The sequence below is a fragment of the Pteronotus mesoamericanus genome, unplaced genomic scaffold (assembly GCF_021234165.1).
Source record: "Pteronotus mesoamericanus isolate MK-2021 breed Mesoamerican mustached bat unplaced genomic scaffold, CSHL_Meso_final contig_502, whole genome shotgun sequence".
Classification (NCBI taxonomy): Eukaryota; Metazoa; Chordata; class Mammalia; order Chiroptera; family Mormoopidae; genus Pteronotus; species Pteronotus mesoamericanus.
The window spans coordinates 95408-165849 of NW_026555187.1; the positions used below are offsets into that span (position 1 = coordinate 95408).

Below are 70442 nucleotides of genomic sequence, written 5' to 3' on the forward strand. Positions count from 1 at the left end.
TGCAGGCCTGGTCCCCAGTAGACGGTGCATGAGAGATAACCATGCATTGATGTTTCTCTCCCTCTCTTTCTCCCTCCCTTCCCCCTCTCTAAAAATAAATAAAATCTTTTTTAAAAAAGAAAAGCTCATTCACCTATTCACTCAAATAATAAAGATGAAAAGTAAGCACTTGAGTCGTGCTTACTCTATGTCAGCCACTATTTAAGGCTTAAACAGGGTGTCCAACCTGTAGCCTGCAGGCCACATGCAGCCCAGGATGGCTGTGAATGAGGCCCAACACAAAATCGTAAATTTGCTTAAAACATTGTGAGATTTTTTTTTTTCTGTGATTACATGTTGCGATGTACTTAATGTGTGGCCCAAGACAACTCTTCTTCTTCCAGTGTGGTACAGAGACACCCAAAGTTTGGATACCCTTGGCCTATGCACTTCACTCTTATTAACTCATTTAATCCATGCCACAATCCTACTATCCTGTTGACAGGTAAGAAAACAAAGGACACAGAGAAGTTAAGTGACTTTCCCAAGGTCACACAGAGGGCAAGCGTCAGAATCATAATTTGAACCCAAGTTGCTTGACTCTAGAACCTTGACCATGGTTTGAGGTGCCCACCAAATGCCCAAGTAAAGATGCCACTGCTGGGAGGGAACAAGGTGGAAGACGGTGGAGAATGATGGAGAATTATAGGGGAGGGATAGAGAATAGTCATCCCTTCTTTCTTCCCCAGACTCTGACGTGCTTCCTATGTTGGAGGAATTCCCCATGTGAGTCTCAGTGGGAAACAAAGTCATTCTTCCCCCATGGAAACAGGAAATTCAGACATGACACATTTTCCCAGCTTTCCTTGCACCTAGACCATAACCATGGGGCATGGGTTCAGCCAATGAGATGCAGCCTCCTGGAGCCTGAGAACTAAGGAGACAAAGAGGCAGATGCCACGGAGAACCCGCTCAGTTGCTGCTGTGGTAGCAGTGACATCACAGGAAGAGCAGGTGCACCTGAGTCTCGCAGTAGTGACCATGGTGTCCTCTAGGGCTACCATGTTTATTTGTTTATTTATTTTGTTTTGTTTTGTTTTGGCTGTGATAGTGACATTTTCTTTTCTGTTTCTTACACTAAATATCCTGAGTGATGGGAGAGAGTGAGGCTTAGATATGGTGCTAAGGAAAAATCCCTTGAAGAGGTGATATATGAGATCTGTCCCGAAGGTATCAGGCCATGGAATGTGAAAAATAGAGATATTTATTTAAGAAGATACAAAGTACAAGAAACATTGTACATAGGACAATGATGCCTCTGTCCCTTCAAAGTAAGCACCCTGGGACCTCACATAGTTCTCCAAAGCGCCATCAGCTGCCCTGTCATATTTTCCTGAAACTCATCAATGATCTGAAATCTCATCTCTTTCAAAGATGATTTTAGTTTTAAGAAAAGCCAGAAGTCACAGGGTGCCAAATCTGGGCTGTAGAAGGGACAAGTCACCTAGGTGGTTTGATGTTTTGTGGAAAAAACTCTGCATGAGACGTGATGCATGAGCAAGTACATTGTGTGATGAAGCTGCCAGTCTCCAGCTGCCCGGGGCTGCGGCCTTCTGAGTCACCCGAATAGTTTCTACAGAGGAATGTTCAAGCTTGACGCAGATTCCTTGCTCTACTCCCTCAGTCATTTTGATGGTTGCCAGGTTACACTGATGCTGCGCAAATTCTTCTTGTTATTACAATGTTTGGACTTTTTCCATACAGACCTTGTGTAAGCTGGGTTCTGAAGACTGGAAAGGAGCCAGCCATGGGAAAAACACGGAAACGAGTATGCCACACAGAGAGAGCAGCAAATCCAGAACTTTGAAGTGGGCAAAGGCCTGTGTCGCGCTGGAGGGTAAGAAGCAACAGGGAGAGATGGGTTAAATGAGGTCACGTTTCTCAAGGAGCCAAGATTCCGAGCCAGTTCTGCTGAGCCCCTCCCCCACCTCTGGAACTCCGTCTGTGATCTTGTCACTGTGGTCATGGTGATGGGCGCTCTATTTCACTCATTCTCACTCTTCAGGCCAGGAAGGAAGTGCGTGTGGTTGGATGCGGGGTCCCTGCCTCTCCCTGTGGGTGACCTAGCCCAGGCCAGGGCACCAAGCAGGAGCCATGCCCGTGTTGACCCCCGCCGTCGAGCACAGACAGAACACGTGCGTGGGGGCTCCAGCATGGCGCAACGCGGCCCATGCCGAGACGCTGAAAGCACACCAGCTGACCGACCGCTGCGGGCAGGAGGCAGTCACCATGTGGCAACCCAAGGACAGCGTGTGGGACCCGAACGTGGCACACCACCTCCGCCGGGCCGCCTACATTCAGCCCTGGCGCTTCCGCTTGGAGATGGTGAAAGGCGGCGGCTCCGTGGAGAAGCCGCCGCCAGGCGAGGGAGTCACGCTGTGGAAGAGCAAGATGAAGCCGCCCGCCTGGCACGCGCACTTGCCGCTGCCCCTGCATCGCGACGCGCACGCCCTGCAGACCGCGGAGCTGGCGCAGGCGCACGCGCGCGGGGCTCGCCTCACAGCCGCCCGCCTGGGCCGCGCGCAGCAGCAGATCAATGGGCAGCTGCGGCTGCTGCAGCGCCAGCGCGAGGCTACTGACCGCAGGCTCAGCGAGGTGCGCAAGGGCCTGCTAATAAACCAGCAAAGCGTCAAGCTGCGGGGCTACCGGCCCAAGTCTGAGAGGGTGAGACCACCTGCCCACCCCCTGCCCCAAACCCAGTCTCCAAGACTGAGGCCTTCGCCCAGCCTGGGAAACGCGCGCCCCGTAGAAAGAACACCCTCCCAAGCCCAGTGCCAGTGAGTAAGGGCACAAAAAGATAGGACACCCCCAAGATGAGGTGCCTTAGTCCCCAACCCCAGAGAAGGAGACCCCCTGTGGCGATGAGATCCTCAGCCCCTCACCCCAGAGGGAATATGTTTCCCAGTCCCCCAGCCAGGAAGGGAAACGGGAACCCAGTGTCAATCGAGATGAAATTCTTCCCAAAGAGTGAGACTCCCAGCCCCCGGACCCGGCCCACAGGCCCACAGAGCGAGACCTTCCTGTGCTCATGAGACTCTCAGTGCCCAAGCCCAGGGACACACCCAGCTGGGAGGAGGGGCAATGTCCTGGTCCCACCCCATGAAACTCCTCAAAATGAAAAGAAAGGGGGGGAAAAAGAAAAAAGAAAAAAAAATCTCTTCCCAGCTTCAGTGAGCGAGAAACCCTCTCCAGTCCTCAAGCGGGGAGGAAGGAACAGGTCCTGCCTACAGATCGAGACCCCCAGACTCCCAGCCCCCACAGCCAAGAGTTAAGTCCAGCCAGGGAGAGAGAGAGACCGCCCACCTAGCCCCAGTCCTGTGAGATCTTCTTCCAAAGTGAAACCCCAGACTCGTACCCCAACAGGGAGAGGGTCTTCCACAGGGTGGGATTCCTAGTTCCAGTCCCTAAATTCAGAAAGTAAGATCCCAAAAAGGCAAGCTCTCCTCATCCCTATAATGAGATTCCTCACTTCTAGCCAGGAAGGGGGGATAAGACCATCACCAAGGAAGGGGGACCACCCCTCCACCCTAGAGAACCCTTACCCTGAGGTGAAGTGACCTTCATCCCAGCTCATGGCACTCCTAACTGTAAAAGGAGTCACCCCAACCCCACTCTCTAGCCCCCTGAAAGGATAAAGACTTCTCAGAGAGACCCCCACAGGGCGGGACTGCCCCCAACTCCATTCTCCAAACCCAGAGTTTATGAGGTTGGCAGACCCTCTACCACCCTGGCCCTCTCAAGAGTGTGAGAGAGTGTCTCCTCACTTTCCAGATCCCTGACAAAGCTGACAGTGTGCTCACCTGGGAGAAAGAGGAGTTAAAGAACATGAAGAGGAAAATGGAGAAAGACATGGAAAACTCAGAGGCCTTGCTCAAGGTCAGAAACAGCTGGGGCCCAGCGGAGGGGGCTGGAGGAGGGCCGTGGCTGCCCAATGGGCAAACCGTTCTGATTAGCAACAGCAAACGTCTCAACCCACCCACTCTGAATGGACATTCACTGTATTTCCACTTTGCCCTGAAGGATGGAGCTGGGCGCCAGAATAGCAATGAACACCTCTGTGCCCAGCCCCGAGAGTCACTGAGTTAGCTCCTTATAAAGTAGTCCTGTCACATAGAAACTGGGCCCTTTTTGGAGACGGGGAAACTAAGGCTCAGAGAACAATGGCCTCAACCAGGGCACAGGACTGGCCCGTGGCAGGATTATGGTTTCAGGACAGGTATCTTTTTTTTTCCCCAGCTTTAATGAAGTATAATTAACAATCTTAAATTGTGTGTGTATATATACATATATATAAAATGCACAACCTGATGATTTGACATACATATACATTGTGAAATAATCCCCCAATGTCAAGGTAATTAACATACCCATCGCCTTGCATACTTTCTCATGTGATGAGAACATTTAAGATCCACCCTCTTAGCAAATTTCAATTATAAACCACAGCATTATTAAATATTGTCACATTGTTGTAAATTAGATCTCCAGAACTTACTTGTCTCTCATAACTGAAACTTTGTATCTCTTGACCAACATCTCCCCATTCCTTTCTCCATCTGGCCCCTGGCAACCACACCATTCTACTCTTGGCTTCCATACATTTATGTTAGACTCCATATATAAGTGAGATCAGGTGGTACCTGTCTTTCTGCATCTGGCTTATTTTCACTCAGTATCCTCCAGATTCATCCATGTTGTCACAAATGGCAGGAGTTGCTTCTTTGAGGCCAATTACATACATATGCTTTATTTTATAATGAAAGAACAAGGATTTAGATGGGGGTGAGGGTCCAGGTGCAGTAGACCTGAGGAGAGGGACTCAGGCCCACCGAGTGCTCCTGATACTGATTAGAGAAGAGAAAGGGAGACCCTGAGGCTAGGGATGGAGTGAATGCAAGTTGCGGAGGACAGGGATGGCGCAAGAAGACAGAGATGTGGGTACAGCCAGCGCTACCCCTCCCCTTACAGAGGGGAAGTCAGCAGTGGAAGGGCTTTCTCAGGGTGCTGGGGCAAACCAGACACAGAACCTAAGCAACTGACGCCCGGGACAGGGAAGCTGCCACAGCCCGTAACTGCTCCTCCCCACGCCCCTTGCAGCCATCACTGGAGGCTTCTGGACGAGGCTGAGAAGGTGGGATGTCCGGGCCTGGGCTTGGAAATCCCTCCTTTCCCACCCCGACTAGAACTGGAGAGCATCACTTCAGAGGCAGAAACGCTTTGCAGCCCCCAGCAGAAAAATCACTTCCAGCCACTTCCCCCGCCCTCCCAGCACACTTTCTGCCTTCATCTCTGCCTCCCTCTCCTTCCTTGCCCCCAGAGCCTGGCCTCCTGCCGGGACACTCTGGCCTTCTGTTGCAAGGAGAGGCTCCAGGCTGTGGACTTAATGAACAAGCCACTGGACAAGGTTCTGGAGCAGGCCGGCCGCCACTCCTGGGTGAACCTCTCACACGACCAGACCCCCACCACTCAGGGTCAGAAAACGCCTCCTCCAGACCCAGTGGGCACGTACACCCCAGGTAGGCCCCCACGGAAAGGAGTCCGCTGTGATGGGTGCCCACCAGCTCCCCTCCACTTCTCAGCCGCCCCTTTTGTGGGGAGTTTTGCCCGGAGGCCTAAGGAGAGGGCTGAGAGTCAGCCTCGTTCTCTGTTAGCTCTCATCCTGCCTCCTCCTGCTTCGCACACTCTCTCAGCCACTCCCGGATGCCGCTCACACTCACCCCTGGACTTTCTTCCCGTCCCTCAGTAAAGCCGCCTGGCCCACGGCCCACCATCACGTGACAGTAGAGGGCCGCCGGGAGCCAGGGTGGGGGAAAGGAGGGCTCGGCGCCCCACGCGCGTCCCACCCTCCTGCAGAGTGCGCCACGGCGCTGTATGAAGCCAAGCGACTGTTGATGGAGTCCAAGGACACGTTGCAAGAAATGGCAAAGAACGAGGAGGACATCCGGCAGCAACAGCAGCTGATAAGCGATCGCGTGTGCGCCTCGCTGACCCAAAAGATGCGCGAGACCTCAGAACTGAAGGTGCGCACGGGCGCGGCCCGGGAGTGGTAGCCGCGGGCTGGGGCCGGAGGGTACCAAGGCCAGAGAGCGGGGCGCAGGAGGAGAGGGGACGGGAAGCCAGCGTGATCCCCTTGCGCTCCCACCAACCCAGGAAAGAATGAACATGACCTTAGGACTAATGAGGGGAACTATCCACCGGTGCCAGAAATTCAGCCAGGAGATGTATGTCACCCGCGGCCTCATGAAAGTATGGTTTGGGGGAAGGGTCTGCGGGGAGGAGGCCGGGGAGGCCCGCGTAGGCTGGGCCTCAGTGTTCGGCAAACCGCCCTCCGCCAGGGTCCTCTGTCGAAAAATCACCTGGAGACTCGAGAGAAGCTGGACAGACCCCTGGTGCGCGTGTACCAGAGACACGTGGGCACCCAACTCCCCGAGGCCAGGCGCCTCGCCCAGGTACGCCCCTCTCGGCTCCCCCTGAGCGTCTCCCTGCCCTCTCTCTAGACGGGGCCCCGCCCTGGCAAGACTTCTTCCTCAAGAGCACCTGGCCCGGGTGCCATCCTCTCACCCAGATTTGTCGGTCTTTCAACTACCGCCCAAATGAGCCCCCGCAAATAAGTCCTCGGTCGCAAATAAGTGCCCTCAACCTCTGTCCGCCTCACCCTGCCCCACTCACTCAGGACTCGACTCCTCTCTCCCTCCCGGCCTGGGAGGGGCCTTGCACTCTGCCCCCGGATGTTCCCCCGAATCCCACGTCCGACTCCTCCTTTGGCCCCGCCCTGTCGCCGGCTCTTTTTCAAGTACATCAGTCCCATGCAAGGCCTGCCCGTCCCCAGCTCTGCTTCTGCCCGGGAGCAGCCCTTCTGTATGCACGCCTGCTCCAGGTGTGCCCCCCGTCTGGCGCCCCCCTCTTCCCCGAGGTGCTCTTTCACACGCACACCTGGCCCGAGTGTGCCTGGCCCCCTCCCCGCCTTCTGGCTCCGCTGCACCGGTCCCCCACCCAGCCCCGCCCCCTCTCCAGGGCACTGACAAGCTGCAGGGCCACATCTCCCACGTGGAAAAGAACCTGGAGGATCTGCTCGCCACGCACAAGAACCTCACCTGCAGCCTCAATTATAAGAAGATCGGGCACGACGTGGACTACGACGTGGTGCGCCTGCGCCTCCGCCAGCGGCACCCGCACGTGTACTACCAGCAGGCGCAGGACCAGGTCAAAGACTGGGACCCACGCACACCGCCACCGTGCGTGGAGTCCAGCAACACCGCCAAGTAACAGGCGCACCACCTCCCCCCCGCCCCCGCCGCCCCAGCGGCAGGCCCCGCTTGCGCGAGCTGGGCCCTCAGAAACTCACAGCCTGGAGTGGCTCCCTGTCCCTTGACTCACGCTCCCTCCAAGTGTCCTCTAGCAGAATTATAATTAAAAATAATAATCATTGCCTTTATTAGACACCGACTGTATATCAATCACTTACCCTACAGCACATAATGGGTGGTGTATCCTGGAAGTTTACAGGATGGATTCCGGGTACCAGGCTGTTAGGGGTTCAAATCCCAGCTTTCCAAGCTATGTGGCCCTGGGCAAGTCGCTATCCCTCTCTGGCCTCAGCGTCTCTACCTTTAAAACAGGAAGAATTACAGCCCCTGCCTCAAAGGCTTGTAAGAGAAAGTTCACATGTGTAAGGCCTATAGAATAGTGACTGTATATTCAATATCCTCAAGGCACTGAGTCATTATCATCCTCATTTTCCAGCTGGGGAAACTGAGGCATGGTGAGTTAAGCAGCTTTCTCCAAAGCCCTCTCTAGTGGGGGTTTATTCTCCCAGACCCCAAGCAGCTCAAGTGGAAAGATGGGATTGAGTTCCATTGTCCTTTGCTCCATTTACCTGGAGTTTGGAGAGGGGGTACTGTTCGTTCAAAATTCATAGCATCCTTCTTTCTCTCTCTCTCCCTCTTTTTTTTTTTTTTTTTTTTTTTTTTTTTGAGCCCTAACAAACTCCGGGTTCTGAGCCAGGCACTGAGAGCGCAGCAGGGAGCAGGACTGATGTGCACCCTGACCTCAGGGCGCTCACAAGCAGATCGTGTGCAGCCAACGTGGGCATCATCTTTTTGGACACAGCTGGAACGGGGCCTCTTATAGGAAGCCTACCAACCACACCCACCCATCCAGGCATATCTGTTTCTCCCCTCTGTCCTCCTTGCCTCTTGGACGCCCTCCCAGCACAGAACTCATCACACCAGGCTGTGATAATCATCTGCTCTCCACGGTGAGATCCCAGGGTGTGGCGTACATGGAATAGAAGGTGTTTGTTCAAGCCAGGAATGTTTTGCAAGCCACTCTTCTCCCCCAGAGGCCATTTTCAGTGGCTGAGGATGCAGCGAGGACCAACACAGACGTGGTCCCTCCCTCAGGGAACTGACCGTGCAAATGCCAAAAATGGCCCTCACAAATATGATCTGTTTGGCAAAGCCAGCCAGTCACATAGACACAGCGTAGCCATGCCGACGTTTTACAGAGAAGGAAATGAAGTTCAGGAAGGTAAACTCGTTTGCTCAGGGTCACAGAGCCAGGGAGGGACAAAGTGGGACTAAACTTGAATCTACACTCCCCCCTTGCTCTACACTGCAAGCGTCAACCATGGACTCACCATGGGCTCACCGTAATCTTCATTGGTCTCATGACGACTAAGTGAAGATGGTGTCAATCATGCCTCTTTGACAAAAATACACAGGAAATAAGGAGCCGCCTGCCTCGGGTTGCAGAGCGGAGAAGGAGCAGGGCTGAGGGTTCAAATTAGCCGGGCCTGCCAGCCGGCTTCCTTATCTCAAGAGGGACTTCACAGACTGGGGGTCACTGGAGGCCCCTGGGGATCAAGAATGTTGTTGTTCTCTGCAGCAATCAGGATACCAACGGGGAGCAGATAACCCATGCAATCTGAAGGAAGTTTAACAAAGAGATGATAGTCAATCCTAATTATTTGAAGATTCTGTATTTGTGAATTTGCCTAACTCACTTAAATTTATTCATAACCTCCCCCAAACCAATACTGTGGTTGCTTTCATGGTCGTTTGCAGATGTGCACGGAACAGTGAAAGATTTTAGTGGCCCAACGAGGTCAAATAAGCCAGAGTCAAACAAGGTAACACTCTGCCTCCTTGTTTTAGCTCTCCTATTTAAACAAGCTTCCAAATGAAATATTACTCAGCCATTAAAAAACAATGACATCTTGGCCTGACTGGTGTGGCTTAGCTGGTTAGAGCATTGTCCCGTAACCAAAAGTTTGCAGGTTCAATTCCCAGCTGGGGCGCATACCTAGGATGTGGCTTTGGTCCCCATTCCGGGTGCATATGGGAGGCAACCAATCAATGTTTTTCTCTCACATCGACATGTCTCCTTTTCCCTTCCTCTCTCCCTTCCTCTCTCTCTAAAAAACAATGAAAAAAATATCCTCAGGTGAGGATAAAAATAATGTTTTAATAACTTCTTGCCATTTGTGACCACATGGATGGGCCTAGAGGGTATTATGCTAAGTAAAAAAGTTGGACAGAGAAAGACAAATACCATATGAATTTACTTATATGTGAAATCTAGGAAACAAAACAAATGAATAAAGAAAACTGAAACAAACTCATACAGAGAACAAATTGACGGTTGCCAGAGGGGAGGGGGATGGTAGGTGAGCAGACAGGTGGAAGGGGGTTAAGAAACACAACTTCCCAGTTATAGAGTAAGTCACAGGGATGTAATGCACAGCATGAAGAATAGAGTCAATAATACTGTTGTAAATTTCCAATGGTGACAGATGGTTAATAGACTTTTTGTGGTAATTACTTCATAAGGTATATAAATATTGAGTCACTAAGTAGTACACCTGAAACAAACAAAATATGTCAGCTATAGTTTTTTTTAAAAAACCAAGCATCCTTTCAAGATGTAATTAATGCCATGTGGTTTTGGGTGGGGTGGGTTTTTTTTGTATTTTTGTTCTTTTCATTGGTGATTTTGCTGTTTAAAATGGCCCCTAAGGTTACTTCTGAAGTGCTAGCTAGTGTCCCCTAGGCCACGAGGCCGCGATGTGCCTCACAGAGAAAACGCGTGCACGAGACAAGCTTCACTTGGGAATGAGTTACAGTGCTATTGTTCTTGAGTTTGATGTTAGTGACTCACACTGATATGTAATATATTTTTATTGAACGACATGTATTAACTAAGGCATCTTTAAACAGACACACACATAAAACAAGGTTATGTATTGATCAGTTGACAAAAATTGCCCCTAGAACACAGTCCTACTTTCTTAGTCCATTTAGGCCGCTATAACAAAATACCACAGCAAACAGCTTATAAACAGCAAACATTTACTACTCACAGGTCTAGAGGCTGGGGAGTCCAAGGTCAAGATGCCAGCATGGTCAGATTCTGGCAAGGGCCTGATTCTTGGTTCATAGCCAGTGCCTTCGCCCTGTGTCCTCCTCACACAGTAGAAGGGGCCAGGGTGCTCTGTGGGGTCTCATTTATAAGGATCTTAATCCCATGGATTAAGGTCTTCATGATGTCATCACCTCACAAAGGCTCCATCTCCTAATCCCCTCATCTTTGGGGGTTAGGGTTTCAACATGTGAATTTGGGGAGGGGGATACAAACATTCAGACCATATTTCTCCCCCATCAACTCAGGCAGCTTCCCCTCCCCATTTTGACTCTTTGAACTTTGAGCTTCACCCATTTTTATTTCTGTGTGAGTTTCTTATTGCTACGGTAACTACCACAAACATAGTGGCTTAAGACAATGCAAATTTAGCCCTTACAGTTCTGGAAGTCAGAAGTCCTAACTGGATTTTCCTGAGCCCAAATCAAGATCTCCGCAAGATCACGGTTCCTCCAGAGCAGAGACTCTGGGAAGGAACCCACTTCCTTGCCTTTTCCACTTTCTAGAAGCTGCCTTTGTTCCTTGGCTCACGGCCTCTTCTTCCGTCTGCAAAGTCAGCGGCAGCATCTTTAAATCTCTGACTCCAACTCCTTGCCTATATCATCACATCTCTGTCTTCTAACTTCTGAACCTTTTGCCTGCCGCTGAGAAGGAACCCTGAGATTACACTGGGCCCACCCCAAGGATCCAGGATGATCTCCCCATCAGAACATCATTAATTACCTCTGCAATGTCCCTTTCTGCTCTGTAAGGTAATATATTCACAGGTCCCAGGAACTTGGACACAGGCATCCTTGGGGGCGAGGGGAGCGTTTTCAGCCTACCCCAGTTTCTTACACGCTTTAAGCTTTCTTTTTTCTTTTTTATTAAATTATTTAAGGTGACATTGGGTAATAAAATTACATAGGTTTCACATATACAAGTCTATAATACATCAACTGTATATTATACTGTGCGCTCACCGCCCCAAGCCTCCTTCCATCACCATTTATTCGCCCTGTACCCTCTTCTGCCTCCCTCCACCACCCCTCCCCTCTGATAAACACCGTACTGTTGTCTGTGTGTAAAAGGTATGGTTTTTTGCTTCTTTGTTTGTTTTTGCTTAATCCCTTCACTTTTTTACCCAGCCAAAAATCGCCCTCTTTTTTGACAGCTGTCAGTCTGTTCTCTATGAGTCTGTTTCTATTTTTTAATTATATTTTATCGGTTATGCTATTACAGGTGTCCTGATTTTTCCCCCTTGGCCCCCCTCCCCCAGCAGCCCCCACTTCCTCGGGCAGTCCCCCCACCATTGTTCACGTGCATGGGTCATGAGTAGAGGTTCTTTGGCTGCTCCATTTCCTATACCGTACTTTACATCCCCATGGCTCTTCTGTAACTACCTGTATACACTTCTTAATCCTCTTACCTCTTCACCCGTTCCCCCCACGCTCCCGTCCCATCTGGCAATCATCAAAATGCTCTCCGTATACAGGATTCTCTCTCTGTTCTTCTTGTTTCCTTAGTTTGTTTTTTAGATTCAATTGGTGATAGGTATGTATTTATTGCCATTTTATTGTTCATAGTTTTGATATTCTTTTTCTTAAATAAGTCCCTTTAACATTTCATATAATAATGGTTTGGTGATAATGAGCTCCTTTAGTTTTTTCTTGTCTGGAAAGCTCTTTATCTTCCCTCTGATTCTAAATAATAGCTTTGCTGGGTAGAGCAATCTTGGTTGTAGGTCCCTGCTTTTCATAACTGTGAATATGTCTTGTGATCCCTTCTAGACTGCAAAGTTGAGAAATCAGCTGACAGTCTGATGGGAACTTCCCTGTAGCTAACTAACTGCTTTTCTCTTGCTGCTTTTAAGGTTTCTCTTTATCCCTGGCTGGTGTGGCGCAGTGGATTGAGTGCCAGACTGCAAACCAAAGGGTCGCTGGTTTGATTCCCAGTCAGGGCACATGCCTGGGTTGTGTGCCAGGTCCCCAGTAAGGGGTGCTCAAGAGGCAACCACACATTGATGTTTCCCTCTCTTTCTCCCTCTTTCCCTTCTCTCTAAAAATAAATAAAATCTTTTTTAAAAAAGATTCTCACTTTTTCTTTAACTTTTGGCATTTTAACTATGATGTGACTTGAGAGTGGGCCTTTTTGCATCCATCTTGTTTGGGACTCTCTGTGCTTCCTGGACTTGCATGTCTATTTCCTTCACCAAATTAGGGAAGTTTTTTTTTCATTATTTTTTCAAATAGATTTCCAATTTCTTGTTCTTTCTCTTCTCTTTCTGGCACCCCTATGAGGCAGGTGTTATTCCTCTTGAAGTTGTCACAGAGGCTGCTTATACTTTCCTCATTTTGGAGGGATTCTTTTTTCTTCTTGTTCTGATTGGTTGTTTCTTGCTTCCTTATGTTCCAAATCATTGATTTGATTCTCGACTTCATACACTCTACTGTTGTTTCCCTGTAAATTGCTCTTCATTTCAATGAGTGTAACCTTCATCTCTGACTGGGTCTTTTTTATGCTGTTGAGATCCTCACTAAGTTCTTTGAGCATCCTTATAAGCAGGATTTTTGAATTCTGCATCTGATAGATTGCTTATCTCCATTTCGTTTAACTTTTTCTGGACCTTTGATCTGTTCTTTCATTTGGGCCATGTTTCTTTGTCTCCAATTTGGCAGCCTCCCTGTGTTTGTATCTATCTATCTATTAGGCAGAGCTGCTTTGACTCCATGTTTGGTAGTGTTGCCTAATGTAACAGGTATCCTGAAGGGTCCACTGACACAGCCTCCCCTTTCACCCAAGCTGGATACTCAAGTGTGCCCTTCATGTGGGCTGAGCATACACCTTCCTCTTGTAGTTGAGACTTAGTTACTCTTTGCCAATCAATGAAAGAGATTTATCCAGGCCAGTCAGCTGCAAGGATTGCCTGTGACCACTTAACACCAACCTCTGCTCCCCATGGAGGATCAGCTGTGCAGGGGTAGGGTGGTGGTGCTCTGATGTGGTCTGTAGATATTCACTGGGTGCACTGGACCCGGGGTTTCCTGGGTGATGCAGGCCAAGGTCAGCCCCTACTTATGTTTTGCTTGGGGCCACCCTGCCTGACCTATAAAGCAATCTGAGATAGCTGCTACTTGTGCTGGGCTTGGAGATTCCCATGCGAAGACAAGCTGTGAATCCAGGCTGGCTGCTGCTAGGGCAGGGCCTGGGGCTCACTGAGGCCCGCTGTTGCTTGTTTGAGAGGATTTAAGAAGTTGTGCTGTTTGAGCCAAGACCAACCATTCATATGGAAAAACAACCTGGGTGGGCCTGTAAACTGGGTGGGGCAGAGTCTCTAGGGATGTTCAAGGCGGGTCAAACAATGTTAGCCAGGTTGATGGAGTCTCAGATATGGCACCAGCTTGCCACTCTAGATGGGTGTGGTTTCTTTAATTCTGTAGTTTTCAGACTTCCATTCAACTTGATTTCTGATGGTTCTGAGTAATGGTGGTTCTATATTTTATTTGTAATTTTGATGTGGTTGTGCGAAGAGGCAAACCATGTCTGCTTACACGGCTATCTTGACTGGAAGTCTCCATGATCTTCTTGAAAAGTTAACAAGATCCATTTCTATTTTATTTGTTAGCACATTTTGTTCATTAGAGTCCACGTATGAGCCAAGTCATATGATACTTGTCTACCTCTGACTGTCTTATTTCACTTAGAATAATGGTCTCCAGGTCCATCCGTGCCGTTGCAAAAGGCAAGATTTCTTTTTTCTTATGACTGAGTAGCATTCCATTGTGTAAATGCACCACAGCTTTTTTTATCCACTCATCCACGGATGGACACTTGGGCTGCTTCCACATCTTGGCTATCATCAATAGCGCTGAAATGAACATAGGGATTCATGTATTCTTTCAAATTAGAGTTTTGGGTTTCTTGGGATATATTCCCAGAAGTAGAATTGCTGGGTCATAAGACAGTTTGATTTTTAATTTTTTGAGGTAATTCCATACTGCTTCCCACAGTGGCTACACCAATCTATATTCCTACCAACAGTGCAAAAAGGTTTCCTTTTCTCCACATCCCTACCAGCACTTGCTGTTTGTTGATTTATTGATAATAGCTGTTCTGACAGGTATAAGGTGATATCTCATTTTGGTTTTAATTTGCATCTCTCTGATGATTAGTGATGTTTAGCATCTTTTCAAGCATCTATCTGCCACCTGTATGTCCTTTATAAAGAAGTGTCTATTCAGGCGCTTTGCCCGTTTTTAATTGGGTTGTTTTGGTGTTGAGTTGTATAAGTTCTTTATAAATTTTGGGCATCAACTCCTTATCGGATGTATTGGCAAATGTGTTCTCCCATTTAGTGGGTTGTCTTTCATTTCATTGATGGTTTCCTTTGCTGTGCAAAATCTTTTTAGTTTGTTGTAGTCCCATTTGTTTATTTTTTTTCTTCTGTTTCCCTTGCATGAGGTGATACATCAGAAAAAAATTCTGTTACAAGAAATGTTCAAGATTTTACTGCGTATGTTCCCTTCTAGAATTTTTATGGTTTCAAGTCTAACATTTAAGCCTTTAATCCCTTTTTAGTTTACTCTTGTCTACAGTGAAAGAAAGTGGTCTAGTTTTATTTTTTGCACGTATCTGTTTAACACAAAAGACCCCAAACAACCAACAGCAATATTGAGAAAGAACAAAGTTGGAGGAATCATGTTATTTGATATCAAACTATACTACAAGTCCATAGTAATCAAAACAGCACAGTACCAGTGTAAAAACAGACAGAGATCAATGGAACAAAATAGAAAGCCCAGAAATAAACCCATGCCTTTTTGGTTAATTAATATTTAACAAAGGAGACAAAAATGTACTATGGGATAAAGACAGCCTATTCAATACATGGTGTTGGGAAAATTGAACAGATACATGCAAAAAAAAATCGGAAACTAGATCACTTTCTTATACCATACACAAGAATTAACTCAAAATGGATTAAAGAGTTAAATGTAAGACTCAAAAGCATAAAAATCCTAGAAAAAAACATAGGCAGTAAAATCTCAAACATTTCTCACAGCAATATTTTTTTGATCTGTCTCCTCGTGCAAGGGAAACAAAAGAAAAAATAAACAAATGGGATTGCAACAAATTAAAAAGGTTTTGCACAGCAAAGGAAGCCATCAACAAAATGAAAAGACAACCCACTGAATGGGAGAACATATTTGTCAATGATACATTTGACAAGGGGTTAATGCCCAAAATTTATAAAGAACTTAAACAATTTAACACCAAAACAACAAACAATCCAAGTTAAAAATGGGCAAAGAGCTGGAATAGACACTTCTCCAAGGAGAACAGACATACAGTTGTCCAATAGACATTGAAAAAGATGCTCAACATTGCTAATCATCAGAGAAATGCAAATGAAAACCACAGTGAGATATCACCTCACACATCAATAAATCAACAAACAACAAGCGTTGGTGAGGATGTGGAGAAAAGAGAACACTTTTGCACTGTTGGTGGAAGTTCAAACTTGTGCAGCCACCAGGAAAAACGGCACGGAGTTTCCTCAAAAAGTTACAAATGGAACTGCCTTATGACCCAGCACTTGCACTGCGGGGAATATATGCAAAGAAACCCAAAACACTAATTCAAAAGAATATATACATCCCCACATTCGCTGCAGCATTATTTACAATAGCCAAGATTTGGAAGCAGCCCAAGTGTCCATCAGTGAATGAGTGGGTACATTTACACAGTAAACTGCTACAAGCCATGAAAAAAGAAGGAAGTCTTACCTTTTGCAACAGCACGGATGCGCCTGTAGAGCATTATAGTAAGTGAAATAAGCCAGTTACAGAAAAACAAATACCATATGACCTAACTTATATGCGGACTTTAATGAACAAAATAAACAAACAAGACAGAGAAGGACGGAGAGAGAGAAAACAAACTCACAACTGTCAGAAGAGATGGGGGGAGGGGGTGTTGGGCTGGGCAAGAAAGCTAAAGGGATTAAGCTGAAAAAAAAAACAAAAACAAAAACACAGACACAGACCAGAGTATTGTGATTACCAGAGGTGAGTGGGAGCAAAAAGAAGGGAGTAAAGGGAAAATAAACGCTGACAGAGAGAAGCTTGACTTTGGGTGGTGAACACACAATATGATATACAGGTGATTTATTATAGAATTGTACACTTGAAACCTATACAATTTTATTAACAAATGTCATCCCAAAAAATTCAATAAAAATTAAAATAGATAAATACACACATACATACATAAATAAGAAAGATGAGGTAGGCTTGTACACCTTAAACTGACACAACTGTATCTCAATTTTCAAAATTCTTTTTAAAAACTCAGGAGTAAATTTGAAAGCTAAAACCTGCATTGTTTTGTTAACTTGCAAGGGAGTCTCCCTTCAAAGAACTAGCTCTCAGAATTACCGTTTGACATATACTTAAAAGTTAAATCCACAAAAGCATGGTTGTTATGTTCAACATTCTATTTGGTGGAGAATTAGAGAATCCTCCCTGTGGTTCTGTGCAGTGGTTCTATCAGCAACATAAGTACGTTGTTTTCTTTTAAGGAGTTAGCAACATATGGGCCTGTGTTCACCATCTATTGCTATGCAATAAATTACCCAAAAACTCAGTGGCTTAAAACAGCATTTATTGTCCCTCCATCTTCGGTCTCAGCTGGTCAAGATGGCGGCTGGGGCTGTGGTCTCATTGGGAGGCTTGACTGGGGGAGGCTGCGCTCCCAGGCTCACTCACGAGGCTGAGGCAGGATTCAATTCTTCCCAGGCTGTTGGCCAGAGGCCACCCTCCATTTCCTGCCCCGCAGGCCTCTCCTACGTGGCAGCTCATGTCCTCAACATGGGAAAACCAAGGCAAGTGAGACGAGCCAGAAAGAAAAAACACAGCAGAAGTCACGAGCTGTTTGTAATCTAATCTCAGAAGTGACATCCTATCACTGTTGTCATATTTTATTCATTAGAAGTGAGTCACTTCATTCACCAGATAGCTGGAAGGGACACTTCTATTGAAAAACTCGGTGAAATATAGCCGGAAACAATGAAACAGACATCAGTGCGTCAATGGTGTGAGAAAAATGAGTAACAGGACGCTTCATGAGAAGAAATCAAAGATAGAGAGGCTCAGTTAGAACAAAGGGGTCACACTGATTGAAAGAACGGTCCTTACGTGGTGAGAGCCAGGTTCTGCATGGAGCCGATGCTTTCAGAATGAGAGTAATGGATTCCTGTCCACTTGCTGGTCTTTCAGCCTCCAGGGACCTACTCAGCCTGCAGTTCCAATTATCAGAAGCAGAGGATAAACGCATGCTTTAATCTCACCATTTAAAATCTAATAAATATTTTTATCAAACAACAGCAAAAAAAAAAAAAAAAAGAAGAAGAAGGAGGGAGCCACTAAGTGCAGTCCACATTCAGGGTGAGCCAGTCACACAGGGGAGTGAACACCAGGAGATGGGACCACTGAGAGCCATGTTAGAAGCTGCCTACCATGGGCCCAACATGTAATCTATTTGGGGCTTAATGCTAAGCAAAACTATTGAGCATTTTAAGAAAAGACCAGGTGCACTTTTTTTGTGGGGTTTCCTCAGGATGTAAAGGGTTTTTCTAAGTGCATGTGGATTTGCTTGTTTAGCCACGATGGGAATTTGCATAACCTAAGGGTGGACTGAAAGTGTTACTTTCCCATTTCATTCTTCTCTTTTAGAGAAAGTCCCTGGTCCATTGTCCTCCACGGCCTCTGGCTTTGTCTCTGGAAGGCCTTCCTTGTCCATCCCTCTCCAAAAATACACCTGAGGGGGGCATAAGAAGTGAAACCTTGGGGAGAGAGGGTGCAGAGTTCAAAGTTCACTTCCTGCTAGGATAGATTTAGAGCCAGGGACGTTTAGGGCTTGAACAATCATAGGCTTTTTGACACAATAGAATTGCAGGCACTTCTACTGCAATGCCTTTTCCAGCAGCAGTTTTCCGCCCAGACGCGTTTCGCACTCTGCACTCTGGCTGGGATCCTGTCTCACTCATTTGCTCCCATCCCTCTCCTCGTCCACTGCTGGGCATGAAAACATGTTTGTGACTCCTCCTTTTGAGAGTAACCACAATTGCCATTTCTGCTGTGTCATGGCATTAATACACGATAATTCTTATTTTAACAGTCCATTAAACAGCCCATTCTTTTCCACCAGCCTTTGCGCCGGGACTCTGATTCATTCTGTCTCTGTAGTTTGACCCTATTCTCATTCATCTCCTGCCCCATTAATAACACAACAGCCATTGTTACTTGTTGTTGAATCATTGTGAACCAGACCCCTCCCTCGGAGACTTGGCTCAGCCCGTTGGTAGTATGAGCTCATGGCCAGCTCCATCCTTCTCCTTTCCTTCACACTCATCATGAAAAAGACATGCAGTGCACTCTCCACGCAGCTTCCACAACACCAGCCAGCTGACCAGAGCCAATCTTCCTGTGTACGCAGAAAAGGCTGATGTCCTGGGTGTGGCAAGGGCTTGTCTAGGTCACCAATCAGCTCGTGAAGATCAACTAGGCGTCTGCGGCTGCTGTCCAGGTCATGGATATTGGCCACTTCAATGAGGAAGTGATGCTGGAGAGAAAAGGACAGATCCAAGAGGTATATAGGAAGTAAAATAGAGTGCTTTCTAAATAGCAGACACTTTTCTAAGTACTCTGAATATATTAACTCCTGACAACACTCAAGTAAGATGAGAATTAGCTCTTCTCTTTTATTTATTTATTTATTTATTTATTTATTTATTTATTTTTAGAGAGGGGAAGGGAGGGAGAAAGAGAGGGAGAGACACATCAGTGGGTGGTTGCCTCTCACGCACCCCCTACTGGAGACCTGGACCACAACCCAGGCATGTGCCCTGACTGGGCATCAAACCAGCAACACTTTGGTTTGCAGGCCAGCACTCAATCCACTGAGCCACACCAGCCAGGGCACTATTAGCTCTTCTTTACCGACAAGGACACTGAGCTACCAAGGGGTTTCATAGTTCAAGTCACAGCCCGAACATTCTGATTCTGAAGCCTATGTCTTTGACAATCATGCTATCATACCTTCTGCTCGATTATCCGCTTGCACAGAGTGAACATTGTCCACCTATTTGCATCCCTTCCACCTGTACCCCCTTACACATACACACACACACACACACACACACACAATCATATACAAATACACTTACATCTACAGAAAACTGGTGGGAAAGGGAGCAACTGAAACAGAGATGCCTAAGGGACAGACCAGGCTGGAGAATGCCATTGAGCACAGTGAGCCCAAATGAAAATCCTAGCCCATTAAACAGTCCATTCTTTCCTATCAGCCCTTGCAACCATGACTCTGATTCATTCTGTTTCTGTAGATTAGCTCATTCTTTTTCTTTTTTTTAGATTTCATTCACTTTTTAGAGAGAAGAGAAGGGAGGGAGAAAGAGAAGTAGAGAAACATCAATGTGCCAGAGATGCATCAATCAGTTACCTCTCGCACGCCCCCAACTGGGGACCTGGCCCGCAACCAAGGCTGTGCCCTGACAGGGAATTGAACCTGCGACCTTTTGGTTCACAGGCTGGCACTCAATCCACTGAGCCACACCAGCCAGGACAGACTGGCTTATTCTTCTTATTCTTATTCTTATTCACAATAGCCAAAAGGTGGAAGCAACACAAATGTTCAACAATGGATGAATGCTAAAACAAAATGTGCTCTATCTGTACAAAGGGATATTATTCAAGACATAGAAAAGAATGAGGCTCTGGCCTTCACTGGTGTGGCTCAGTGGACTTAGTGCCAGTCTGCAAACCAAAGGGTCACTGGTTCAATTCCCAGTAAGGACACATACCTGGGTTGCAGCCCAGGCCCCCAGTTAGGGGCACACGAGAGGCACCCACACATTGATGTTTCTCTCCCTCTCTTTCTCCCTTCCTTCCCCTCTCTCTCAAAATAAATAAATAAAATCTAAAAAAAATTTAAAAAAGAAAAGAAAAGAATGAGGCTCTGATATATGCAACAGAATGGATGGACCTTGAAAACATTATGCTCAGCTAAAGGAGCCAGATGCAAAATGTGTCACAGGATTTTTAAAAGCCCCAGATATTTGTGATGTGCAACAAAGCTTTTGAACAACTGCCTGATACTACCCAATAAAAGACGTGTTCCCAGGCCACAAAGAGAAGGTCAGGGAGGGAACTCTCTGGTTGCCAGACCTGCTTCAGGTCATCTTGAGCGGCTCAGGCCAGCTCTCTTACTCTGCTGAGCTCATGTGACCTTCTCAGGCTGGAGGTGGGAAAGTAACCAAGCCCTTTTTTTTATTTCTTTTTCTTTAACTTGACCCTTGGGCCATGAAGGAAGGAGTCCAAGAGAAATGCCCTCTGAGCCCAGCTGTGCCACTTTTGAGCCAACTTACTTACTTTTCTAAACCTATTTTCTTTCTGCAATCACACAGTCTTCTGGGCGAGAGTTCATGCCTTGCCTCTGCCCCCTGTTGCATTGCAACCTCAGTGACTTGCAAAATTTTGATATGTTTCAACAAGGAAGGAGCTCCTGGGGCACATGGGCGTCTTCCCCAACTATGGCCAACAAAATCCTGTCCGATGAGATACCGACACGTCTCATCTTGCCAGGTGCCCATGGGTTGTTTATCTTCCGAGAGAGCCTGAGACAACAAGAAGTTGCCAGGTCTTTGAGCAACACCACCTCCTTTCATCACAATGAGATCTCACTGCTGCCGCTCCACAGGCAAAGGGGGCCCCAGAAGTCAAGACCCGAGGTCCACATAGAGCCATGGGTTGGTGACACAGACGAGAACAGGGGCACTGAGCAAGAGAAGGGTTCCATTGCTGCAAAGATGAGTTCGTGCACGTGCCCAGGGCTGGGTGTGCATGAAATCAGAGTACATGCCAACCACACCTGTAGACTCACATGACAATGGTGCCCAGGAAGCCTGTTCATGTTCACTGAAGCCTCTCCCCTCACTTTTCTGCACAAAGAGTCAGAGAGACGGGGCAGCTTGGGGACAAGACACCCTTACCCACACCCCACGGCTCCGGAGCCCCGGCACCCGAACCTCAGCACAGGTCACCTTAACCTGTCTACAGGCTGTCTGGGTCCCCCTTGAGAGTTCCATGAAGTCAGTTCGCCAACAGAAAATAAAACAATCACATTTCATCAAGTAGTAAAATTAGGCAACTATTAAATTAGTAATAATAAATATAATTGATCCATTTATTTAGTTGATTAATTAACTAATGGTTGTTCCAATCCATGGTGACTTATTCTTTTCCCCTTACCATTCTGGTTCATACTCCACTAAGATTTATTGTGCACCTATTTTTGAGCTCCCCCCTGCACCCAAGGCTTGTGCTAGATGTTTCCATACTACAGTTTTGTTGGGGGAGGTACTGTTATCCTCAGTTTATACCCATAGGGTTAGGGAACACGAGAGTCAATTCTGACACCAGGCATTTGTCCTGATTCACAGGCATTTATCAAGTGTGTTCAATGAGCCATGCCATGTGCTGAGTAAGCAACACGTGTGACTTGTACTGTCACCAGCCAGCTGTCCTTTGGAGAAAGCAAACATCAAATCAGCATCGTACCAGAACGTGGCTGCCCAGAAAAAGTGGAGGGAGCCCTGAAGCTGGGCTCTGACTTGGCCCAGGGAGAGTTCGGAGACAGTTTCTTGCAGGAGCTTCATTTTACCTGAGATCCAATTTATCTTTTAGCAACCAGCTCAGAATTCCTCAATGGCTCCCCATTGCCTATCAGATAGGGTATCAATTCATTTCATTTTGCCTGGGACCTCTCTGAATTTTTTAGCACTGCAATTCCCACATCCTGGGCATACCAGCATGGCTGGTCTCCCTACAACCCAACCAAACTCAAACTCCCTAGAGTGTCTTCAAACCTCTTCATAATCCCACCCCTTCCTAGACTCACCTCTCACCATCCCTGCAAACCAAAAGGTCACCGGTTCAATTCTAGTCAGGGCACATACCCGGGTTGTGAGCCAGGTCCCCAGCTGGGGGCGTGCAAGAGGTAACCAATTGATGTTTCTCTCACACATCAATGTTTCTCTCCCTCTCTTTCTCCCTCCCTTCCCCTCTCTCTAAAAATAAATAAAATCTTTTTATAATTTTTTTAAAGCTTTTATTTATTTATTTTTAGAGAGGGGAAGAGAGGGAGAAAGAGAGGGAGAGAAACATCGTGTGTGGTTGCATTTTGCACGCCCCCTGCTGGGGACCTGGCCTGTAGCCCAGGCATGTGCCCTACTCTGGGAATCGAACTGGTGATCCTTTGGTTCATAGGCTGGCACTCAATCCACTGAGCCACACCAGCAAAGGCAAATTTTTTTTTTTTTAATTCCAGCTCCTCTTGGAAGCCAATCTGCAACCTCATAATCTCTAGGCATGCACTCCTCCACGGAATCCTCTCACCAGGTTGTCTTTCTCTGGTGCACTAATGATCAGATAACCTTTACGAAGGCAATTCATCAGTTTAACTAGTTGACTAAGTAACAGTTACTCCAGCCAGGAGTGACACAGCCTCTTCTCATGCACGGACACTGTGTGAGTATATGTCTCATTAAAGGAGCCAGGACCTTCTGAAGTCTTGTCTGAGGAGAAACTGATAAGGAATCATCTCTGCCAGACTCCATTTCAGGAGACAATTAGACATCCGCACTCATTCATCTGCTCAGCTCTTCCTTCCTGTGTACCTACTAAGAGCCTTACTCTGAATGAAATGCTCAAACATGGCCTCCACCCCCAAGGACTGCGCTGTCCAGACCCACCGCTTTCCTGAAGAAACAATGCTTCTGGAAATGCCCTCCTGAATCCTGGGCACATGCGGCAGGGCCCTCATAAGGGCTCCCTGTGAGACGCTCAGTGGTACTCTGCGCCAGCTCTCCCCGGCTCCACGTTCAGGGACGCCATGCTGGTAACTTGAAATCAGCCAGGAGGGTACTTACGCCATGGAAGCTGATAAACGCTACAAATCAGGGCTTTTTTTTTTTTTTTTTTTTTTTTTTTTTGCTCTTGGTTTTTGTTTAGAGAAAGCCACTTGTTAAACATTTTCCAGCATACCATTGCGAACACCCATATTCCCAATACTTTCCTCTAAGATTCAGTTGTCTTAGCTGACTAGACTCTGTGATAGTATGGGATTTGAAGAAGATTCTCTGAATCTCCCCAGCAGCCCTAGTAGGTCTTCATTTCTCATGTGATGAAACTGATGCTTCATGGGACTATCTCGTATTACTGATGATGCAGAGATACAGGCTCCCTCTCGCATATTGTTTGAGATGTAAAGTGAATTGCGAAAGCCTTTTGGCAGTTGGCAAGTAAGAATTCATTACAATTTTTGATGTCTATGTCATTTGAACCAATAATTCTACTTCTAGGAGACGCTCCTCTGAAAAAAGGCTCAATCTTGTGCTTAAAGAGAAATGCACAACGCTGCTCATTGCAACAGGACTTGTCATGGCGGAAAAACTGGGAACACGTGAAACGTCCATCAGCAGGGGGATGCAGGCTACAGGCCTGTACATCCGTCCCATGGAATCTTGGGCAGCTCATAAGACCAATGATGTCGCACGTGCGCTGGAATGGTTCATATGGAAAATACCGAATGTTGGCATAGATTTGGCGCCCACATGCACTGCTGGTGGTAGAATGAAAGTGGCAAGACCCCTTTGGAAAGTGGTTTGGAAATAGCTACTAAAGCTATACATAACCATTCCCGATTACCCAGCAATTCCACTCAAATATGTGCACAACAGAAATGTGTACATATATTCATCAAAAGGCATGTACCAGAATATGTATAGTTCCATGGCTAGAAAAAAAAACTAGAAACAACCCAAATGCCCATCAATAATAGATTGGATAAATAAGTTGTGCTATAAATAAATTGTGATCGGATAAATAAGTTATTGGATACATAAGGAATGCTACAAAGCATGTGTTCTCAAGGGGAGCAATATTTTACCTCTATGTGACCCTCTAGTGAGGCAAAAATTGGTTTGGGAGAGTAAGAAATACAATATGTAGAATATAAGTAGATACTGATGAATGGGTGGATGATAGACAGAGAGATAAGTAGGTAAGACATTGGATAGGTATAGATATAGAGCATATCTGTGGTATTACATTTCACAAGGGACAATTAAAATGTCTTCTTGCAGTGATAATGAAAAAACAATTAAGAAATACTGCTCTTAATAAGATGAAAGACCTAAAGACACACGAAAAAAAGATTGAATCTCACAAACATAATGTTGAATGAACAAGATAAAAGAGAGAACCACTGAGTGATTTCATTTATATGAAGTGCCGAAATCAGAAGTTCATCTACAGTATCATTTATCAACATAGTGTTTGGGGAAGGCACAGGTGGAGTAGTGACAAGAAAGGGAACAGGAAAGGAAATCCAGGGGCAGGGTCTTGGTCACATTCTCTTCCTTCATCAGGTTCTGGTTGCATGGGTGTGTTTAATCTGTGGAATTCATCAAGCTGCATGCTTAGCAATTTGTGTAGTGTTTTTTTTTTCTTTATGTAGTTATTCTTTCATAAAAAGTTTTTTGAGAAAATAAAAATGAGTTTGTTCCATATATACCAACATAGAAAGGTGACCCAGGCATATCATTAAGTGAACAAGGCACGTAACAGAACAACTCAGTAGAATGAGCCAACATACACAACAAAGAGCTATAAATGTGTACGTCAATGCAGAGATGGGGGCCTGAGTGACTCTGAAACAAAAGAAAGACTTGGGGGAATGAGAATGTCCCAATTTTTCCTTAATTTTGTTATTGTGGCAAAATAGACATAACATAAAATTTACCCTTTTAACCATTTTTAAGTTTACAGTTCAGTGGCATTACGTACATTCACATTATTGTACAACCATCACCACCATCCACCTACAGAGCTTTTGTATCTTGCAAAACTGAAACTCTGACCCCGTTAAACAGTCACCCCCAATTCTCCTGCCCCAGTCCCTGGTGACCACCATTCTACTTTCTTTCACTATGAATTTGACTCCTCTGGGGACTTCATATAAGTGGAATCATACAATATTCTTCCTTTTGTGTCTGGCTTATTTCACTTAGTATAATGTCCTCAAGGTTCATCCGCATTGTAGCAGGCGTCAGAATGTCCTTCCTTTTAAAGGCCGAATAACATTCCACTAGATGCATGGACCACATTTTCTCTCTCCATTCATCTATTGAGTTGCTTCCACCTTTTGAGCATTGTGGATTATGAGCTGCTATGAACAGGAGCGTGCAGAAATACTTTCAATATTCATTTTTAATTCTTTGGGGAATAAACCCAGAAATGGGATTGCTTTATCAAATGGTCATTCTGTTTCTTTTCTTTTTTCTTTTTTTTCTTTTTTTTCTTTTTTTGAAGGAACCGCCCTTACTGTTTTCCACAGTGGCTACAGCATTTTATGAGAATGTTCCAGTGTTGCTGAATCCATTTCAGTATTGTTTGAATATTTCATTCCTACATATAAGCCCAAGAGAAATTAAAACATACATTCATACAAAGACTTGTGTGCTACAGTGCTGTCCAACCCATGGCCTGCAGGCCGCGTGCAGCCCAGGATGGCTGTGAATGTGGCCCAACACAAAGTCGTAAATTTCCTTAAAACCCTTTTTTGCTCATCCATTTTCATCAGTGTTTGTATATTTAATGTGCGGCCCAAGACAACTCTTCTTGCAGTGTGGCCCAGTGACGCCAAAAGGTTGGACACCCCTGGATAGCAACATCATTCATAATAGCCAAAAGTTGGGAACAATCCAAATATATATTTATGGGTGGGCGAAGAAACAAAATTAGGTATGCCCATACAGTGGAATGTCATTCAGCCATAAAGGAATGACATACTGACTGATACAGGTTACAGCATGGATGAACCCTAAAAACATGCTTAAGGAGCCCAAACACTTAAGACCACAATTATATGATTCCATTCATGTGAAATGTCTGTAACAGGAAAATCTATAGAGACAGAATACAGATTAGTGGTTGCCAGGGACTGAGAGATTTGAATGGGGATTTGGGGCAATAACTAAAGGACATGGGGTTTCTTTTATTTTGTTTGTTTGTTTGTTTTTCCCAAATGCCTGCTCTAACTAAAAGGTCAGTAGGGGGGAAAACTAGAAGGACAAAAACATTTTAAAGATTTTATTTATTTATTAAAGGAGGGAGAAAAACATCAATGTGTAAGAGAAACATCAATCGGTTGCTTCTCACGCACCCCCAACTGGGAACCCGGGCCCTGCAACCCAGGCATGTGCCCTTACAGGGAATCGAACCAGCGACCATTTGATTCATAGGCCAGCGCTCAATCCACTGAGCCACACCAGCCAAGGCAGGGTTTCTTTTTGAAGTAATGAAATGGTTCTAAAATTGTGGGGATGGTTGCACCACTCTGAATATAATAAAAACCATTGAATTGTGCACTTTAAATGGGCGGGTTGTATGGCATGTGAATTATATCTCTTTAAAGTCCTTACCACCAAATGAAGTGAAGTGCAGTAAAGACTGAGAAAGAATAGAGGAGGAAGGTCACGTGGAAGAGAAGAGAGGAGCTGAACCAGCTGCAGAGCATCGGTTGGAGCAGCTGAACAGGGTTCTCCGGGGCTGAACCCTCCTGGGTCTGAGTGTCAGCTGTGCCCATTGCTGGCCAAGTGACCTTGGGCAGTCATTTTACCTCTATGAGTCTCAGTCTTCTTTACTGCAAAATTGAGAGCAAACAACGCTGACCTCTTGGGGCTGTTGAATACTTGACAAGATAAGAAACCGAGAGAAACTCACACGATCTGCGCAGCTGAGGGTGGAAGAGATGGAGGTGGGCGTTAGGATGGAAATGATGGACAGATGATGGCCAGAGGACCTGGGCCTGGGGGCACTTCATGGGGAGCTGGTGTAAAGCTCTAGCTGTCGTGGATGCCCTGCCTCAACCTCCTCAGCCGGGGGCATTGGCTGAGCTTTGCCATCACCCATTGCGTGGGTGTTTGGCTTCATTTCTTCATCAAGGGTGTGTCCCTCCCGTCATGAGGTTTCTTGAGTGACAGAAGATTTAGGGACAATAAAGACCCAGACAGCTGCGCTGTCCAATTCAGACAGGCCCCTCAGGAAAAACCTGGGAAGATTCTGCACTGTCAGACCCTTCTCTGAGGCCAGCCCGTGGGCCAGACTCCTCTTCGGTGCCCAGCCCTGTTGGCAGCTAGGAGAGTGGCGAGACGGCCTGGCTCTACGGAGCAGCTACTGCTACAGAGAGTAAGTGATCTGGCACATGCTGGTCTCTCTCGCTCTCTCTCCCTCCTCCTCTCACTGCATGAATGAGTATTCTGGCCAGTTTTCCACCTATTTATCCATCGACCCATCCATTCTTTTATATGTTTCTTTGTTAACTCAGAGAATCCTCCCCAACACCTCTTCTGTGCCCACTCACACACTGGTGACTCTGACAGAGATGGAGATAAAGAATTCAGGCTTTTATTCCTAAACACTGAGCTGCCAGCTCAGCCACAAGAATAAGAATCAAAAGCTGCTGTAATGCAAGTCTAAATGGGCAGAGCTGTGGGAGTCCGGGGAAGGGAGAGGCAACTTCCAGGGCACCTAACAAGGGTCACTAAACCTACCTTGATTGCTCTGAGTGTAAAGCATCTAGTGCTCTTTGAAGGCTCTTTCAAGATGGGAAAGTTGAGTTTCAGAAAGGAAAGTGAGATGCTCAAGGTCCCACAGCTGGGAAGAAGCCAGGGCAGGACTTGATTCTGGTTTATCTGGCTCCAGAATCCATGCTCCTTCTGTCTACTTTCTCTCCCTCACAGTATTTGGCTTCCTTTTCCTTAAAGCAGTGGCTCCATCGTGCGTGTGTGTGTGTGTGTGTACACATACATGTGTTTAGTAAATATGTAAGAGAGAAAGAGAGAGAGATTGCATGTTCATTTCTGTCATGGACTAGAGCTTCATGAGAGCCAGGAGCATGTCTGTCTTACATAGGATATTTTCGATGTGTAGCTTATAACAGACACCCAGAAGATATTTGCTGGACAGATAGATATATGGGTGATTGGGTGGATAAGTGGATGGAGGGATGGGTCAATCAATGGATGAATCAATGGATGGATCAAAGGATGAATCGATGGATCAACGGATGGATCGATGAGTGGAGAGGTAAGTAGAGTGTGAGGAAAGACAAAGCAGACATGATGCACCCAGATTGGCAGAGAAGCATCTTGACTGGTAAAGAAGTGTAAAGAAAAGACAAGGAGGCGGGAAAACACTAAGAATCTGACAAAAATCATCCTGTTCAGCCGGAGAGTAGAACAGGACTCAGATGAGAATGAAGAATTTAAAGGTTCAGGCTCAAGGCAGAGGGAGGGAGTGTTTCAAAGTAGTATTCTCCACTTCAATGATCTTCTCATTTTAAACCCAACCTCAAAGCATCTCCTTGTTGATGCCTCTTCAACCAGTCAGCTCCTGGGCGGCAAAGAGGAATACATGGGCCACTCGCCCTGCTTATTGGTCCAGTAAGGGGTTCAGTCTGTCATCGGCTGGTGAGTGTCCTGGGGGAAGGATAGGGAAGTTTCCAGATGGGAGGTCCCATGGGGGTGGGCTTAGCAAGAGTTCTGGAGACATCCAGGGGTGGGAAACACAACTGGAGTGTCACACTAGACAGGGCATGCTTCATGGACTGCCACCTCTTGCTCAGGTTTGACCTTGAACCAAGTTCTCACCACTGGGGCCCTATTCAGTCTCAAAAATCCAGGTGTGCAAGCTAGTCTGTACCCTGAGGCACAGAGGCTTCAATCTCTCTTCTCTTGAATCCTCAGGATCAGCCAAGGCTGCAGAGAACCAGAGTCAGCGGAGACATGAGCAACCCTCAGCCCTTGGAAGAGATGCGCTGCATGCAGGTTGGGGGAGAGGGGTGGGAGCCTCTGAGGAGAGGACAGGTGAAGAGCTTAATGTTTCAGAGACAGCAAAGGGGATAAAAAAAAATCGTGGCCTGAATTCAGAGCTAGGAAGCACTTTGTGATCATTCAAATGGAGAAAAAGACTCAGACAGAATCCAAGTCCCGGGTTGGGGGAACCCAACTACATCTCTCTCTACTTCTCTTCTGAAGAGAAATTTTGACCCAAACATCCTTCTTCCTGAGATGGTACAAGATGGGATCTCAGCATTAGCTTTGGGAATTCAGGGACCTCTGCAAGTGAGAAAGTGCTACTAGAACACTCACGGGAAGGATGGAGAGACAAAGCCACCCAGCGTGACAACTGGAGGAGAACTTCAAAACCCTTCACACACACTCATTGTCTATATTTGGAAACTGAGGCTCAGCTAGGAGGAGTGACTTGCCCAAGTTCATATGGGACCAAAATAGAGATGGACGTCTAGAAGGAAATTAGATTTTTGGTGGTGAGAACACAATATAGGACACAGATGCACAATTACAATGTTGTGCACCTGAAATTTATATAATGTTTTTAACAAATGTTATCTCAATAAGTTTAATTAAAAAAAATAAAATCTCCTTTGTCAAATTAGAATTTCGCATCAATAAAAAATAATCTTATAGCATAAATATATCCCATGCAATCTTTGGGATATACTTATATACTAAAAGTGTTATTTTTTTAGTTCATCTGAAATTTGAGTATAACTAGACATTGGTATTTTACCCAGAAACCCTAGCCCCAGGCCTCTTTGGACCATATCTCCTGCTTCTCCTTGACCTCCCTACCCCTTTGATGATTTTGTCATCTCTTGGTCCAGGAGGCATATGACATGTCCCGTGCCCACCTAGCCCTGACACCGTGTGTCATCAAAGCCCGCGAAGGTTCAGAAAAAGACCTGGTCTCCCTGGAGCACATGTTCCAGCAGCTGGGATTTGAGAGTGGGGTCTAAAAAGAGACCCCACTGCCCAGGTATCGGGCAACCACTCAGGCTAACAGAGGGAGGGCTGGACCAGAAAGTGGGCTCCACACCTGAGTCTGGCCATTCCTCTTGCTCCAGCAATTCCAGGAAGAAATGGGGAAGTTCCAGCAGACCATCGATGCCCGGGAAGGCTTTGTCAGCTGTGCTTTCGTGGTGCTCATGGCCCATGGGGAGGAAGGGTACCTCAAAGGGACGGACGGGCAGGTGGTTGAGCTGGAGAACCTCTTCAGAGTTTTGAATAGCAAGAATTGCCAGGCCCTGCGAGCCAAGCCTAAGGCGTACATTGTGCAGGCCTGCCGAGGAGGTGGGCACCGAGCCAACGACAGAGCTGTGGTCCTGATCCGGTCCTGTCCCAGATCTAGAGCCCCAGCTAAGTCGGGTTGCTAATCTGCCTTATGGCCTCCTCCTTTCCCCAGCTTTCTTTCTGACTTTGACTTCATCTCTTCTTGGTGTTCCAGAACAAAGGGATCCCGGTGAAACAGTAGGTGGAGACAATGTTGAGATGATCACAGAAGACAGTCACCAAACCATCCCGACACACACAGACACCCTCCACATCTACTCCACCGCGGAGGGTATGAGCTCCCCGCTGAACCAAGGTGGCCTCTGCTCCCCCCACCTCGCCCACCGCTCTTGACCCCTGAGACGCTCCTCGAGGACCCTCCCTCTCCCAGGCCCCCTTGCACCCCACACACCCCCTCCCTGCCACCCCTATTGGAGCTCCCCTGAGCCCATTTCTCGGCACTCCCCGGGGTACCTTCCCTACAGACATGACGAAGAAGGCTCCTACTTCATCCAGACCCTGGTTGATATGTTCACGAATAAGAAAGGACCCATCCTGGAGCTTCTGACAGAGGTGAGTTGGGACAAGGTGCCTGGGACCACCACCCAGCCACAGCAGGGAGCAAGCAGAGCAGGTTGAGCCTCTTCCACGCCTTCTGCCTTTTCCCCTTCCCTCCTTCCAGCCCCAAATCCAACTCAGGTTCTAACACTAAGAACCCATCTCTTAGCAATGCCTTTCCCTTTCCAGGAAGCCCCAAAGCCCACAATATGTGAAATAATTTAGATAAAATACAGATGAATTTCTGTAAACAAAACAAAAACTTCTGTATGCTTTTATGGTGGATTAGGAAGAACACATAACAAGAATGCCACCAATGATTCCACAGAGGGGATGGCATAGGATGACATGATAAAGGTCACCTCTCTGAGGGCAGGGATACCCACCTGCTCTCTCCTCTAAACGTCTCCCTGTAAGTCCATCACACTGACTCCCCCAGGGCCCAGTCCCAAGCTAACCGCACCTGTTGCTGCAGGTGACCCGGCGGATGGCAGAAGGAGAGCGCATTCAGGAAGGGGAGGCGAGGAAAGTGAACCCCGAAGTTGAAAGCACCCTACGGAAACAGCTCTACTTGCAGTAGAAGTAGAAAGGACAGAAGGAAGCTCCCTCCCCGGTGCTCTCTCTGCCCCTCCGATGCATAAAGGCAGATCTCTCTATTCCCTCAAAATCTTCTCTCCCCGAAGCTGAATGGCACTCAGTCCTTCTTCCGTCACACCCCTGGTGCAGGTCCTCCTTCCAGCTATCCCTGTCCTTCTTAAAGCAATCCAGCTAAAACTGACACAAGGCACGATGGTAGCAATAACATCACCTCCCTCAGGCTGGACACCTTACCTCTATTAATGCAACCTAAAGCGGTAATTACTAATCCCACTTTCTGCTCCTATGCTTCTCAGAAACACTCTCCTATCTTTTATGAATCCTACGCGTACAAATGTAACCGGATAAAGCTCAAGATTTTTTGCTGATAAACCAATGCCCACTCACCACCTCCTATCTCTATCCAACCTTTGCTGGCTCCTAAATCTCACCCAGAGTTATAACCTCTTCCTGAGCCCACATCCATTCCTATCTCCCAGGGGTTCCCTCCCAATTCCTAGAAATTCAGTAAGGCAATGATCATCCTCTCTCTAAGACCCCTCTTCCTTGGCTAGGAAGCTGGTGGCTTGACACTGTTCTCCTGGTCCACGGGCTCTTTCTGGCCAATGAAGATGCTTCCTCCTTTTCTGGATCTCTCCCTCCTAATTAACACTGCCCCCACAACCACCACCAGGCCCTGGACTCTACCCCCTCTCCAGAAACTCCGGTTGGCCCACCATTCTTACGGTTTCAACTTTCGCCACTCTGAATCGGAGTATGTCGGAACTATGACAGATCCCCTAGTGTCACCCTGTTGTTTTGTGGACAACATGACAGAGGCTCAGAGATGTTACATGGTTTGCCAAATGCCACACAGTAAGTCAAGGGCAGGATCAGGGTCTGGTTTCCATCCCAGCCACCTTCCCATTGCCTGTTAAGCCTTGAACCATCAGAAAACTTTTCTAATGAGAGCGACCACCTGATAAAAAGTTCTCCCTACCTTGGTAACTGGAGCTCTCTGGAAGACTTCCAGAAATCCTTGATGCTCAGCATTCAAGGTTACCTCCGTGGAACCCCAGCGCTAGGCCGGAAGCTGGACCAGATACGTTGCCCTCGAGTCTGAGATACACGTCTCTGTGTCTCCAGCCTGGACAATTTCCCAGGGAAATAACCTATGCCCATATCTGCCATCACTGAAAGCTCATGGTTAAAGAGGAGTCTTTTCTTCCTGGTCCACCTCCAACTGTTCGCTGTCACCCTCAACCTCAGACTCCAGGTTGGGAAATCTGCAGTTATCTCTAACGCCCTTTTTCTCGCCCCCTCCTATGCCACCAGCCGCCCTGCCCAGCCCAGGCTGACTTTGGAACGCTTCTCATATCTGTCTCCTCTTCTCCAACGTGCCACTCTCCCAGTGCAGGTCGCACCCTCACATGTTTGCTCCTCTGCACCCGCTTCCTTCCTTGCCGCACCGCTTGGCTATCGCAGCCCTCCTCTGCCTCCACACCATCTGCAATTCTTGACCTTCTTAGAACACCCAAGAAGACACAATGGCACCCCATCACTTAGATAACAAGGCCAAGCTCCACATCCGGATTTCTCACTCCCTTATAATGCCGCCTCCAGCCACCTATCAGCCAAATTCATCCCTCACCTCCCCCATCGTGAATCCACTTTTCCAAGCACACTAATGTCCTCTTACTCATCCCCACCTCTAAGCCTTTGCCATCTCCATTTCCCCAAGCTGGAGTGTCCTCTCTCTATCTTCACCCCCCTCCCACTACCTCCCATCCCTACTTATTCCAGAAAGCCATTCCTAATAATCTTTTCGGCTGATTCTGCTCTCTCGCTTAGGATGAGACACTGACGATCACAGTTTCTTGAGGGCAGGGAGCGAGTCTTTGATTATCCTAATGGGCTTTCAATAAACAGTTGTCAAACTAAAAGTGTGTATTGGAATCTTTGCTGTGAACATAAACCATGAGGTTGATGTGAAAGGCATTATGGGTTTGGTTTCTTTCTCCCATGGCCAGCTGCCTCCCAGGTGTGTCTATCATGAACAGAGAATCAAGAGCGCATCCTGTCTCTTTCATAAGAGCAGATGTGTTAAGAATTTGTAAAGTTACAGGCCACATTTGCATGCCACCCAGCTATATTTCCCAGAATTGTTCCATCCCCAGAACATTCCCAAGGAGGTATCCAGGCACAGAACTGTAGCTTTTCAGAACCATAACAGACCTGGGAAATCAGTTAGTTACAGGATCACCTCTCTCTATCCAGGTGCCCATAGCAGACATAAATAATCAATTACACCTTCTTTCCTACTTAACTGGGGTGTAGCCTCAAAGCCTTCCTCCTCGCAGCACCCCAGGAAGCACAGGCATATCATCCCTGATCTCATTGAACCCCTTCACGAGGGAGCCACTTGTCTAGAGTCACCAAGTTCTTCAGGAACCAACCCAGGGCTCCTCACCTACGGTGCAGTCATATCCATGGCGGTAGTCAGGGCTTTATCCATAAAAACAGAAGAGCAAGTGGCTGAGGAAGGGCGAGTACACAGGACCAAGCAGATCTAGGGTGATGCATATACTGAGCCCTATAGACCTACCCATGTGCAAACCTGTGCTTCAAACACCCAATGATTCTGGAGTCTCCAAATGCAATAGTCAGCAAATTATGACCCACTCACCCAACCCAGCCTCAGCCTGTTTTTATAAATAAAATGTTATTGGCACACAGCACACTCATTCATTTACATATTGTCGATGGCTCCTTACATTCTACAACAGACAACATATGACCTACGAAGCTGAAAATAGTTAATATCTGTCCCTTTACAGAAAAATGTACCAACATCTGCCCTAATATTTTTTCAACAAATGCTCATTTTGCTTAAGTTGGCCAGAGTGGCTCGCCACCAAGAGCCATAACTGACTCAACAGGCAACACAGTGCTGAAGTCCATGGCTTAATTCTTCAAGACCCCTGAGTAAAGGTTTCCCTCAATTATTTAGTGAGGATTTTAAAATTTATCCTGAAAGTTCATTTTTAGGTATCAGGGACAGATCCAGAACCTGTACGATTGGTGCGGGAGTCCTTCCTTAAGAAAAATACAAAAATACCAGTATAGAGTCAATACAGCACCATGAGCACATTGTCAGGTCTCTCCCCAGGTCTTGGAGGGGCTCAGAAATGGGGGCCCTGTAGCTCATGCTGTGTTCACTTCACAGCATCTGGTCTCCAAGTCATTCTCTAACTACAGCAGGTGTCATTTTAAAGTGAGAATCTGGAGTCTTCTGGCCAAGATGGAGGCATAGGTAAACATGCCTCGCCTCTGCATAACACTATAGCAAAAATTACAACTAATCTACAAAACAAGTTTCACCCAGATTCATCAGAAAACCAAGCTGTATAGAAGTCCAACAACCAAGGATTTAAAGAAGCCACATTCATCCAGGTGGCTAGGAGGGGCAGTGATGCGGAGGCACGGGAGAGGCACGGAGTGGCGCAGAAAGGCACACAGAGGTGGCGGAAGAGTGGTCCCACATTCACATGTGGTGGGTAAAAATTAGGAGGGATACCGCAGAAACGAGCAATCCCAGCCTCAGACCAGACCAACCAAAGCTCCCCGCCCAGGGTACCAGCACCAGGAAGATAAGTCCCCGTAACTTCTGACAGCAAAAACCAGTGGGGATTAAGGCAGCAGAAGAAACTGCAGGATTCTCAAGAGACTTCTCTTAAAAGGCCCACAATGGATGTAGGACTCACACAGACCCACCCTCTCTGGGATTCAGAACCAGGGCAGTAGCTGAAAAGGCACAAGTGGCGTACAGGGAGAAGAGGAGAAAGTGAAGTGACTGGCAAGGGGGCAAGTGCCAGGGAGACAGCTTCCTCGTGGGCAGTCTCCGAGGCCAGGCAGTGGCATCGTCCCCTCTCCAAGCCACTCCCCACACACACGGAGCCACAAAGTGGTGAAACGGTTGGCCCCAACCTGGCAACTACGTAAGGCTCCATCCCACACAATTTACAGGTGGCTTTTCTACAATAGAACACGATCCTAAGACAGGGAGTCAAAGCAACTCTACCTAATACACAGAAACAAACACAGGAAGGCTCCCAAATTGAGGAGACAAGGAAATATGGCCCAAAGGAAAGAAGAGAACAAAACCCCAGGAAAAGAACTAAATGAAATAGAGATAAGCAACTTATCAGATGCAGAGTTCAAAACACTGGTTATCAAGATGCTCAAAGAAATCATTGGGTAGTGCAACTACATAAAAAAGACCCAGGCAGAAATGAAAGTTGCATTAAGTAAAATAAAGAAAAAAACCCAGGGAACCAACAGTGGAAGGGATGAAGCCAAGATTCAAATCAACAATTTGGAACATAAGGAAGAAAAAAGCATTCAATCAAAACAGCAAGAAGAAAAAAGAATTCAAAAATAGAGAATAGCGGGGGAGACAGAGACAAATGTATTTGAAAAAATAAATTAAAATAAAATTTTAAAAAATATACGAGAATAGAATAAGGAGCCTCCAGGACATCTCCAAACATACCAACATCCAAATCATAGGGGTGTTAGAAGGAGAAGAGGAAAAGCAAGAAATTGAAAACTTATTTTAAAAAATAATGGAAGAAGACTTCCCTAATTTGGTGAAGGAAATAGACATGCAAGTCCAGGAAGCACAGAGAGTCCCAAACAAGTGGGACCCAAAGAGGACCACACCAAGACACATCATAATCAAAATGCCAAAGGTTAAAATCAGCGAGAGAAAAGCAGAGTTACCTACAAAGGAGTCCCCATGAGACTGTCCACTGATTTCTCAAAAGCTACTCTACAGGCCAGAAGGAACTGGCAAGAAGTATTCAAAGTGATGAAAAGCAAGAACCTACAACCTAGATTACTCTATCCAGCAAAGCTATCATTTTGAATTGAAGGGCAGATAAAGTGCTTCCCAGACAAGGTAAAACTAAAGGAGTTCATCATCACTAAGCCATAATTATATGAAACACTAAAGAAACTATATACGAAAAAGAAGATCAAACCCAACTATCATCAACAAAATAAAAAACTAAACAAACAAGCGGAATAGGAACAGAATCATAGCTATGGAAATCATTTGGAAGGTTATCAGTTGGGAGGGGAAGAGGGAGAATGGGGAAAAGGTGCAGGGATTAAGAAGATACCAAATAGACAGGGGGTGTTAAGAACAGTATAGGAAATTTAGTATCCAAAGAACTCGTATGCATGACCCATGGGAATGAACTAAGGGTGGGGATTGCTGGAAGGAATGGGGGTACCAGGAGACGGAGGCAAAGAGGGAAAGACTTGGACAACTGCCATCGCATAATCAATAAAATATATTAAAAATAAAATAAAATAAAATAAAATGAAATGAAAATATGTCCCTGGCCAGGTAGTTTACTTGGTTGGAGCATAATTCCGTGCACCAAAAGGTTGCTGGTACAGGATGCAACCAATCTATTTTTCTCTCTCACACCAATGTTTCTCTCTCTCCTTCTCTCTCTACATCTCTCACTAAAATCGATAAGCATACCCTTGGAGGAGAATTTTTTTTTTAAGTGATAAAATGAACATCTGACCTTCTGGGCATCTTCTTAAAATCTTTTTTTTTAAGATATTATTTATTTATTTTTAGAGAGGGGTGAAGGGAGAGAGGAAGGGAAGGAGAGAAACATCAGTGTGTGTTTGCCTCTCGTGTGCTCCCCCCTGGGGACCTGGCCTACAACCCACACACATGCTCTGACTGGGAATCCAGTCGGCAGCCCTTTGGTTCGTAGGCCAGCACTCCATCCACTGAGCCACACCAGCCGGGGCTAAACCCTTTCACTGTTCCTTAGATAAGGAAAAAGGTCGACCTCCAGCTCCCACATTCTCACCTCTATCCCTTCACCCTTATAGATGACAATGTCTTAGAAATAGATAGTGGTGTTGGTTGCACATCACAAGTATCCTTCATTTCACTGAACTGTACACTTCACAACTGTTAACACAGTAAATTTTATGTTGTACATATTTTATCAGTTTTTTAAAATTAATAATGTAACATACCAAAAACAATGAATTACCTACATTAACCAGGTGAAGGAGGTTAACCTCTCCAGATATGTCATGTGAATTTCATGTATGCCCTGATATGATATAATTAAATATGAGCTAATTGAATATGATATAATTGGTCAACCTTTGAAGTGTCCTTTCCATACAGGTATTTTTAAAGCTTTGTTGAGATAAAATGTACATACCATACAGTTTATCCATTTATAACATACAATTCATTGGTTTTTGGCATGTGACATTATTAATCTTTTTAATAATTACGAGAAAAACATCAGACAAACCCAGACTGGTTGACAGCTAATGGCACCTGGCCAGTCCTCCACAAGGCTGTCAAGGTCACAGAAGGAAGGAAAGCTTGTGGGAAACCACCCCAAAATGAAGACGGCTGGGGAGACAGGACAAGTCAATGCAATGCAGTGAAAATATGTCCCTGGCCAGGTAGTGTAGCTGGTTGGAGCAGAATTCCGTGCACCAAAAGGCTGCTGGTACAGGATGCAGCCTGAGGCTGGAGGCTGGAACAGAAAGAAGGCAATAACAGAAAAACTGGTAAAAGCTCAAGTCTAAAATTTAGTTTTCTAAAAATAAATACATGGGATGTTTTCTTCTCAAGATTGCATAACCCCATTTTAACAAAAAAAAAACATCAAAAAAAACCCTAAATTAAGGGACACTCTACTATGGGACCAGTGCTCTTTAAAACCATTAAGATCATGATAAACAAAGACAAGAAAGAGAAACTGTCAGAGATAACAGGAGACAGAAAAAATAAAAGCACGATTACCAAATGCAACATGGTATCCTGCATTGGAACCTGGAACAGGAAAAGGACATTTGTGGGTAAATTTGATGGGGGACTCAAGAGTTGGAAAATTTCAGTTTCAGGTAATAGCTAAAAAGCTTAGTAATCAATGCCTGTGAAAATGTATTGTTCCAGGAACTGAGGGTGTGACCCACCCTGACTCCAGGGACCCTACGCAGTCCCACGTTTTTGCCCCAGGAGGACTGCACGCGATCCAGACGGGATTCGAGCCACGCGCTTCAGGGAGAGACAGTCCCCCATCGAGGACACAGATAAAGACCACCGCCCGGGGCGCTGTGCAAGAACGCGGCAGCTTTTATCTGATTAACTTCTCTCCTGAATTCCAAACCTCTTACCTACACTTTTCTTCTTACACAAAGGATTGGTTTAAAATGGAATTTAAGACGGTCTGCTGAGGTACAAACCTGTCATCTTCTCAGATCGCTGGCCATCAGAATAAGACCCCCATAAAGATTCAATCCCTGCCTCTGCTTATTGGGTCTGGTAAGTGACAGGCAGCACGAACACCTTCTTTTCTGGTTTTAAATTGGTGAACTCTGAGGTCTGGAGTTTAACTAAGTAGCACTGTGTCAATATGAGTTTTAACAAATGTGCTCTAGTTAAGTAAGATAGGAGCATCACAGGAATAGAATAGGAATTCTCTATCATTTTTGCAACTTCTCTCTAAATGTAACAGCATTCCAAAATAAAGAATCCATTTAAAACAAATAAATATAATAACTGGGATAGTCTTTGTTTCCCCGACTCAGCCCTGATTGGTACAGGTGTAATCCTCATTGATTTTAAAATAAGGGAAGTAGACCTGCAGTACCTGATCTATGTAAATGAACCTGTCAGGTTTAATCTGTTGCTGTTAAAATATAATGTAATTTCTCAAGCATAATAGCAGATTGGCAAATGCATGTTAATTCTTTTTAGTATTTCAATAATTTTTCCAGTTTTGTTGAAATATATTTGACTTTCAGCATTATACTAATTTAAGGCATACGGCATAATAATTTGACCTACACATATTATTGTGAAATGATCACCACAGTGAAGTTAGTTAACACTCATCATCTCATATGCATAGCCAAAAAAAAGAAAAAGAAAAAAATGGGGATTTTTTTCTTGTGATGAGAACTCTTAGGATCTGCTTTAAAATATCCCCAACAGCACTGTTCGCTACGCTTACTACGCGCACATTACATCCTTCGGACTTCCTTACCTTATAACTGAAAGTTTGTACCTTTTGACCACCTTCCTCCAATTCCCTCTCCCCCAACACTCCCCCTCTCGTAACTACAGATCTGACCTCTTTGAGTTTGGTTTAGTTTTGGTTTTGTATTGCTTTTGCTTTGTTTTGTTTTGTATTTCACATATGAGGTCATGTTAAATTTTGACATTATAGTTAACTTGAGAAGAAAGAGACCAGGGAACAGGCATTGGGCATTTCCCATCCACACCCAACCTTCTCCTGCTCTGTAGAAGAGGGGGAAACCGGCTCTGGTGGGAAGGCTGAGTGACTGACCCGCCCTCCAAACCACGGGATCAAGGACTGTTTGCCCACCCCGAGGACACACCTCTGGCTGCTCTCGGGGACTGCGGGTGAATCCAAATGGGGTTTCTCCATTACAGTTTCCCAGACTTTGGTCTTTTGCACGCTACCTTCTTCATTCATATTTATAGATCCCTATATTATTATTTCATCGATTTTTTTAAAGCAATTCTATTTTTTATTTAAAAGGTAACTATTGTCCATACTATGCAATATTATTTGGCATTAAGAAAGAATGAAAAGCCGCCCTGGCTGGTATGACTTAGTGGATTGAGTGCCAGCCTACGAACCGAAGGGTCACCGGTTTGATTCCCAGTCAGGACACACGCCTGGGCTGTGGGCCAGGTCCCTGGTGGGGGGCTCGCAAGAAGCAACCACACATGGATGTATCTCTCCCTCTCTTTCTCCCTCCCTTCCTCTCACTCTAAAAATAAATAAATAAATAAAATCTTTTTTAAAAATTGAAGTACAGGAAAAAAATTAATTAATTATAAAAGAAAGAATGAAAAGCCAATATGGGCTGTGACATGGATGAACTTTGAAAGCATGTTAAGTGGGAAAAGCTACATATTGTATGATTCCATTTATATGAAATGTCCAGTACAGGCAAATCATAGAGATAGAAAGCACATTAGTGGGGGCAGGGAGAGAGGAAGGAAAGCAGAGTGACTGCTTAACAGGTATGGGGTTTCCTTTTGGGGCAATAAACAAGTTCTAAAATTGAATATTGGGAATGGAAGCACAACTCTTTGAATATACCAAAGACCATCAAATTGTATATTTTATGGTGTATGAATTATATATCAGTCAAGTTATTTAAAAATTGAACAGTTACCTATTATGACAGTCATTATCACTTGCCATAAGTAGGTGAAAAACATGTAAGTTAAAGTATGCAATATAAATTTTAAATGTTCATCTATGAACCCCCAAAACTCATCTCAGTGTACCACCAACGTGAGTTCCGCATGCCGTTTCCCAATACCATGACTGACATCCTGGTCTTTGCCTCCGTGGGCACAAAGACAAACATTTCTCTGAGAGCAGAATTGCTGCCAAAGCCAAGCACATTTTTATTTTTGATAGACATGCTCACTCATCACACTAAAGGAATTTATCGAGGCCCTACCAAATCACGCACACTGCTCCAGGTCCCGGAAATAATGTGATTGACCAAGCCCCGGATCTCCCAGAACGTACATTCTGGCGGAAGACTGCAGGTAAACAAATAGATGATACAATAACATGATTTTTATCGTATAATATTATTTTCAGTAGTGCTAAGTGCAATGGAGAAAAAGAAGGCATTGCAAGGGGTGAAGGACTCATGGGAGCAAAACGCTTTTTTATTGTGGTAAAATGCACATAACGTAAAATGTACCACTTTAAAACTATTGTATTTTTTCCGTTTTTTTATTTTATTTTTAAATCATGTTTATTCTATTACAGTTGTCTCAGTTTTTCCCCTCTGCCCTCCTCCACCCCTCCCACCCCGCCCCCCTCTCCCACAGCCAATTCCCACTCTGTCGTCCATGTCCATGGGTCATTCGTATGTGTTCTTTGTTTAGTCCCTTCTTCCCACCATTGTCCTCCTTCCCCATCCCCTCTGGTCACTTTCATTCTGCTCCATGTTTCCATGTCTGTGGTTTATTTGGTTCATTAGTTTATTTTGTTGAATAGATTCCACTTATAGGTGAGATCATATGGTATTTGTCTTTCACCCACTGGCTTATTTCACTTACCTTAATATTCTCCGGTTCCATCCATGTCGTCACAAAGGTAGGAGTTCCTTCTTTCTTTCTTTTTAATTTTTAAATGCAAATTGATTTTATTTATTTTTTTAAATGTCAAGATCCTTTATAAATATTAAAAAATTTAAATCCATTATAAAGTCTCAGCAATTAAAACATGAAACTGGCACAGAAATAATCAAGTAGATCAAGGATATAAAATGAGCATTCTAGAAACATATATATATATATATAAAACAATGTAATATATGATTAAATTGATAGTTCAAATCCGTGGGGAAAATAAGGCTTATTCAACAACTGAGGTGCATGGACCGCTATTACTTGAAATAAAACAAATATAGAGCCCTATTTCACACATTATACAAACAATATTCAGGTGAGTTAAAAATCAATATGTTAAATCTAAGGAGACTTTGGAGAAAATACAAAAGAATATTTTTCTGACCCTGAAGTAACATATTCAAACCCAGAAGCTATACAGTCAAATATTGATAATATGACTATATTAAACATTTAAGATCATATAGCAATATACACATAAAAAAAGCTAAAGAACAAGTAATAGAATAGGAAGGTATTTGCAACACATCTAAAAAAGGTTTAATAGTTTTTGTTTGTTTGTGTTTTTGGTTTTTTTAGGGCAAAAATTCTACAAACATTTAATCAAAAAATGGATAAAGAATACCAAAAAGTCATTTAAAGTTTTTTAAAAATAATAGAAATAGGCAAGAAATATACAAAAACAGGTTTAGTTTCAACAAACAATAAAGTAACAAAATAACACATCATTGTCACAATCAGATTAATAAGTATTAAAAATATTGGTAATACCAAGTATTGGTGACTGTGAAAGGAACTGGCTATTCGTAGACTCCTCTTCTTCATCTTTGTAAAGCAGTCCCTTTAGCATATTTTGTAAAGCTGGTTTGGTGGAGGTGTATTCTTTTAGCCTTCTTTTATCTGGGAAGCTCCTTATTTCACATTCCATTTTAATTGAGAGCCTTGCTGGGTAGACCAGTGTTGGTTGCAGACCTTTGTTTTTCATTACTTGGAATATTTCTTGCCATTCCCTTCTGGCTTGTAGTGTTTCAGTTGAGAAGTCAGCTGCTGGCTCTTTTGGGGCTCCATTATATGTTACTACCTTTTTCTCCCTGGCTGCCTTTAGGATTCTCTCTTTGTCTTTGATATTTGCCATTTTAATGATGACGTGTCTTGGAGTGGGCCTCTTTGGGTTCCTCTTGAATGGGGCCCTCTGTGCTTCCTGGACTTGCGCAACTTTTTCTCTCCTCCAATTAGGGAAGTTTTCCACCATTACTTTTTCAAACAGAATCTCTATCCCTTCCTCCTCTTCTTCTCCTTCTGGTATCCCTATTATACAGATATTATTATGTTTCATGTTGTCCTGCATTTCCCTAAATGCCTCTTCATTCTTTTTGAGTCTTTTTTCATTTTCTTGCTCTTTCTGGGAGCTTTTTTCTACCTTATCCTCCAGCTCACTGATTCGATCCTCTGCTTCATCTAGCCTGCTTTTGATTCCTTCTACTGTGTTCTTCAATTCAGAAATTGTATTCTTCTTTTCCTCTTGTCTCTTCTTGATAGTTTCTATGTTTTTTTTTATCCTGATACAGTTTACAGTAAGTTCCTCATAGTTTCCCTGTTGTTTTCTGTAATTCTCTCTGAGCTCACTGAGCTCATTGAGCTTCCTTAGAACCGTTGTTGTGAACTCAGTATCTGATAATTTACTTGCCTCTATTTCATTTAGTTCTCTTTCTGGGGATTCCCCCTTTCCCTCGACTTGGGGGTGTTTCTTTGTCTTCACATTATTTGTGAGGTTCTTCTCTTTTGCTTTTCCTTCTTAAATTGATCTGTCTTGATCTCCTGGCTTTGTGGTGTGAACTTCTATGTTAGGAGACAGCTGTTTTTTTTTTCTTTCTGGATCTGCCTCTGATGTCAGATGTTGACCCTGTCTGACCTTAGGAAGTCTGTTTGAGACTTTCAGGAATCTACTGTCTGTGGCTGTCTCCTTCAGTTGTTAATCTAGTCACTCGTCACTGCACTCAGCAGGCCGGCTTGGACAGCACAAGGCGGGGCGTAGTCCCTCCTGGGGGCGGGGCTATTGGGTCCTCTTACGTTCCTATCGCTCAGGGGCATGGTCTGCCCAAGCAAGATGGCTGCTGCTGCCTGGGGGATGAGTCAGCACCAGGATCCTGCTGGCCACTCTCTCGGTTCTCTCCCTAAAGCCTCTTTCCCCAGTCTCTCCTCCGGTGTCTCTAGCCCACTCTGGCCCCGCCCTTGCCAAAGTCCAGGGTAAGTGGCTGCAAATAAAAATGTATGCATTGGCCCTTTAAAAGGTTTTTTGTGTCTCCAGCCGCCTGTCTCTGGCAGAGGGCAATTCTGCCAGTTTTCGCAGTTGGCTGTTACCTGTGTACTTTTTGGGCTCTGGTGCTCTAGGCTGGGGATTCCTGCTTACGGTTTAGACCCTGATCTTCTCAGGGGGATCCAACTGGTCATTTCAATATCCTCTTGGTGCTGCTGCCCGTGGGCGCCCCGCCCACTTTTTCGAGTCTCTGCCGCACTCCTTACCAGTCAGGTTGTGCTAAATGTGATTCTTCTGTCTGTCCAAGGTTATAAGGCTCCTCTCTTGCTATTGTTCAGTTGTTTGTTCCAGATGATTTCTCCACAGTTTAGTTGTAAGTCCAGGTTGGTGCCAGGAGGAATCAGTGTGACTTCCACTCACTCCTCCACCATCTTGATTCCATCCCACTTTCAAACTATTTTAAAGGGTATAATTCAATAGTATTTAGTACATCCATGATGTTGTGCACACATCGCCTATATTTAGCTCCAGAACATTTTCATCATCACAAAAGGAAACCCATGCTGTCATGCACTGATATTTGAGCAGAGATGCATCCGAAGGAAGGGTGAGTGAAAACCATAAAAAGATCTGATTATCTTTGCATGTTCCTTCACCTCTGTACTAATATTTTGCTCATATTTTTCTTTAAAGTAATTTTTATTTCTTACAAGTTAACTCTTATCCATACAATGGAATATTATTTGGTGATTTGAAAAAAGGACAGCCGTGGCTGCTGTGGCTCAGTTGGTTGGAGCGTCATCTCATACACCAAAAGGCTGTGGGTTCGATCCCCGGTCAGGGCACATACAGGAAGTACCCGATAAATGTTTCTCTCTCATTTCAATATTTCTCTCTCTCTCTCTCTCTCTCTCTCTCTCTTTCTCTCTCTCCCCCTTTCCTTCTGTCTGAAAATCAATGAACATGTCCTCGAATAAGAATTTTTAAAAAAGAAGAACAAAGTACTGATTCATTCCATAGCATGGATGGGCCTTGAAAACATGATGCTCTTAAGTGAGAGACACTGTTTGTGGCTTTGCAGGGGAAACAGGGACCCACAGACAAAAACACTGAGGAGGCAGATTTGAGCTTAACCTCAGGAAAAACGTCCGTAGCCAAGTAGCCACCCCCGTTCATTTGAAACCAGCTCTGAATTTCAAGATCTCACCCCTCACAACCTCCGCCTCCCAGGCTATTTAAGCAGAGCTCACCTACAACAATCCCCAAAGGACAGTCCCCAAAAGAGGTTATACAAATCTCAGGGAAGCACATAAGAAAGTCAAAGAAATGCTAATTTCTCCGGCCTGAAGGGACCTATTAGTGAGGTGGCATGCCAGTATAAGCTGTTACAGCCTTTGGAAAATGCTGGCTTTGTCAAGAGCTCAGCTCAAAGTATCTTAACCAAGTCATACTGTACAGCAGTAAAAAGATGGAATACCGCCAAACACAACGGGAATGAACCTCACAAATGTAATACTAGGTCAAAGGCACCAGAACAAAAGTAATCATACTATACGCCTGGGTTTAAATAAAGTTCAAGAAAAAGCATAACCCACCTATAGTGCTAGAAAGCAGGAAAGGGGTTATCTTTGGGGAAAAGAGGTAGAGAACGGCTGTGGGAGTCATTATGGGGTTTGGGGTGCTGAGGAGACAGCGAGAAGACAGAGAACATACCTAGTTTTATATATAGTTTATTTTTAATTTTTATTGATTGATTTGAGAGAGAGAGAGAAACATCAACTTGTGGTTCCACTTATTTATCCCTTTATTGGTTGACTTTTGTATGTGCCCTGACCAGGGATCAAACCCATGACCTTGGCATATAAGGACAATGTTCTAACCAACTGAGCTACCTGGTCAGGGCTATATATAGTTTCTTATAAACATTTAAGAATTTATGTATATTCTATTATATATAGTTTCTGATAAAGTTAAACATACCTTTTACATTTGATCCCACATTCATATTCCTAAAGATATGAAAATGTCTGTTCACACAAAAACCTACATGTGGATGCCCATCACAGCTTTATTTGTAAGAGCCAAAACTGGAAACAACTTTCAACAAATGGCTGGATAACACATGGTTCATCCATACCATGGATTCTACTCAGCCATATGAAAGAATGAACTATTGATACCTGCAACATCACTCAGATGGGTCTCAAGAATACTATGCTGAGTGAAAAAAGCCAAACATTGTCAGAAAGCTACATGTTGTATGATTTCATTAATGTAACATTTTGGAGAACAAAACTATAGTGTGAAATAACATGTGTACAAAGTATTTATTTTAGCAAAGACTGGAAACATCCATCAATAGAAACTTGGTTACACAAATTATAGCACCTTCAATACATAGATTATGGTTCTATCTTGTCAATAAAAAATGAGGAGCTTTAAAAATCCTAAGGATATGAAAATATCTCCAAGCTATGTTAAGTGAGAAATGCAAGGTATAGAACATTTTATAGTACACTACTTTTATGTACAAAACGAGGGGAGAGTAAATGTGTTGTGTGTGCACGTATGTTTGTGGGGACTCTGGAAGTTTACATAAGAAACCATTAACAAGGATTAACTATTGAGGCTAATTCACCTCATATATAAAGATCTCCTAGAATTTTTTTTTAAAGTTCAACAAATGAAAAGGGAAATGGGCAAAGGATTGCTAAGAACGAAAAGGGTAGGGGGAGACATTTCATTACTTCATGGCATAACTCCTTTCTTAACCAAAGTCAGTATTACACATTTAAAAACTTAAAATTTTAAGACATCAAAAAGCTAATGGAACCCTGGCCAGCGTGGCTCAGTTGGTTGGGTGTCGTTCCACAAAGCAAAGGGTCTCCGGTTCAGTCCCCAGCCCAGGCGCGTGCCTGAGTTGCTGGTCGGGCCCCCAGCCGGGGTGCGCACCAGAGGTGACCGATAGATGTTTCTCTCTCACAACAACGTCCCTCTCCCTTTCTTGCTCCCTACCTGCTCCTCGCTCTAAAAATAAATAAATAAAATCTTTTTTCAAAAAAAAAGCTGATGGAATAGAAGGGAAACATAGAAGGATTCCAGAAGATACAGAGGCTTCCTTGAGAAACAGGAAGGAGAGGCACAACGTGGGACCCCAACAGCAAAGAATAAAACCCATCAGAATAGGTGGGCAACGTAGAAGGGAGAGTCCCTCCTTCCCACACACAGTGGGTTTGGGAGGGACTACAACAGGTTAGTAAAAGACTGAAGCCTTTTGGGTAGCTGACAGGAAGGCAATTTTAACAAGGATGTGGCTCAAAGTCCCAGTGTCGCCAAATACACAGTGACAGAAGGTGTTGTGACAGCGGGTGGGGGCACGCGGTGCGATGCGCGGATCATGCATCATAGAAATGGGCCCTTGAAACGCCAGTGACCCTATTAACCAATGTCACACAAATTTAATTTTAAAATAAAATGAAGAAATAATCATGCATTGTATACTTAAAACTTGCTAAGAGGGTAGAGCTCAAGTGTTCTTGCCATTTAAAAAGGTCACTAACTTCATGAGGTGAAGGTTATGTTAATTAGCTTGACTGTGATAATCATTTCATAATGTATACGTATATCAAAACATCACATTGTGCACCCGAAATACCTACGATTTTTGTCAGTCATACCTCAATAGAACTGAGAGGGAAAAAAAAAACCGTGCCAAGTTCAGCACCTGACCTATGGCAGGTGACCGAGTACTTGGTAAACTCATTCATTCAACATACATTTATTGATTTTTTATCACATCCCAGGAGACTTCACTGGTGAACCCAACAGTATCAATTCCCTTTCTTCATGGATTTTCCATTATGATGGAACGAATAAAAGGACACCTCCCATTCAGGCGTCCGAATGCCCTTGGGCCTCCACGCCGCCCCCACCTGGGAGCGGCCACAGTCTCCGTCTGAGCTGGGAGGCCCCAGTAGGCGGGTGCCCTTGTGAGACTGAACCCCGAGTCGCGTCTCCAGCTCCACACCCACTCCAGCCTCCCAAAGCGCACAGACACCAGAGAACACAGGAGTAGAAACAAAATAATTAGCCTCTTCCTTCTTAACAAGGAGCCATGGGATTGGAGACACCAAGAGGCCCCAAGCAGTAAACATCTCACTGTGTCCCTAACCCCTGCTCACCTGCCCCAAGCTGGGGTCGAGGGAACATGTGACTTTTCCTCACAGACATCAGAGTCGCCCCAGCCATCAGAGCTGTGAGGGCTTGCGCTGACCCGGGGGTCCTCCAGCAGCCCGAGGAAAAGCAGGCTCGTCAAGGTCAGCCTGTGGATGGCGCTCTCCTGGTGAGTCAGTGAGGGAAGGAGAAGGGGAGTGAACCAGGCGGGATGGGGAAGGTTATGCACCCTTTTCCTTCCTGTGTGGCGAAGAGCGAGAGAGAAGTGACTGATGTCAATACCATCCCCGCTGGGCGGGCAAAGGCACAGAGGGCAGGCCTCCTGTAGAAGGTCTTGTGCCTGTGGCTGGGGGACACTTGCACAAATGGGACAGACACTGAACACCGGACACCGGCTTCCTCCAGGGGGTGGTTCTGCAAGCGTGGACCCCGGCCAGCACCAGCACCCGGGGCGCCTCCTGGAGGTACTGGCTCTCGGGCGCCTCCCCAGCTCGCTGAGGCGGGGTCCAGCTGCCTGTGCCCTAGCCAGCCCTCTGGGGGACACCCATGCACACTTAAGATTGACAACCACTGCTCTGTGCAACCACGGACTTTATGTCAACAACTGAAGACTGCACAGCAGTGCAGGCAGCCCAGAGAACCCTTAGCATCACCTGACAAAAACCTCAAACCCAACTCCAAAAATTCTTGAAAAATAACATAAGGCCTTGCTGGCGATCTCTCAAGGTTACCAAGGAGGTTTTGCTGCTAACCTTCCCGAAAGCGCCCACTGTGTCACTTCTTTCACCTCCGAGGGTCCTTATTCAGACACTTCCCTCTCTCCCTAATCCCCACCACACCTTAGGGTCACCTAGGTAACTTTTTTTGTCTAATCCTCACCAGAGGACACGCCTATTGATTTTAGAGAAAGGGGAAGGGAAGGAGAGAGAAAGAGAGAAACATCAATGTAAGAAAGATTGATGGTTGCCTCTAGTACACACCCCGACCAGGGGACGGGACCTGCAACCCAGCCTTGTGTCCTGACTGGGAATCAAACTAGCGAACTTCGAGTTTACAGGGCGACACTCCTACCAACTGAGCCACACCAGTCAGGGCTTGAAAACCTTTTCTTATTCAGGTCTATCTATATACTATGTTCTCCCATTCACAGCCTGATTCCGCTTCAACGAACCTTGACTCTCTCTGGACACCAGCGCTCCTTGGAAGGTACAGAAATAAGAATGCTAAACACTTGTAACTGCATCGTTTTCCCTAGCACATGGTGAGCTCGCAGAGTGTTTAGCTCCAAAATGCCTCTGCTCATAAAGGGGCATGAGTGGCCTCACTGGAAGAGGCAATGGAGTGTGAGAGAGTGAAAATAAATCTCAGTTCAAGTGAGAATTCAAGCACTTACAAGCCAAGTGCCCCAGCAGCCCTCTCAGCCCGTCTTCTTGTTGCCATTGGTGGCCAATACCATCCCCTCTCAGGGTGGTTGTGAGACCTACACATAAAGAACCTGTGACTCTTTAAAAGGCTCAACAGCCCTGACTAGGTGGCTCAGTTGGTAGGAGCATCATTCTGTACACCAAAAGTTACAGGTTCGATTCCCAGTCAGGGCACATGCTGAGGTTGTAGGTTTGCTCCCCGGTTGGGGCATGCACAGGAAGCAATGGATCCATACTTCTCTCTCTCTCCACCCCCCACCCCCAGGTCTCAACATATCACATTGTCATTAAACTCCTCTGATGTGTAGTTGTCAGTGATTGGTTTTAAGACATGGGGACCTAACCAGGTAAGAAATGAGTTAAGCAAAGGAAATTCTCTTTGTTGGAAAGAGACAACACCGAGGTTTTGCAAAGACTTGGTGAGTTGTGCCTGCGGGGCTGTTTTTTCTAGATCACCAAGGTACCATAGGAGGTACAGATACTGTCTCCACTAACACATTCTGCTGAAATCTTCGTTTAAGTGAAAGGAAGGACAAATACGCCCACCAGGGGAATGGAACCTTAAAAATTCAAATGCGCCCAGGTTTTGCCAGTCTTGTGTGGATGCAGCAAATATCTGCTTTCTTTGCACTTTTGACACAAAGCTGCTTCTAAGCCCCAAACTGCTGAAGCCAAAGCAAAGAGTTCAAAAGTCTCGTCTGACATTGGATGAAAATGGCCTCAAATGAGCTCCAAATTCTTCTCTAAATTGGTGGAGAAATACAACCAGGGTCGCAGTAATTTAAAACAGGTAAATGAGACTATTGTAAGAACATGCCTACGTATTTGCATTTCCTTCAATCTTGCTCTCCCCTATTCATGGCTTTAGTTGCTATTTTCATATTAGTTTATATCAGAATGTTATTTTATAAACCCTCTTTTCTTGTCATCATATCCTCTACAGGGATAAGAACAGAGCACACTCTGCTTTCTATCAACCAAGCGTTTGATCCCACCTTTGTCATTTCTTATGAAAACAGCTTATCTGTGAACAGCCCGGGCCGTGTCTCAGAGTCTTCATTTTGAGCAAACCTTTTTAACAGCTGTTTGACATGGCGTAACAATGTACATTTTACTGCGGGCGCAAAACTGTTTCAGTTGACAGTAACAGTCTGTCTAGAGCATGAGAAAATATAAATTCTCTTGTCCTGCAAAGCTACTGCTGATGGCAAATATTACGTCCAAAACACCATTAGCTTTAAAGCTCCTACATTATTTTTTACTATAAAAGTGAGGCAGGAGGTAGTCAGGAAGGAGGAAACTCCAGAGGTGCCCCAGGGCTAAGATAAGAACAGGGATAAAGGGCGGAGACCCTGTTCTAAGACTGGCAGTTCCTGCATCTGGAAAAGCACTGAATCCTAGTGAATCAGGAATGCACCTGCGCAGAAGATGCTACCTGACCCCTGTTTCATTATAAAAGCATTATAATAAATTAGCATTGTGGGGCCCCCTTCCCTTTGGCCAATCAAGGAAATCCTGGGAGACCACATGCGCAGTAACTTTAAAGTAATATAACTGCTTGTACATGCGCAGTAAAAACCTGCCCAAAAAGAATAAAAGCCCTCTAGCCCTTGAGGTCAGGCTCTCTCTTAGGCTCTGCTCAGCTCTGCTCTGCTCTGCTCTGCTCTGTTCTGCTTGGAGCTGGTCTGCTCCCATGTTCCATGTAGCTTAATAAATCTGCTTTCTCTCGCTTTCTGCTATAAACTCTGTGTTCAGTTCAAATTTTCATCCACGATCACCAAGAACCTCTTTACCTGTGCCCACCTGTGACACAAGCTTACTTTAAAACCTCCATTTAACTAGCTTTCTGGGTTCATCCATAGTCTCTATGTCCCCTAAAAATGTACTGCCTGCTGCCCCAACATGCAGAATATCCACTCAAGCATCTCTGTTCTCATCAGCTGAGCTGAATCGTGTTAGGCTCTCCCCAGCCTGATTATGCTGGTTGTAGTTGCCGTCCCAATTTTATCATTTTTTAAAATCCTCACCCAAGGATATATCTATTGATTGGAGAGAGGGGAAGAGAGAAAGAAAGAGAGAGAGAAACGTCGATGTAAGAAGAAGTCGATTGGCTGCCTCCCGTTTGTACCCCGACCAGGACTGAACCTGCAGCCTTTTGGTGCGCTGGGCAGCGCTGCACCCAACCGGGCAGCCGGGCCAACGCAGTGATCATATCCTTCTATGAGATGTTATCTAAGTGAAAAACCACAAGAAAAGGAAAGGAGAAAAGGAAGGAAGGATGAAGAGAGAGGGAAATGTGGTTTTATAAAATCCAAGTTGAATGCTTTGGAAAGACTTAATAATAAAAAGGCATCCCTTAAAAAAAAAAAAACAGTGGTTGTCAAATTAGATGTGAAAACAATCTGGGTGTAAAAATGTAAAGCTCCAAGAGGAATCTGCATGCCGACTGTTTTGCAAGGACCCCCTCATTTCTTGTCCCACACGAATGAAACAAGCTGGAGACGGCCAGCAGCCTGCATGCTTGGCTTAGGCAAGAGGTGACACGGATCCACCATCAACCATCCATCAGGTGAAGGAGAAAAAGGAGCCACATCCTAAGCCTGACCAGCCCAGAAGCTGAAGGTAACCACACAGGGCGGTCTGAACATAAAAATTCCTCACTGAAAGCAAGTCATGGAAGGTAGTCACGTCCTAGGCCCGCAGCTTCCTTGACAAAGGTCACTCTTACCAAAGCTTACCTTAGCTGAGACTGTCTATTGTCTTTTGTAAGGTGACGTGCCTTTGGAACGTCAGAGTAATCTCCTTTCCCAGACCCCTCAGGGCACACCCACCTCAGTGTTATCTTGTTCCCCAAATACCATCCCTATGAGCTGTAAGTGCTAACTATCCTGTACCCACCAATGTAAAAAATGTGTGTCTCTTCATTTTACTCTTTATCCAGCCCAAGAGACTTCCCTGCTTTGATTTCTCTCACCTCTTCACCTACCAATGGATTTCATGTAACCCCCCTTATGTCTCCTCCGTTGATCTTAATGCATAAAACAAGCTGCGAAATTGCCGTTCTCCAGAGCATTGTCTCAATCGGTTGAGATTTGGCTTCCTGGCAACTGTCGTCAGTTTGGCTCAAATAAATTCATAAAAATTCTCTGCAGGTGCAGATGTTTCTTACATTGACACAACTCGGGAAAAAGTTGCGGTCCTCATCAAGACCCGGGGAATCCATTTATGTGCTTGACTTCAGCTAGAATGCAAAAGGTAAGCCAGTCAGAGAAAGACAAGTACCATGCAATCTCACTTAAATGTGGAGTCTGATAAACACAGCAAACTGACGAGCAACCTAGAAACAGAGGCGTGGACACATGGAACAGACTGACAGCGGTCGGGGCGGGGGTGGGGGGGGCGGGGAGGAGGGGCTGGGTGAAAGAAGCGGAAAGATTAGCCAAAACTATATGTAGACACAGACAAGTGTGGTGGGCAAAGGGCGGGGGGCGGGGGGCGGGATATAGAATGGGGCCATCTGTAATAGTGTCGACAATGAAAATATAAAGTTAAAAAACATAACAGGTATGTTCGTGCACATTGATCTTCCCACTAGTACAGGATTTTTCGACACTGGCCCTCATCACTACAGATACGAGGGGTCTGCCGTCGTGAACACACGGTTGCAGGCCCTCAAGGGCCCCTAATAAGTGCCTTTGGAATCCTTTGGGGTCCTTTGGAATCAGAGAAGGAGTGTTTCCTGTCTCTGTATCCCTAATCATTAACCCAAAATTGATGCTAAAATTAAATCCTGTTTATGGAAGGATGAAAGGGAGGGAGGAGAGGAGAGAGAGGAAGAGAAGGGGAAAGGATGAGAAGGAAGAAAACGGTCAGGGTTTCCCTTTAAATCTGTGTTGAGTTTCGGTTTGGTTCCACTTTATTCAGTTTTTACAAACCTTTGCCCCACTGAAGAGACACAAAGATGTTTATGAGCAATAGGCAAGTTGTCTCTGAACAACTAAGTTAGGACTTTGAGATACAGACCCTCAAAGGCGGACGATTTTGCTTGGAGAAAGAGACCCACTGAAGGCAGCAAAACACAGATTTGCTGTAAGGATTCTACGGATTTTCACAGAGTCCTACAGACCGTGGAGAACCAGGACTCCCAGCCTTATGTCACTTCCCTCTCCCGCCTCCCCTCCTCTTTTTGTTTTTCACAGTAGATACAGCCTCTCATGGAACCAGAAAATCAAACAGCTGTCTCAGAATTCCTTCTCCTGGGACTCTCAGAAAAGCCAGAGCACCATACCCCCCTCTTTGGGCTGTTCCTCTCCGTGTACCTCGTCACCATGTTTGGGAACCTGCTCATCATCCTGGCCGTCAGCTCGGACTCCCAACTCCACACACCCATGTACTTCTTCCTCTGCAACCTGTCCCTTGTCGATGTCTTTTTCTCATCCACCACCGTCCCCAAGATGCTGGCAAACCTCTGGTCCCAGCACCGATCCATCCCCTTCTCCGGCTGCCTAGCCCAGATGTACGCCTTCCATCTGTTTGGGACCATGGACAGCTTCCTCCTGGCCATGATGGCCATTGACCGGTTTGTGGCCATTGTCTACCCTCTGCGCTACTCGGTCATCATGAGCCCCCGTGTCTGCGGGCTGCTGGTCGGTGGGCCGTGGCTGATCACCAACCTCCAGTCACTCGTACACACCTGCCTCGTGGCCCAGCTGACCTTCTGTGCAGGCTCCGAAATCCCCCACTTCTTCTGCGACCTCATGCCCCTGCTGAAGCTCTCTTGCTCTGACACTTACACCAACGAGCTGGTGGTCTTTGTTTTTGGCATCCTCATGGGCATCAGCCTGCTCTCGTGTATCCTCCTCTCTTATGCTTGCATCTTCTGGGCCATCTTCAAGATCCCTTCTGCTCAGGGCAAGTGGAAAGCCTTCTCCACGTGCGGCTCCCACCTCACCGTGGTGTCACTCTTCTATGGCACCATCTTCGCTGTGTACTTGCAGCCCGCATCCCTCGCTTCCTCGCAGAAGGACAAGGTGGCTGCCCTGATGTGCGGGGTGATCATTCCCATGCTGAACCCCTTTATCTACGGCCTAAGGAACAAGGACATGAAGGCAGCCCTGAGGAAGCTCCTCAGCAGGACCACCGCCTCTTGGTCCTAGGCCAGAGCAGAGATTGAGCACCAACTGTGTTCCAGGAGCACGGCTCGGTGCCAGGGAGAATGAGATGCATGCCGTCCCTGACCTCAAGGTGTTCAGAGTCTGGTGGGGGATAAAGACATGTAAATAAGTCATTACAACATGATAAATGTGTCACAAAGAGATGAATGAAGAGCTATGGGGACCCAAAGGGAGAGACACGTATTTCCCCTTGATTTATCTTCCCTGTGAAGATCAAAGCAGCAGGGAAGACTTTCAGTTAGCCCTCCCTGGAGCACCAGCCTTACAGGATTGCTATGTGCGTAATATTAGTCAAACAAAAGATAAAGACCAAGTGTATTAAACAGCTACATAGCCATGCTTCCTTAGTGACTTGGGGAAGGAATTTGATAGTATCTGATGAGATTAGTCCGCTTTCCACGGGCCTTGGCAGCCAGCAGGTGTCACTGGGGGCCTCGTGGCCCTGACTTTGGGTGGGGACCATTGTCACCTACAGGCCTTCCGCGCATTCCCTCCCCCCCGACCCACTTTGGATCATAGCAGAGCAAGACGCTCGTGGGGGCGGTGACTCCTCAGGCTGGCGCCGGGCCCTGGAATCTGCCTTCTTCATAAGCTCTCCAGGTGTCTGAAGTGGGGAGGCCGCGGGCTACCGTTTGAGGACACAGGTGCGTCTAGCTCCAGAGTCCATGTGTTTCCTGTGACGTCCATCGCCTGACTCCGAACGCAATCTAATTCCACAGGCATGATCGGCAACAAGCAGCTGGGGTAGCCTGGAACCCACGGAGGGCTTGTGTACAGGCTGCACCCTCCAAAAACTGTGCATCAGAGTCTAACCCCCAGGACCTCAAACAGGATCATGGGTCCTGACCCAGTATGACTGGTGTCTTCGTAAGAAGGGGAATTTGGACACACACACACACACACACACACACACACACACACAGAGAACGCCATGTGAAGATGAAGCCAGAGATCGGGGTCCTCCTGCGACACCTGCCAGCAGACCACCGGAAGCCGGGGAGAGGCTCAGCTCCTCCCGCCGAGCCCCCAGAAGGAACCAACCCTGACAACAGCTTTGATCTCAGACTTCAGGCCCCCAGACTGTGAAAGAATAAATTTCTGTCTTGTAAGTCACCCGGCTAGTGGTATTTTGTTCTTCAGCCCTAGTCGACGCACACGGCTAGTTTAGGAAAGGCTGGCATCATGCAAAACCCATGCCCAGGTACATCCTCTCAAGTCCAGGGCCTACCGAGTGCTCTGGTTAAGGGGGTCTGGGCTGCAGCCGGGCAAAAAGATGAAGGCTTTAAATGCATGGACTCATTTGCTAGGTCTCAGTGTAATGACAATAATGGAGCTGGCACAGGGCTAAGCATTTTGTATACATTTGCTCATTAAGTTTTCAACAACAACACTACAACGTAGGTAGCATAACTCCTTGTTTTATGGATGACAAAACTGGGGCTTCAAAGGGGAAGCTGCTGCTAAGTGGTATCTGAGGTTCACACAGAGGACCCACCCCAGAGTCCCAGGTCTTAATGACACACAATATTGTCTGGAACTCAGCACCCAGACCAGGGGGCTGCGGACTAAGGCCCGTGAGCCCAACCCAGGTTGCAGCCTGCCTTGGGCCAGCCTGCAAGCTAACAATGGTTTTTACATTTTTAAATGGTTAGAAAAAATTAAAAGAAGGCTCTCCGGTGACAGATGAATATTATATAAAATTCTAACTCTAGCACTCATAAATACACTTTCGTGGGAACACAGCCAAGCTCATTTGTTTCTATATTATTTATGACTGAGAGCTCTCAAGCCACAAGGCAGAGTTGAGCAGCTTAATAGAGACCTTACGGCCTGCAAACTCGAAAAGATGTGCTCTCTGGTCCTTTGCTGAGTTCGTTGACCCATTTATCATAGAAAAAGTAAAGCCTGATACTCATGTAGGTCATGAATCAGAAGCATCGACACCAAGGGGAGTTTGCAAAAAATGAAGGCTCAGCGGCTATCACAGACCACTCCCTAAATCATGATTTTAACGGCCACCCCAAGGATCTATGGGAGCCTTCAAGTTGGAGGATCACAGAGGTAGGTGGGGGATGAGGGGAATGTAGAGATTTGGAACCCAAAGAGGCCATCAGTTCAGAGATTTGAGAAAACGGGATCTGAGCGTTTTTTCCAGGCCCTGCCATGGCCTCCGGGGAGATCCGTGCCAGTCCTGCCAACCGCTTTTTAAGAATTGCAGCTACAGTTTGAGGAAGTGGCCACCAGGTGGCGATAGTGCCATTCTTATTGCACAAAATGGACCGAAAGCTCTTCAGAAACATTATTCTAGCTGTGAACTGGCCCAGTTCCACGCACCTCAGGTGTAATCCGCCCTTGAGAGGGAGCGGCACGGGCAAAGTTCCCGTGGTGGGAGGAAGCCTGCGTTGTTCAGAGAAACAAAACAGCGAGAGCGGAGCGGGGCGTGCAGGGGGCTGTGGAGGGTGGCCGGGGTCAGCCCTCACCACCTGACTGGTCCACTAGAGGCAACAATGATAAGGGTTAAGCAGGGATATGGGCAGGGCCTGTGCAACCGAACCAACCGGCTAGTGAGTCATACCATGGACCAGAGGTCAGAAAACTTTTTCTGTAAAGGGCCAGAGAATAAATGTCGTCAGCTTTATGGGTCATACAGTTTCTATCACAATGGAGCTGTTATGGAGCAAAGCCACCATAGACATAGGAACAGGCATGGCTGAGCACCCATGAAACTCTATAGACACTGGATCTTGAATTTTATATCATTTTACATGTAATAAATATAATCTTTTTTTTTTTACTGTTCCATTGAGAAAATGTACTGATGTCATCAAAAGGATTCAGAAAGATTCGCAACTAATATCTACCTTCTACATATTCCTCTCTCCCAAAATGTAGTGATAAAATATGACCTGTACCTTTTTTTAAGAAAGTAAAAAATACTATAGAAATAGATCTTCTGAAGGTGGTGCCGCAGGACCTTTGCATATACTGCTCCCGTTTCCTCGCTCCCTCCCAGAGCTAATGCCACCTTGGCTTTGAGATTTCAGTGCAAAGCCCACTTCCTCCGGGGAGCCTCTTCTCACCACCTCCTTCCCCAGCACATCACGTGCCCCAATACACTCACTATCCCCTCATTCTCCTCATCACATCAGTGATTTTATATTCGTGTGTGCGATTCTTTGATAAACGCCTCTTTTGCCCACTTGGCTGGGGGCTGATGCCATGTTCTCACTTATCTTACCCAGCTGCACTCCCTCACACTTAGTACAGCAGCGACTCAAAATACATCTGTTCAGTGGATTAATAAATGGACGCATGAACAAATGAATGAATGGATGGATGGAGAAGCAGCAGCATAACAGAAAGACTGGAGGATGCCGGATGAGGTGAGTGAGGTAGGCTGCGCTGGAACAGGTATGTCAAGGAGAAGTTTCTCCTCCGCTCCCCAACCTTCAGTAAAGCCGCTTGCACACCCACGAGCCTTGGTGACATCAAGGAGAGAAGCAGGAACAGTGAACTCACGATAGAATTATTTAATTCAGCAGCAACGGGAGACCATGAGAAAATAACCATCTGGGGATTCTCCAAAATCTCAGCGAGGGGGCTGGAGGGGGTTTGGGCCCATTTTATCTAGGAATGAAGGAGAGGGTTGACCCTGGCCAGTGTCTGACACGACAACACTTCTTTCTCTCCATATGTGATTTTATTGGGCGACTCAAAGCAATTCTGGAGATTCAGACACTGCAACTCAAAAAGGGAAACTGGCTGTCACACAGCCACATGCTGGATTTGGGAGGGACAATTCCAATCTGGCCTAGTGTGACCCCAAAACCTGAACCATCATGACACTGGATAGCCTCCCAGGTGGGTAACTTGCCCAAAGTCACGCTGAAGCTTGGAACAGCTCAAGTCCTGCCCCAAGTGGCACTCGGGGACGGGGCGGGGCGGGGCGGGGGGGGGGGTGGGGGGAGGGCGGGCAGGAGGTAGATTGCCTGGCGGAAGTATCTACGAAGGCAAAGCTGCCGCTGCAAGGCACACAGAAGGACTCAGTAAGACTTGCACACGGGATCCTGGAGAGGGATCTCCTACTCCCAAGTGTGTATTTGCCAGCGATTTGGGGAGCCACTGCCATCTCTGTGAACCTGCATAGTGGGAGGTCCGCAAGACCACCCTCAGGTTCAGTGATTCACAAGAAGGACTCGCAGAACTCAGCAAAGTTGCTATACCCATGGTTTATTACAGAAAAAAGAACACGAATTAAAATCAGCAAAGATAAAAGGCACCTGGGACGGGGTCCAGGTAAGACGAGGCACAAGCTTCCAGCTATCCTCCCCGTCGCGTTGGGTGGACAGTGCTTAATTCCCCAAGCAATGATGTGTGACAACACATGCGAGGTACTGCCAGCCGGGGACGCTCACCTGCGCCAGTGCCCAGGGTTCCCACGGGGGCGTGGCCACTGGGTCGCCTCCTAGGGCCGCCATAATAACACACCACAGACTGGGTGGCTTAACAACAGACATTTATTTTCTCACGGTTTTGGAGGCTGGAAGTTCCTTCTGAGTCCTCTCTCCTTGGCTTGCAGACGGCCGCCTTCTCCCTGTGTCTTCACATCGTCTTCCTTCCTGCGTGAGCACACGACTGTGTCCTAATCTTACAAGGACACCAGTTACCCTGGATTAAGGCCCACCCTAAAGACTTCACTTTGATTTAATCACCTATTTAAAGACCCTCTCTCCAAATATGTATTTGTTGAAGTCCTGGGGGTGTAGGACTGCAACATATGAATGGGGGAGGGGCACAATTCAGCCCACAACAGTCACACAGACATGGCTGACCGCCCACGTGGCTCACCTTAGTTACTCGGTCTCTGGGCCCTCCAGAGGTCAAACGGATACCGTGTGGCCAAGGCCCCCCTAAAACTCGCACTCTTAGCATAACTCTCTGGCATGGACCCCCGGATATAAAAAGAGGACTTAGAGGCTACCTCCCAAGAGCCACTAGGGGTCAGACCTTTCTTTGGAACGTGCAGGAGAGCTCAGAGACCCGGGAGGGAGGAGGGAGAAGCTGAGAAATAACCAAGGGTCCCTGCCTCCCTGCCTGCCCAAGGCCACTTGTTCCCACTGGACTGGCCACATCTGCACCCTGGTCCCTGCCAGCGAGGCACCAGGGCAGCTGTTGGCATGGCTGCAGGCGGCCAGCTGCAGGATGTATCCTGGGGCCTGCGCAGGGGCCTGGCCAGCAGGGGAGCCCGGCAGGCCTGCAGGTGGCGAAAAGAAGGCACTTCAAGGAGGACTGGTAACCCGCCTGCACCTCAGCTTCAGCCCCACAGCCACCTGGCTGGGCTTCTCCAAGCGGCACCAGGAGGCTCTGACTGGGGTAGGCCGCCCTGCCTCCCGCCTCCCGAGCGACAGCATGCCCCACCTCAGGAGGCTGCTGCGTGGAGACCAGACCCCTCTCTCTCCCTCCAGCCCCTCAGCGCTGCCCTGTGGACATCTCTGGGCAGCCACCACCTTCCCGGCTCCTCTGAGGGCTGGCTCCCAGCTGCAGCATTCGCTTCCTCACCCTGGAAGATGCCAGCGGCAGCGACAACGGGGAGTGACAGCCAGGGGTGGAAGCCGGGACCTGCTCCCTGCAACATTCTCCACCTTCCACTCCCCAGGAACGAAGGACCCTGGGAGGTGGGGACAGGGAACTTAGCCCCCAGACACGTGCCCCACCCCCCCAGCCTTGGCAACAGGGGGAGCTAGTCTCCCCTTTGGCCTGGGGAGAACGCTGAGGCCCAGAGAGAACGTCTGCGTGCTCTGGGCCCCCCAGAAGCTGACCCTGAGATAAAGATTCAAGTGCAAGTAGTTTATTTGCGAAGTGATCCAGGAAATGCTGGAAGGGGGCGGAGAGGTGAGGCTGAAAGGGAATGAAGTTGGTCAGGAGTGTGTTGATACGCAAGTTCCCATGGTGGGCAGCTGGGCTTCTGGGGGTCAGTGGGGGGCATACACCTCAGTCATTCCACACGAGGGGTGAGGGAGCTGGCGCACTCCTCCACCAGAGCCCGTCGTCTGCCACAGGCATGCCGAGCCCTGCTCAGGCTGGCCAGCCCCCCTACCTGCATTTCCTTTTTCAGCGAGTCCAGTGGACGCTGGGGGCCGATTTAGTTATCCGTCAGGCACCGTAAGCACAGCATGTCAGACGTGCAGCCAGTGAGAACATTTGGGGGAAAGAAAACACGCACACGCACACACGGGTTCCAAAATCCAAACGGCAACTCCCAGAATCCAGATGAAGAGCAGTGCAAGTGTCGCAAAGTGTGAAATTTAGCATTTGTAACCATTTCATTATATACAGTTTGTAGATCAGTTGTTCTCAATGATCAAAACTTTCTGCCTTTGCCACTCTCGCCCCCACATCAGTCTTCAGTCCTTCTGGGGTTCTGGGGTCCCCCAACGGGATCCTAGTCCTGCATCCTCTGCCTTGGGCTTGTGAAGAGGTCTTGTCCTGACCCCCAGCTCCTCCCCCGACCATCAGCAGCTGCTTCAAAAACATCTGGACAGGAACCTGATGGGATGCACCCCGCGCCTCTCCAGCCTGACTCCTCCCAAACTCATGCCACCATGGAAAATACACAGAGCCCTCTTGGGCTTGGGGGACACGACCAAACGTACCTACACACACACAGTAGGGCTCCCAGAGAGAGAGAAAAATAAGGGACAGAAAGAACAGTTGAAGAAATAATGGTCAAGAACTCCCAACATTAACGAGAGATATGGATCTACACATCTAAGAAGTTCAAAAAGCTCCAGTAGGATAAGCACAAAGATCTTCATTAAGACATTATAAACAAACATACCTTCTCGGTCCAGGCCTCCTGACCACCCTGTCTCGTCCAAGATTCTAACACCTGGCACCTGACCTCCTCCCTAAACATTCAACAGTCAACAAGACAGACAAGCATCTTGTGGAGGCTCAGTCTAGACAGGATGCAGATAAACTAGAACAAACTACTGGTACTATTAAGTTCAAGCTGTAACAAGTATTCAAAGAACGACAGAGATGCAATCATTAGATGGTGCTGTGTTGTCAGGGAGGGCCTTCCAAAGAGGTGCCGCTGAAACTAAAGGAGGAGAAAGGCTTCGAAAGAACCAAGGCCTCTCCCATCCAAGTACTAACCAGGCCCAACCCTGCCTAGCTTCCGAGATCAGGTGAGATTGGGCGCGTTCAGGGTGGTATGGCCGTAGACAAACCAAGGTCTCTGAGGCAGCAGGAACTGCATGTGCAAAGGGCCTGGGGCAGGAACAGTCTGATGTGAAGGAGTCCCAGAGGTGAGGCTGAGATGAGCAGCAAGAACACCAAAGGGGATGAAGCCAGAAGTTTTGTTGAGACTAGATTTTATTTGTGGGAATCTGGATTTTATTCTAGGTGGTATGAGCAGTCACAAGAAGACTGTTCAGCAGGGGTGTGCCAAGACCTGATTTCAGCTTTTTAAGTCCGCTCTAGCAGCTGCGTGGAGAATAGAATGTAGAGGTGAGGAGGCTTAAAATTTTCAAGACCACCGCCATAATATCCTTCATCCCACATCCTCTTGCACAAGGTCATCTTGACACCTAGCCCACTGAGAGAGATGGGGTCCACGTCCAGGCCATTGAATCTGGTGCCTGAAGTGATGCAGTGTAATACTCGAGAGTGGGTGGGTCAGGAGGGGTCATGCAGCCTGTGCCTTGTTCACGTTCCGAGCTGTGGGTCGCTGCGTGAGAAGCCAGCCTGCCTCTCGGGCAGAGAGGCCTGTGCAGGTGCCGCGAGCCGCGCTCCTGCGGGGCCCCAGCCCCAGCTGCAGGGCCTGTGAGTGAGCGTGCCTCAGATGACCTGGACCCCTAGCTGTTGTGTCACCTCTAAACCTCGAGGTCTTCCAACTGGGGGGCAGAGACAATCAGTGTCGGCTCTGCCCGGCCCTAACTCCCGACCCAAGGCATCTGTGAGCTTCATACAACGGCCATTTGAAGCCATTGCGCTTGGGGGTGATTCGTTAAATGGCAGCAGTAACCGGAACTGGGGAGGAGGGGGGCACCGGGGTGGCGTCCAGGGGAGGAAGGAAGAGGGGCGCCTTTGGAAGGAGTGATGCCAAGGCTTACAACGGGTTAGAGCAGCTAATGGGGTGGGGGAGAAGGGATACGTGCAGAATGTGTTTTGGAGGTAAAGCCAAGAGAAATAGTGATCATCAAGGGAGAGGGGGAAGGAGGGAGGACGAGGGTCCCGGGCTGCGCCACGATATATCCATATTGGAGGTGGAGCCCAGGGAGGCAGCCCAGAGCCCCCCTTCCCTCCCCTCCCGCCCGAGCGACTACAACTCCCAGCATCGCTCGCTCAGGCCGCGGGAAGGGGAAAAAAAAAGTTTGGGCCAAGCATTCCCGGAATGCGCTTCCTGCTGGCGTTGGGCGCGGGGCTGCCGGGGCGGGGCGGCCGGGCGGGGCAGCCGGGCGGGGGGCGGCGCAGCCGGACCCAGGGCGCACTCGGCCCGGCCGGGGCCCCAGCATGGCCGAACCACTGCTCAGGAAAACCTTCTCCCGCCTGCGGGGTCGGGAGAAACTTCCCCGAAAAAAGTCGGACGCGAAGGAGCGCGGTGAGCGGGACGCCGGGGGGGGGGGGGGGCGAAGGAGAGGGCGCCAAGCCCTGCTTGGACTGGAGAGGGTCCCGGAGCCCAAGGAAAGTCTGCCGGGGGGCAGGGGGAGCTCCTTGGAGCCCCCTGCGGGCTGGAGTCGCGGGTCCGGGGCTGGAAAGGGTCCTGGAAGGAAGGGGCTGTGGATCGAGGGGCACGGACCGTTACTTGCGCGTAGCCCGGGATGCCAGCGCTGCGGACTCCTTGGGAGGCCCCGGAGGGGGCCTCGCCCCTGACAGGAAATGGGGCCAAACGGAGCGCCCGGAGAGTGGAGGGAGGAGGGGCTGGGAGGCTGGGACAAGGGAGCCCAGTCACGGCAGGGGGCACCCTGAGCCCTAGAGACCCAGAATAGGGGGGGGCGCGCTTCTGCGGGAGGCAGAGACCTGGCGCATCAATCACTGTAGGCGCCCCTCTTTCCCCTCCCACCTATTATCCAATGGCTGCAGTTGCATCCACTTTAAACAGCCCCAGGAAACTGAGGCACCGAGCAGTTGGGTAATTGGCCCAGGGTCAGTGAAGTGACTTAAACAGCTCTTTGGACTATCCTCCTCTTAGAGACCCGGGAGAGAGTCTCGGGAGGTGGAAATCAGAGGGGAGGTAGGAGGGAGTCTGCAGGCAAGCAAGATGAGACCTTAAAGAAATGAGCTGCTTAGGGCAGGAAGTCCGGATAAGGAAGGAGTTAAAGGAGGGAGGCCAGATGACTCCTGGACCTGACCTCCCCCCAAGCCCTTCCCAAAGATTCCCGGACTAGAGAGATGGGACTGGGTGCCCACGCAAACACACACAGGAAACAGCCTGGGGTGTCAGAGAGGGGAGGTGCCAAGGCACTGACCGCGGGGTTCTGGTCGGGCTGAGAGATGGCCCACCCCGAGGAGGGGTAGAATGTGGAAGACAGGCGGGGGGGCGGGGCAGGGGAAGGACAAGCTGCAGGAAGGGAAAGCCTTGTGCTCGCTGCCGGGCCTGCTCCTGTCTTCTGAGCGAGCAAGCCAGTGTCCGCTGTGCGCTGCCGGCCGATCCCGACGTGAGGGCCTGGGAAGTGCTCCCGATGCCTGGCTCCCCGAAGCCCCCCTGGAGAGAGCATCGAATCCCCCTGGGTCACGGGACAAAACGCTGAGGCTCAGAGATGGGAAGTGACTTGCCCCAAGCTACCCAGCAAGAAGGGACAGGGTCAGGGTTAATGAGAGGGGTGGAGAATCAGAGCCGAGAACACAGGACCCCACCACAGGACCCCTGAGGCTGGAGGCAGAGGAGCGTTAGGGACCTCGGGGCCTGAGATGAAGTGGACTCTAACTGGCCACCAATCGCATTGCAAACATCCCAGCCCCTGCCAGGGGAGGAGCCTGGGCTGGGGCTTCCCTTTTTCAGGACAAGGGGACTGGGTCTTACTGCCTTGCTCTCTATCAGGCCACCCAGTCCAGCGCCCGGAGCCCAGCCCTCCAGAGCCAGAGCCCCAGGCCCTCGAAGGGCCCCAGGCTGGAGCAGAGGGGCCCCCCAGCCCTGAGGCGTCTCGTAGTCCCTCTCGGGGAGCCTACCTCCAGAGCCTGGAGCCCAGCAGTCGAAGATGGGTGCTGGGCGGGACCAAGCCCCCGGAGGAGGCCGCTTTGGGGTCTGGGGCACCAGGCGGCGGGGAGCCTGCAGGAGAGATCTGGTACAACCCCATCCCTGAGGAGGACGCCAGACCCCTGGCACCTGAGTCCCCAGGGCCACAGCCAGGCTTGGCTGAGCCGGAGGGCCTGGCCCTACAAGGTGAGCACAAGCCTCGCACACCGTCCAATCCCAAACCCCCACCCTGGCTCCCCAAAATGACCACAAGCCTCAGCCCCATTCCAAGCCCAGGTTGCTGAACCCTGAGGTTTGCTGTTCCCGCAGGTGTGGCCCCTGCCAGCTCCCCAACCAAAGCCTCTCGAACCAAGTCCCCCGGCCCTGCCAGACGCCTCTCCATGAAAATGAAGAAGCTGCCAGAGCTACGGCGCCGCCTGAGCCTGCGCGGCACGCGGGCCGGCCGAGAGCGTGAAAGGGCCGCCCCTGCTGGCTCCGTCATCAGCCGCTACCACCTGGACAGCAGCGTAGGGACCCCCGGGCGGGCGGCAGTGGCCGGGGGCGCTCGGGGCCTGCGCGCTGGGTATCTCAGCGATGGCGACTCGCCGGAGCGCCCAGCCGGGCCCCTGTCGCCCACCGCCTTCCAGCCCTACGAGGTGGGCCCATCAGCCCGGGCGCCGCCTGCCGCACTCTGGGGCCGCCTCAGCCTGCACCTGTATGGGCTGGGGGGTCTGCGGCCGGCACCTGGGGCCACCCCTAGAGATCTCTGCTGCCTGCTGCAGGTGGATGGGGTGGCCAGGGCCCGCACTGGGCCGCTGCGCGGAGGGCCAGACTTCCTGCGGCTGGATCACACCTTCCACCTGGAACTCGAGGCTGCCCGACTGCTGCGAGCCATTGTACTGGTGTGGGACCCTTGTGTCCGGAGGCACCGGCCCTGTGCCCAAGGCACCGTGCTGCTTCCCACGGTTTTCCGAGGTAGGGTGCATGGCTGTTGGGGAGAAGCAACAGGGTGCAGGATTCAGCCCTCACCCAGAGTGCCCAGGGCACCAAGCCTGGGGTGGGGGTGCAGCTTGGAATAGGAGGTCAGGGCAGAGGAGCCAGTGGGGGGCAGATCCCACTCAAGTCCCTTTGTGTCTTCAGGGTGCCAGGCCCAGCAGCTGGCCGTGCGCCTGGAGCCCCAGGGGCTGCTCTATGCCAAGCTGACCCTGTCCGAGCAGCAGGAAGCACCCAGCACAGCTGAGCCCCGTGTCTTTGGGCTGCCCCTGCGTCTGCTGGTGGAGCGGGAGCAGCCCCCAGGCCAGGTGCCCCTCATCATTCAGAAGTGTGTTGGGCAGATCGAGCGCCGAGGGCTGCGGGTAAGCCTCTCGCCCCACACCCTAGTTCGCCCTGAGCTCAGACCCACTCCCCAGGACACCCACTATACAGAGGCCAGGCCTTTCCCCCATCCCGACCCCGCCTGGGATACTCCAAGCTCCAGTCCCAGCCTAGACAAGGTCAGGAAGCCCCCCTAGACCATAGCACCTAACCCAAAACCTGTGGGTCACCCACCCATTTAGCGACACAGGATCCTAGCCCTTCTGGAGCTCAGTGTCATGGCAGAAAAACATGAACCCAATAATAATTCACAAGTGTAAAACTGGCTGGGACAAGTGAAGCAGCTGGGGAGCTTAAAGCAGGACTTCATCTGCTGGTTGGGGCAGTCAGGTGACAAGTGAGCTGAGGAGTCAAAGGTTCCCAAGTCAAAGGATGTGGGTATCCAGACAAGTGATCCAAGCAGAGGATTTACAGATCCAGGTTTTCCAGATGGCCAGATGGGGACCCTATGACAGGTGTCAGAGGGGCAGGAAGGCAGCCATTGAGGCTACAGCTAGCCTCCAGCCTCTCAGCCATCGGCCACCCTGAGCCAGAACTCCAGCCCCCACCCCACTGGGCCCTGATCAGTCTGTGGCTCCAGCAAGAAGCCATTGCCTCTCTGCTCCCACCCATAGGTAGTGGGGCTGTACCGTCTGTGCGGCTCAGCAGCTGTGAAGAAAGAGCTTCGGGATGCCTTTGAGCGGGACAGCGCAGCTGTCTGCCTCTCCGAGGACCTGTACCCCGATATCAATGTCATCACTGGTCAGCATGCCTCTTCCCCTCCCACCGCATCCCTACCTGCTCCTCATTCAACCCTCACCTCGTGGCAGTCCCTGTTGCCCCTCTGGGACCTCACCTCTACAGTCTGGCCTTGTGTTCACCTTCCTGCACCTGTCCCCCTCTTCCCGCCTCCCAGCCCAGCTGACCCCTCTAGCCTCAGAAGCCAGGGTTGCCCTGACAAGTGGTCCCTGTGTCCGCAGGCATCCTCAAGGATTATCTTCGGGAGTTGCCCACCCCACTCATCACCCAGCCCCTCTATCAAGTGGTGCTGGAGGCAATGGCCAGAGGGCCCCCGAGCAGGGCTCCCCCCAGCGCAGAGGGCACCCGTGGGCTCCTCAGTTGCCTGCCAGAGGTAGAGAGGGTGAGTTGGGCATGTGCAAGAGTGGGTGGGACAGGGCGTGGGCTGACATTGGTAGAACATTTCATCCATGCCTGGCCCAGTGATGGCCATGAGTGTGTGGCATCAGAAAGTAGATGTGATTAGTATCCCCACTTAATGAATGTGGAAACCAAGGCCCAAAGCAGTTGGGTGAGTTACCCAAGGTTGCACAGCCAGATTATATCAAAAACACACTGTAACCCTGGGTGGTGCGGTGGTGGCACAGTTGGTTGGAGCATCGTGCTGTAAACGGAAAGGCTGCAGGCGCAATTCCCTGTCAGGGCACGTGCCTACGTTGTGGTTCAGTCCCCAGTAGGGGCCCCTACAGGAGGCACCTGATGGATGTTTCTCTCCCTCCCTTCCCTTTCCTATAAAATCAATAAGCATGTCCTTGGGTGAAGATAAGAACAAACCAAAACACAGACTGTGAACACAGGTCTGTCAGCCTCCCATAAGGAAGATTCCAGGCTACGGGATCCTGGACAAGACCGGACCCTCTCTGTGCCTCAGTACCCTCATCTATAAAATGGGATTAATATCAACCCTGCCCAGAATACAGAGGAGTGGGTTCAAGTCCAAGCTTTGCCTTTCCAAAGCTGTTACCATTGGTCTCCGCTCCAGCAAAATGGGATCATAATACTAATACCTAATGGTTAAGACAGCTTGGTCCTGTCACAGCTATGAGACCTTGAACCTCAGTTCCCCCATTCTGAGTCGCCTTAGTCTCCCTCATGCCCTCTCAACCCTCTTCTCAGGCCACACTGACGCTTCTCCTGGACCACCTGCGCCTGGTCTCCTCCTTCCACGCCCACAACCGCATGACCGCGCAGAACCTGGCCGTGTGTTTCGGGCCCGTGCTGCTGCCGGCGCGCCAGGACCCCGGCAGGCCCCGCATCCGCAACTCTGGCCCGGGCCTTGCCAACACCGTGGACTTCAAGCGTCACATCGAAGTTCTGCACTACCTGCTGCAGGCCTGGCCAGGTGAGTCCGACCCCGGCCCGAACCGCCAATCCGGACCAGGCCGCCGAGGCAATGCGTTCTCTGGCAGCCAATCAGTCTCGGGTTTCAAGCAAGCCGCGCCCCCTTCATCAGAGTAAACAGAATCGGAGGCCCGAATCTTGGGTGCCTCCCCTCACCCTCCCAGAGCTAGCAACAGGTACCAATCCACACTTGGTGCGGCTTCTTAGATGCCAATCAGGTTGCCTAAGCAACCAGCTCAGCCAATGAAATCGTGATCGGTCGGAGGCCTTGCCTTTCCACAAACCGGTCAGGGGCCTGGTTATCTAAACAGCCAATCACAGGCCTGGCTGTCGTCGCTGTGCGTAACGTCATCACAAGCCCGCCCTCTCCCTCCACAGATCCTCGCAGGTCCCCAGAGGCTCCGGGCTTCGCCCCGTACCTCCGGCCGAAACGACAGCCGCCGCTGCACTTGCCGCTGGCGGCTCCCGAAGTAGTGCCTCGCCCCCGCGGCCGGGGCGGTCCTGAGAGCCCCCCGAGTAACCGCTACGCAGGAGACTGGAGCGTTTGCGGGAGGGACTTTTTGCCCTGTGGACGGGACTTTTTGTCCGGGCCGGACTACGACCACGTGACGGGCAGCGACAGCGAAGACGAAGAAGATGAGGAGGCCGGAGAGCCGACGGGTGCCGCCGACTTCGAGGATGACTTTGACGCGCCCTTCAACGCCCACCTGAACCTGAAAGACTTTGATGCGCTCATCCTAGACCTGGAGAGAGAACTTTCCAAGCAGATAAACGTGTGCCTCTGAGCCGGGCGGGGCAGGACCCCTGTAGCTAAGGGCGGGGCTTCTGACAAGACGGACCAGACCAGTGTGTCGGGTTGTAGCTCCTGATTGCTGGGGAGTTGCCGAGTGAGACCAGCCAGCCAGATGCTGCGACTCATTTCTCATTTCCAATGCTAAATTATTTGGGTACTGGTTGCAAAGGCCAGGGACTTGAGATTTTGGGGACCAGCTGTTGTGACCATCTTTTCTAAGTACCAAGGGCTTCTCCCGCTTGCTGGGCTGGCCTTTCTTGCCTCCCCTTTGCTGGGGAATCACCAGTTAATGTGAGCATCACCCTGGGATGGTGAGACACCCCCACCCCCAGTCAATTCTTTTGCTGCTGCCAACCAAATCAGTATTAGCTTTGAGCACTGCACTCTTTGCTTCTCCCTCCCTTGGAGGGCCCAAAGACTATGAGGCGCTGTTTGGGGTGAGGTCAAGAACAGCCTCTATAGGGACTCCAGCTGGATAGGGACAGCCTGGGGCTTATAGAAAAACGGCGGTTTCCCCACTCTTTCCCAGGGAAAACCCCACAATTGCCTCAAACCAGCTGGCCTTTTCCTTCCCCAGTTCTTCCTCAATCCCTAAAGAAAATGAGCACTTACAAGACCTCCCTTTTGGAGGGGCCCCACCTGAAGTGTCAGGCTGGGGGCACTTTGGTACGGAACATATTTATTGCCTCCATGCGTGTGTGTCTGTGTGTGAGGATGAGTGTGCATGGACATCTCTGCAGCGGGCGTGTGGGGCTCTTTCAGGGACCATGGCAAGGGGCGGGGCGGGTCACAATGCTGAGCACCCTGAAGTCTCCAGCACTGGTGCTTCAGTGGGTCCCAGAGTTCCAGTGGGAGAG

General features: G+C 48.0%; 4 protein-coding genes and 1 pseudogene across 4 annotated transcripts; 4 read left to right on the top strand and 1 right to left on the bottom strand.

Moving 5' to 3' along the window:
* LOC129074911 (transmembrane protein 70, mitochondrial-like) overlaps positions 1–2005 on the bottom strand; it is a 7476-nt pseudogene extending 5471 nt beyond the window's left edge.
* Positions 2006–2133: 128 nt separating this feature from the next.
* TEKTL1 (tektin like 1) lies at positions 2134–7305 on the top strand. Its single transcript, XM_054578805.1, has 7 exons — positions 2134–2703; positions 3811–3915; positions 5357–5555; positions 5893–6059; positions 6190–6285; positions 6375–6488; positions 7054–7305. Exons 1-7 carry the CDS (start codon positions 2134–2136, stop codon positions 7303–7305), a joined length of 1503 nt encoding a protein of 500 aa, XP_054434780.1.
* Positions 7306–29362: 22057 nt separating this feature from the next.
* CASP14 (caspase 14) lies at positions 29363–31847 on the top strand. Its single transcript, XM_054578662.1, is given in 7 exon segments — positions 29363–29404; positions 30265–30387; positions 30390–30416; positions 30505–30730; positions 30885–30999; positions 31177–31282; positions 31743–31847. Coding segments are annotated over 7 exon segments (744 nt in total).
* A 22313-nt stretch (positions 31848–54160) lies between these two features.
* On the top strand, positions 54161–55281 carry LOC129074798 (olfactory receptor 1I1). Its single transcript, XM_054578663.1, is given in 3 exon segments — positions 54161–55096; positions 55098–55179; positions 55182–55281. Coding segments are annotated over 3 exon segments (1062 nt in total). The 3' UTR covers positions 55226–55281.
* An 8324-nt stretch (positions 55282–63605) lies between these two features.
* SYDE1 (synapse defective Rho GTPase homolog 1) lies at positions 63606–70342 on the top strand. Its single transcript, XM_054578821.1, has 8 exons — positions 63606–63725; positions 65166–65507; positions 65631–66275; positions 66441–66655; positions 67289–67415; positions 67634–67794; positions 68568–68793; positions 69171–70342. Exons 1-8 carry the CDS (start codon positions 63638–63640, stop codon positions 69575–69577), a joined length of 2211 nt encoding a protein of 736 aa, XP_054434796.1. The 5' UTR covers positions 63606–63637; the 3' UTR covers positions 69578–70342.
* The last annotated feature ends 100 nt before the right edge of the window (positions 70343–70442 follow it).

Bases quoted from the DNA above. Each gene is read 5' to 3' on its own strand.
- SYDE1 (XM_054578821.1), top strand. From the start codon at position 63,638: ATGGCCGAACCACTGCTCAGGAAAACCTTCTCCCGCCTGCGGGGTCGG. The intron at 66,276-66,440 runs GTAGGGTGCATG...TTGTGTCTTCAG, and splicing joins GCTTCCCACGGTTTTCCGAG to GGTGCCAGGCCCAGCAGCTG. The intron at 66,656-67,288 runs GTAAGCCTCTCG...TCCCACCCATAG, and splicing joins TCGAGCGCCGAGGGCTGCGG to GTAGTGGGGCTGTACCGTCT.
- TEKTL1 (XM_054578805.1), top strand. From the start codon at position 2,134: ATGCCCGTGTTGACCCCCGCCGTCGAGCACAGACAGAACACGTGCGTG. The intron at 6,286-6,374 runs GTATGGTTTGGG...GCCCTCCGCCAG, and splicing joins TCACCCGCGGCCTCATGAAA to GGTCCTCTGTCGAAAAATCA. The intron at 6,489-7,053 runs GTACGCCCCTCT...CCCCCTCTCCAG, and splicing joins AGGCCAGGCGCCTCGCCCAG to GGCACTGACAAGCTGCAGGG.